Source organism: Lacerta agilis, chromosome 9, assembly GCF_009819535.1.
Source record: "Lacerta agilis isolate rLacAgi1 chromosome 9, rLacAgi1.pri, whole genome shotgun sequence".
NCBI lineage: Eukaryota > Metazoa > Chordata > Lepidosauria > Squamata > Lacertidae > Lacerta > Lacerta agilis.
In genome coordinates this window covers 72,145,406-72,197,940 of record NC_046320.1, presented here as the reverse complement: position 1 = coordinate 72,197,940, position 52,535 = coordinate 72,145,406, and the positions used below count along the sequence as shown (strand labels likewise).

The window sequence follows — 52,535 nt, the reverse complement described above, 5'->3', positions numbered from 1 at the left end:
TCCCATAACCTTCCCTTACATTTTCCTTCAGGTTTTGGAGCGACAAATTGGCATGCAATGATGGGCTTTGCAGATGGAATGGGCGATGACGCAGCAGCAGCCCTTCATTCGGGACCGTAATTTAATTTCGCCTAGCAGTGTCACCATGGGAAGAATGAAATATCCACATTCCATTCAATGCAACTCCTCCACTCCCTAGGGTTACCATATTTCAAAAGCTTCTTCTTCTTCTTCTTCTTCTTTCTTCTTCTTCTTCTTCTCCTCCTCCTCCTCCTCCTCCTTGTTAAGGTAAGGGACCCCTGACTGTTAGGTCCAGTCGCGGACAACTCTGGGGTGTGGCTCTCATCTTGCTTTATTGGCCGAGGGAGCCGGCGTACAGCTACCGGGTCATGTGGCCAGCGTGACTAAGCCGCTTCTGGCAAACCAGAGCAGCGCACAGAAACGCCGTTTACCTTCCCCGCCGGAGCGGTACCTATTTATCAACTTGCACTTTGACGTGCTTTCAAACTGCTAGGTGGGCCAGGAGCAGGGGACCGAGAACGGGAGCTCACCCCGTCGCGGGGATTCGAACCACCAACCTTCTGATCGTCAAAGCCCTAGGCTCTGTGGTTTAACCCACAGAGCCACCCGCGTGCCCTTCTTCTTCTTTACAAAAACACCAAAAAAAAAAAAAAAAAACCCACAACAACACTGCAATTTTTATTTTATTTTTTGGTCTTGCCTAAGATCAGGACAAAAGTGACTCCTTCCAGAAACATGAAGTGTTTACATAATATCCTTAAATATTGTTGGGTTCACACACACACACACACACACACACACACACACACACAATAAAGCATCTCAACGCACAAGGTGTTGGATAATTAACGCAACTGCACAAGCAACAAATGGAAAGTTTCTGTGCTTTTGCATGGGAACAGGACGGGCATTAAACCAACGGTGAATAACGATGCAAATCTGAAGCATGTATATTTGGGTATACCTTCCATATTAGAGGAAGACTGGCATGGCTTTATTTAGCTCCGTCTCCCCAACCTCCGTTTTGGACGGCCAATCCCATCGGCAGCATCTGGTGGGTACCAGTGTGAACAGCAGGTGGAGCAGTTTCACTACTTATCCTGCCTTGATCCAAATAAAAGACCAGCTCAGCTTTCACCAACTTGGCCAGAGCGGAGGGGCGAGATATACCGTATTTCCCCTCCATAGACACACATTTTCCTCCTAAAAAGTAAGGGAAAATATATGTGCTTCTTATGGAGCGAATGGTGGTCCCTGGAGCTGAATTGCCCAGGGGCCAAAAGAGGATCATGCTTTTTATTTTACAAAGAGAAAAAGGGGTGTGAAAGGACCCCGCTCAGCAGCTGATCAGCAAGAGATCGGGAGAGAGATAGAGTCCCGGCTCCCTTTCAGCCCCCCCTTGCCCAGGCCTCCATTGTTGAATGTGCTGCAGAGGGAGGTTGTTTGTTTCCCCAGTGACATGTGACTGGCTGATTAGATTATCTGTCTGGAAACTGTAGAAAAGGCTCCCTTTCCTTTAGAAGCTGCAGAAATGTGAGTTGAACCCATAAAAATGGGGCTTTTCCTCTTTGGCTTTTCCCCCTTTGCAAAAGGAGCTTTGCTTTCCCCCCTTTGCAAAAAAAGCTGCAAAACTTTTAGCTGATCCTCAAAAAAACCAGGGCTTTTCCCTTTGCAAAAAAGCTGCAAAACTTTTAGCTGATCCTCAAAAAAACCAGGCTTTTAGAGGAGGAAAACCAGAAACAAAAATTCTTGTTTCCTCCTCTAAAATGAGGTGCGCCTATGGTCCGGTGCGCCTATGGAGGAAAAATACGGTATTCAGCTGGGAGCAAGGAGGAGAGGCTGGTCACTAGGGCAATATTTTGCCCGCTCCCCAAAACCCAAAGCTGTAGCCTGGCCATCTTGAGTCCCCAGAGCTATATTTACTTTTAGAAGTCTTATCAGTGATCGGCTCCTTGCAGGTCCTTTCCATCTAGTTCTATTGATGTAAGCAGAACTGGAGGGGGGGGGGAATCACAGGTATATCTAGTTTTTGGACATTGCCTCCTGGAAATGGGATTTTTTTTCCTAAGTGCCCAGCTTGTCTCTTCAAAGTCTGGGCTTTTCAACGACTGATGCTCGATTCTTGAGAACTGCTTGTGTCCGCTGCATCTTGGCAAAGGAAAAGGAGGGGGAGGAAATCGGAATAAATTGACTGCCTCCCGTGACACCCCCACCACACCCCCACCTCGGAGCCCCTTTAGCTGCCCTGCTCACTGCTCCACCAACCATCTGTTGCCCTCCAACTAGCCAGGCAGGATCGCACCGTCCTATGGAAGATCTGGCTGAATAAACTGTCCACCCTTCCCTTCCAACCCTGATAAAAGCTTTTCTGGCCTGTCCTTTGAGCCTGTGTCCTGCCTCCACTTCTGAATGCTTGTAATATGTCGCTTTGTAGGAATCCACCCCAAAATTTTATTTTTCTATATTGTGTATAAACCCGCACACTCTCTCTCTCTCTCTCCCTCTCCCTCGGGAGAACGGGTGGACATTCATGAGCTTGTTGCGGCCAGTATGGCTTTATTAGAGAAAAATAAACAGAAGTGATTTTTGCTTTCCTCTTCTGCGAGTTGAGAGTTTCGTGCGAGTGGGCATAGAGGCTTCAGCTGTGATTCCCTTGGGGGGGGGGTTTCCTTCCAACTCTACAATTCCTTGGTCGGCAGGAGGAATGCTTGGCAGGCAGACGTACTCTTGGCTTCCTGAATCATAGAACTCTTAAGACTGGAAGGGACCCCCGAGGGTCATCTAGTCCAACCCCCTGCAATGCAGGAGCTGCAGCTAAAGGATCCCCAGCAGATGAGCTAAAAGGAAGCAGAAAAGCAATTTCACGCCCGTCCAGGAGGGATTTTGGGGGCAGTGAAACGACGCCAGTCAACTGAGTTCTGCTGGGTGGATGGGGAATAACAGCAGGTAAAATAAAATAGAAAATTCTTTCCAGCAGCACCTTAAGAGACCAACTGAGTTTGTTCTTGGTATGAGCTTTCGTGTGCATGCACCACGAAAGCTCATACCAAGAACAAACTCAGTTGGTCTCTAAGGTGCTACTGGAAAGAATTTTCTATTTTGTTTCGACTATGGCAGACCAACACGGCTACCCACCTGTAGCAGGTAAATGACTTGCTTTCTTGCTGCTTGACCCTGAACAAACTAGACAGGGGTCCCCAAAGTTTTGGAGCCCACGGCCGTCTTGGTTCCCCTACGAAAAGCATGATTCGGATAGCGGTTTGCACAACCCATCAAGGAAGAGAATCGCACGCAGTGAACATCAGAAACGACAGCCATTAATTGCAACATTTATTCAAAGCCCAACTGAAGCTAGTGTGCTTATTTCAGCAAACTAGATGTGCGTATAGTTTTAATTATTCTGCTATGGATAAATTGTTTTGCAATGTTCGTTTCTTTCTATGTTTTAGCAATTCTTGGTTTCTATCTGTTAGTCGCCTGGAGCCCGTCAGGGAAGAATATCCCATAGTAATAGATGAACGAGCGCCACCAGCTTTTCAAGGTCTGCTAGTCATGTCCCCTTGCCTCTTTGTCTCACTTTATTTAATGCACATGCCGCCCTTCATCTGCAGATCTCAGGATGGCCCCCAACGTAAAACAAAATATAAAAACACAAAATGCATGATTAAAAACAAGGGGGGGGGGAACCACACACCCTGGGCGATCCCACCTCCCACCTGCAGGGGGCAGTGGCACCCAGCTTGGGGACCACTGACCTAGACGAGGCTCCAAGAAGTGATGCTGGAACTGGGCTCCAGCCTGTAGGTGGCAGCAGAGCAACTCCTTGGCCTCCCACCCACAAGATTCGACTTTGCCACCTGGCGCCCCCTTCAGGCGCTTTGCGGTACTGGCGGGAGCACAGCCTGATGGGAGTTGTAGTCCACCCCAGTCATTCCACACACAGGACAGCAGAGTAGGTTTCTTTGTTCCAACTGAAGTTTATTGTTTTCCTTAGAGATTTTTTTTTTGCTTTAAAAAACCCAAAAAAACACAAGTTTATTTGAATATATATATAATATGTATATGTATATGTATAGGCACATAAAAACCCATTGGCTTCTTTCATAACTATATCACATTCCTGGTCTTTGTACTATGAATCTTTTTTTTTTTTAAGGAAAAAAAAGCGAGAGAAAAAAGAGAATGGCTAAGAAAACACATCTGGGAGAGTAAGCGCCGTGTTTAAAGACAAGGCTCCAACAAGGGAACAGAACATCTGCAGCTCTCCAGATGTCGATGGGCTTCAACTCCCGGCAGCCTGAGACAGCATGGCCCAATGGTTAGGGACAATGGGAGTCCAGCAACACTGGAGGGGTGCCCACCTCAGACAGATGAAACAGGTGTCAGCCATGGAGAATGGATGAGCCTTGGGTCTCATCCTGCGCCCTCACCTCCCTAATGCTCCAGAAGGGCTGCTCCTGGGAGGGCAGTGGTCTAGTTATGGGGGTGCCGAGGCAGGAGCACATCGGACTGCCTCCCTCCTGCCGCTGGAGCAGATTTTTTTATTTCAAAAAACAGGAGGTTCTGCTGCGGGTAGTGGAAAACGCAAAATAAAATTTAAAAGAGAAGGGAGAAGAAAGTAAAAAATCTCGCACATCAGTCTATGGCAGCCTCGCTCCCTGAAGAGCTACTTTTCCAGTTGCAGGGAACCGCTTTGGGGCGGAATCCAAAAGTCAAAGCTCTTGAACCTGCCCTCTTAAGCCACGCCGCCACCTCATTCTAACGACCGGGGTGGATTTCGCTAGGAAATGGCAGCGTCTTCTCTGCAACTCACTCCTTTCGTGCCAGGGGGTCCAAATCTTGAATACGGAAAAAGACGTTAAAAAACAAAACAAAACTGCAGCAGGAAGGAAGAGATGACAAAACACGGGTTTTCCGTAACGCGGGGATTTCAAGACACCGTATGGCTTGCGAGGAGAAGAGATTCGCTCGGGGCATCTCTGGAAAGGCAACGGAGGGTTCAAGCCTTTGGAGGGAACAAACCTTCCCAGAAACGGGAGTTGGGGGGGGGGACACACACTTGCAGGGCAACCGGGCAGCTTTTTCTCCTTTGGGGGCCCCACCTTTACCGTTCAAAGTAAAAATAATGGGCTGCCACCCCAAAGGTAAAATTGATCCCCAGCAAGTGATGCAGCCTCACCAAGCCGGCGCTCTCCAGATGTTTCCGACGAGAACTCCCATCACCCGGGAGTTGCAGCCCAAAGACATCAGGAGGGCGCCGGCTTGGCAAAGGCTCCTCTAACTTGTCCCGACCTATCTATAGCAACGCAGCGAAACCTTAAGTTATCCGAACGCCTGAAGGAACACAGATTTCTCGTCCTCCGAGCAGCCTTTCAGCACTAAACAGCTGTTCGGGAGCAGCCAGTCGCTGGCTGTTTTGAGATGGCCGCTGGCCTCGGCCGAACAGCTGGCGCACTCCCGCTCTGTGCCCCTCCTGCAAGCTCCGCAACCCTTGGGAGACTGAGCCGAGGAGAAGCCCCCCGGCGGGCGCGGTCCTCGCGAAAGGGCGGCGGCAGCAAACGCTTTTGCGGGGGCAGCGAAACGATGCTAAAACCTGAAGGAAAATCAACATGCACAACTGGTCTCGGGGGCACAGGGGGGTCCCCCCGCGCATGTGCGCCTGCTTGCGAAAAGTGGGGAGCGCACGGTCTTTTAGACAAAAAGCCACACATCCACAGGCGCAGTTTGGAGGCCGGAGAGACGGCTCTCGCCTTAAGCCACAGAACCGCCCTTTTGAAACCGGCGGGAGGGTGGGGATTAAGCGCAGCACCCCCCAAAAAACCCACAAGACAAGCGCCATGGGGGTCGGCACAAAACAGGCACGATCTGCGTCAGGCAGGCAGCGAACAGTTGGGGTGGGCTCTTTATAACCGGAAAATATTTATACATAGAAAACCCTTCAAAGGACGAGTGGGGTTTGCAGAGGAGGAGGAGAAGGTGGTGGGTTGGGGGGGCAGGCCTAGTCGAAGCCGTGCCACTCACTCTGCTCCGAGTCGTACTCCACCTCGGACCCGATACACTTGACCCCTTCCAGCAGCATGGGGGTGCCATGGTGGCGGTCTGCAAGGCAAAGCAGAGAGGCAGCGTTGGAGAAATAAATAAATGCTGCTCCGGGGGGGGGGGGAGCTAAGGAGAGACAGGACACGCCAATAATAATAATAATAATAATAATAATAATAATAATAATTTATTTGTACATTTGCTGTAAAACCTGATCCTCAAAAAACCGGGGCTTTTCTCTTTGCAAAAAAGCTGCAAAACCTTTAGCTGATCCTCAAAAAAACAGGGTTTTTCCCTTTGCAAAAAAGCTGCAAAACATTTAGCTGATCCTAAAAAAACCAGGGCTTTTCCCTTTGCAAAAAAAGCTGCAAAACCTTTATCTGAACTTCAAAAAACCAGGGCTTTTCCCTTTGCAAAAAAGCTGCAAAACATTTAGCTGATCCTCAAAAAAAAACCAGGGCTTTTAGAGGAGGAAAACCAGAAAAAATATTTTTTATTTTGTTTCCTCCTCTAAAAATGAAGTGCGCCCTATGGTCCGGTGCGCCTTATGGAGCGAAAAATATGGTAATTGCAGTTTCCAGGTCAATTCTGGCCCGTTATGCAAGGCAGCGACGACGGCCAGAAAGCAGAGAGAAAACTGCTGAGGCGACTCGTGCAAGCGAGCCAAGCCGCACAGGGAAGGGGAAAGGGTCTCCAAAAATCGCCGGTAGGCAGAACTACCTTGTAAAAGAAAGGTTATTTTGGGTAGCTGGAAAATAACTTCATGCCCCACCTCCAGTTGGCAGTTATAGCCATCATGCAGCCACGAAACCCACTACATCATCTCCCTTTTGTTATTTCATCTCCTTTCCGGCGCTTATATTAAAACGGCGCCGCAGTCGTTTCTCCCTCTCCAATCTTTGCTTTGATCTCCCGCGATCAAGGGATGGAGGCAGCGTTCGGGGGGGGGGGCTTATCGCTGACGCCCCCGCCTCCAGCAAACACTCATTAACCCCGAGAGATAAATCTTCCAACACACAGCAGGCAAGTTTAATTTCCTGGGCAGAGGATATTAATTCAGGGATGTATGGGCTCAGATGCGGAGAGGTGGCATGTCCCAGGGGCACCCAGCCAGTGCGTGGGTGCAGTTAACAGTGATTTATGCGTTAAAATGGGGGGGGGCGGGAGTCCAGGGCTGACCCACCGACGCTTGCAGAGAGAGGATGCCTAAGGATAGCTAGCAATGTCACAGCAGACAGCGGGACCTTCTGGGCACAGCCAAAGAGCTGAAATTTTGCACCACAAAAAAAGTCACAGAATCACAGAACTGCAGAGCTGGGAGGGCCCCGAAGGGTCATCCAGTCCAACCCCCTGCAATGTGGGATTCACAGCGGAATAGGTGGTCATGCAGGGATGTGCAAAGCTCAGGATGGATTGTGGGAAAGGGGACATAAGAAGCCGGCTGCTGGATCAGGCCAATGGCCCACCTAGTCCAGCAACCTCTTCTCATGATGGCCAACCAGGTGCCCATTATGGGAAACCGCAAGCAGGATTGGAGCACAAGAGCAACTCTCCCGTCCTGCCGTTTCCAGCAACTGGGATTCGGAAGCATTGTGAAAGGAGCGAGACAGCCCTCAATCGCACCGAGCCATTTGGAGTCGACTCTTTATTAGCAAAAGCAGGATCTGCACAGGGGGGGTCAGGCCTAATGAGCACAGCAACTCATCTCCGGCAGGTCTTCCCTCACCATGAAGCAGTTGCTGAGACTGAGGGTCCCTGGCTCCCCACAGCTGCCTAAGCCCCCTCCTCTCCAGGGTTTTCCCCAGGCAATCGGAGACTGTGCCTGCCTGCAGCTAACCTCGCCTCCGCCCTCTTCATGCCTCTTCTGGTCCTGGGAGACCAGCAGGGATGGGAGCTGGTCTCAGCAGGAGGGGGAGACAACTGTGACTCTTCCTCAGCCAGACTCCTCTCTGCCTCTTGGCCCCGCTCCTCTCCTGCTTCATCTTCTGCCTCCGAGTCTGGACTTCTCTCTGCCACCGACTCTCCCCCGCTCACGGAGCCCTGTTACCTCTTCATCTTCCGACATCCCCTCTTCCCAGCCTTCTCCCTCTGACCACTCATCGTCGTCCCACCACCAGTCCCTGGGCTCTGGGCCTTCTTCCCCTGGGGGCTCCCTAGCTGGTGCCCCCCCCAATCTGCGTCCAACCAGTCCGTGACACATTACTGCCTCCACAGCACAGCCATCCTGAACGCCAGCGATGGGCAGCCCTCTCCTCCTTGAACTTGCCCCGCCTCTTTTCAAAGCTGGCGGCCACCACTGCCTCCTGAGGCGGGGAGTTCCACAGTTTAACCCTGTGCTGTGTGAAGGAGGACTTTCGTGGAAAAGTGGCGAGAGCCTTTAGGGTCCTCCGAGTGCTTCCCCAGCCCCCCCCCCCCACAAAAAAATGTAGGCTTGAGGAACGGGGACACTTACCCATCACCCTAGCTTGCACGACCACCTTGATGGAGACTTTGTCGTTGGTCTGGCTGTGAAGCAACATCTCCTCCCGGAGGACCCCTTCTTTGTGGGCGGTTGTACTCGCATTTGATATTGTAACCTGAGGGGCGGGGAGGGGGGGGAGACAAGAGAGCAGGCGTATTCATTAAAACGCCCCCCGCGAGGATCACAGAAACGGCAGGCAGAGGGAAGCGTTTTTCCTTGACATGGCAGGGAGTTAACCCGAGGAACTGCCTGCCGCTGTTAGGGAGAAGCTCAGATGAGCTGCAACTCTGCACATGCCCTGGGACTAGGCGACAGCTTTGGTTCTGCTTCGGGCAAAAATTGCAGCGGCGCTGCAGCGTCACAAAGGAAGCAGCACGCGGTGGTTGATCTTATGAGGAACGCTGAACGCAGTAGGGTCTGCTTAGCCTGGAGAAGAATCATACAACCAGAAGATGTAGAGTTTTGAAGGGACTTCAAAGGGCATCTAGTCCACACACACACACACACACACACACACACCGGAAACGCAGGAATCTCAGCTAAAGCATCCGTGACAGATGGCAGCCAACCATAGTTCGCTGCGCGAAGAAGGATTTGTATTGTATGTGTCCCAAATCTTCCGTCCGCGAGTTGCAGCGCTCGCGTTTCTGTGTTCCCATGAGCCTCTCGAACCCAGAGCTGGCTACCAACAGCCAAGCTCTCTTCTACCTGCACCCGTTTTCCCGATGCTCACAACCTTTTTCTCCCCCCACCCCACCCCACCTTCCGCTCTGCATTCATCAGATGCCTCTCGCCAAGGGGCAGGAAAGGAATTGAAGGGGGGGGCAAAAAGCCTTATCGACGAAAACCGCAGCTGGCTGAACAGACGGCTGTCAGGAGAGGGTCCCGCCAGGGGTTTCACGGAGCGGGGAGGGGGGGTGGCGGCAGAACATCTGGAGGAGAGGCAAGCGTGGGGGGGCACCAGCCTTGTCCCTCCCTGCGCTGGGCACCCTTGGGTGCCAGTAACTCTCTTTCTCTCTCTAAGTCCCTGGAAGACCTACCGTATTTTTCACTCCATAAGACGCACTTTTTTCCTCCTAAAAAGTAAGGGGAAATATCTGTGTGTCTTATGGAGCGAATGGTGTCCCTGGAGCTGAATTGCCAGGGGCCAAAAGAGGATCATGCTTTTTATTTCACAAAGAGAAAAGGGGGTGTTGAAAGGACCCCGCTCAGCAGCTGATCAGCAAGAGATCGGGGAGAGAGTCCCCGGCTCCCTTTCAGCCCCGCCCTCCTTGTTGAATGTGCTGCAGAGGGAGGTTGTTTGTTTCCCCAGCGACATGTGACTGGCTGATTAGATTATCTGTCTGGAAACTGTAGAAAAGGCTCCCTTTCCTTTAGGACCTGCAGAAATGTGAGTTGAACCCCATAAAACGGAGCTTTTCCTCTTTGCTTTTTCCCCTTTGCAAAAGGAGCTTTGCTTTTCCCCCTTTGCAAAAAAAGCTGCAAACTTTTAGCTGATCCTAAAAAAACAGGGTTTTTCCCTTTGCAAAAAAAAGCTGCAAAACTTTTAGCTGATACTCAAAAAAACCAGGGCTTTTCCCTTTGCAAAAAAAAGCTGCAAAACTTTTAGTTGATCCTCAAAAAAACAGGGCTTTTAGAGGAGAAAACCAGAAAAAAAATTTTTTCTTGTTCCTCCTCTAAAAACGAGGTGCGCCCTATGGTCTGGTGCCCCCTATGGAGCGAAAATACGGTATTTAGACAAAAAACAACAACAGCAACACACCTGCGTCCAAAGTCCGCTGACAAAATTCGTGCAGGATGATGCTATCCAGTAAGGATATTCATGACGACTTTATATTTCATTCATTTATTTGTTGCACTCATATCAGTGGTTCCCAATCTTTCTGGGGCCATGTCCCACCTCAGCATCTTCTAAAATCCTGGTGCCCCCCCCTCCCCGTGACATATAATAATTATTATTATTCAAATGTGAACTCCTATTCACATGGAGGAAGCCTAAAAGGCCATTCTCCGTTAATAATTCATTCTCAAATTGCCCTCCCCCCCCGTAGGGCGTGTGGCCCACCTTGGAATCCACAGATTATATTGCACCCCTTTCCTCCAAGGAGCTCCAGGTGGCATGCAGAATTATAATAATGACGCCGGTGATGATAACAAATAATTTTATTACAGCCGCCCCTTGGAAGTAAAACGGAATCCGTTCCGAAGTCCGTCCGAACTTCCAAAACGTTCGGAAACCAAAGCGTGGCTTCTGATTGGCTGCAGGAAGCTCCTGTAGCCAATCGGAAGATGCGGAACCCGCGTTGTACGTTCGGCTTCCAAAAATAATAATAAAAATTCGCAAACTGGAACAGTCACTTCCGGGTTCGCGACGTTCGGGAGCCGAAACGTTTGAGAGAACTGAGCTGTTTTGAAAACCAGGGTACGGCTGCATTGTACCCCGTCCATCTGACTGGGCTGCCCGTCACTTGGGCAGCTTCCAGAATATATGAAAACACAATGAAACATTAAACAACGGTTTTAAACGTGGTTCTCTCCCCCATTAATCCACACAACAACCCTGGAAGGTAGGTTAGGCTCAGAGAGGCAGGGACTGGGCCAGAGGTTCACACCCAGCGAGCTCGTGGCGGGATTCTGGAACCTAGTCTCTTTCCCAGGTCCTCGTCTGGCACTCTTAACTGAGCTACAGCGCCTCGGGTCAAAGCGGCAGGACCCCCCCACCCCCCAAAAAAATTACAGACCCCGCTTCTTCAGAGAGAGAATCCGGGGGGGGGGGTCTCTTCTAGCTGATACAGGTGCGAAGCCAGGTGCCTTTTCCTAAAAAGCCATCAAACTTTTTTTAAAAAAAGCCCCCCCCCCCCCGCAACCTCCAGCAATGCAATAAAAATGACACCCACCCACCCACCCCACCACCAAGCTTTTCTGCAGAACAAAACCATTTTTTGTCACCGGTAATATTTTCGCTTGACTCAGAGGAAGATAACACAGTCATTCATCTTGGGAGGGGCGTAATTTGGTGCATTCAAGGGGGTGGGGGGGAGGCTTCCAACGATCGGAGGGGGGGGGGGAGATGCCTAATTCCGCAAGTGAACAATGACGGGACTGGCTGGGCGTCGGAAGAGCGCTTTTGAAATTTTCCACAAATGACTTGCCTCCTACGTGCTAAACCTGCAAAGCTGGAGTGGAGGGGTGTTCTCAAACTGTAAGCCATTAAGGAACACGTAATTTGGGGAGCAGGTTAATGGGGTTGCCTAAAGATAGGGGTCCGGGATTCAATAGGTACCTGAGCTTTGGAAATATAGGTCTTTGGCAGAGAGAAGGATCTCACCGTAATGGTTATTACACCTTATATGATTATTATTATTAGTAGTATTATTATATTTTTAAAAGCCCAAACCTAGCTTTTCCTTCTGGCATGTTAAAAGGCCAGGGAAGGGAGATTTTTTTTATATTCGGATTAATTGCCTATAGGCAGCTACCAGCTATTCAATTTAAACCCAGGCCAGGGATCCTGGGTGATGGGAATGCATAGAATTGCAGAGTTGGAAGGGACCCCCAGGAGTCATCTAGTCCAACCCCCTCTCAGCTCCAGCATCCAGGGACTGATGGCCATCCAAAACTTCTGCTTAAATACCACCATCTCCCAAAGGAGACCCTTCCACTGTCAAACAGCACTACTGTCAGAAGTTCTTCCTGATGTTGAGTCACAAACCATGGTGGGGGGGGGGAATACACAACTGCACATGTGAGGAATTGGGAAACAAACAAACAAACACACAGCCAAATTCACCACTTTCCACATCCATCACAGCATGATCTAAAATAAAAGACCGTAGAAATTGGATTTCTTGGTGATATCCAGAAGTCAAAAATAAAATTCAACTTCTGGCCATCAGTTTTAAAGTCTTCAAACAGTTTTTATTGTTAAGGTATGGGGACAAATCCCAGTTGAAATAAATCCCAGGACAAGCCCTGTTTCGATAATTCTTCGCCGGATAGATTTTCATGGTCAGGTGTACATAGAATTAGCCATACATAGAATTGGTACACCTTGACCATGAAAATCTAGCCGGTGAAGAATTATCGAAACAGGGCCATGTCCTGGGATTTATTTCTTCTTTTTATTATTCAATCCGTTATTATCATTATTATAACATCCAATGTACTGTCAGTTACATAATTTACAAATTTTCCATATTGTACCTTTTAATTCCATAAACTAAATAAGATGTTTGAAACCAAAAGCTTCATGTCATTTTCGTCTTTCATATAACTCAGTCTCTTTTGTCGCCTCCCAGTTAAGTCTATACAGCACAGTTCCAATTTACTTTTTAAAAATAACTACATGCTATACATTGAGGCTGTATCCGGGTTTTTAGAATGTTTTTAGTACTTTTGCAAGCAGAAAGGAATGCTCATCAGAAAAGATAGGAAGTCTATAATTTATGTAATTTTTTATTTTCTATTTTCTATTATTTTTTCTTTTTTTCCTTTGTTATGTTGTTGTTGTTGTTCAGTCGTTCAGTCGTGTCCGACTCTTCGTGACCCCATGGACCAGAGCACGCCAGGCACGCCTATCCTTCACTGCCTCTCGCAGTTTGGCCTTTGTTATGAGTAAGCTTTTATTTATTTTTATTATTATTATATTATTATTATACTTTAAAAAGTGTCATGGAATTTATTTCAACCGGAATTTGTTCCAATAGCTTAATAATAAAACTATTTGAAGACTTTAAAACTGATCTCCCGCCTGGCTAGAGTTCTTGTATTTTTATTTTTGACTAAAATAAAAGACAGCATACAAACTCCCCTTCTTGGAGGTTTTAAGCAGAGGTTGGGTGGCTACCTGCCTTGGATGCTTGAGCTGAGATTCCTGCATGGGGGGGGAGGGGGGTTGGACTAGATGACACTCGGGGGTCCCTTCCAACTCGATGATTCTATGAAACAAAACGCCCCAGCCCAGAAGTCTGCCCTTTATCATCTTGTTTGCCTTCCTCTGCACAGCTTTGTCGATATCGTCCTTAAACGGTGGCGCCCAGAACTGGGCATGGTACCCCAGAATAGAGTCAGAATACAGAGAGGAACTATTGCTTCCTTTGATCTGGACACTTGACCTCTGGTGGACGCAGCCTTTATTCGCGGTAGACTTTTCCAGCGATAGAAGAATGGCAGATGAAAACGATGGACTTTATGGAACTTGCTGAGATGACCGGGAAACTCCGTGACCAGAGGGACGACGCCAGTGAGAGAAGAATGGAAGAAATTTAAAGTATATTTGAAAACAATATGGAATTTGCTGCCAAGGAGTGTGGTGGAGTCTCCTTCTTTGGAGGTCTTTAAGCGGAGGCTTGACAGCCATCTGTCAGGAATGCTTTGGTGGTGTTTCCTGTTTGGCAGGGGGTTGGACTGGATGGCCCTTGGGGTCTCTTCCAACTCTAGGATTATATGATTCTATGAAATATAGTAAGATGGAAATTTAGAAGGAGTTTGGAAGAAATGCTAGACTGTAGATTCAGAATTATGTTAAGTGCTAAGGAAATGTGAAATAATGAGTTAAGAATTTTTTTGCAAATCTGGTTTGTATGATGTAAAGAAATTACTAAGATGATTGGCAGTGAACGCAGGATGGGTAGGACAGACGTGAGGAAGTCAAGTAGCAATGTTAAGGAAAGAAGCAGTTTTTAACAAATTTTTTTTGTGTTTTCTATTTTTTCTTCTTCTTTTTTAGTATTTTGTAGTATGTTTAGTATAGTTGTAATTCTTGTGTTGTGTAATTGCAGCATTGGTTTGTTTTGTGTATGTTGTTGATGTTTTCAAAAAAGTTAATAAATACATTTTTTTAAAAAATAATATTTGCAGTAGGCTTTTTCTGCTGCATCACACTACGGGACTGTCGCAAGCCATAATTACAGCAACATGCCCATCGTTAGGACGGATGGGGTGCCAGCGGAGGAGAATGGACGTATCGCAAGGACGTTTACGGGGTGCCCCGCTGGTGCATCTCGCCCCCCTCGCTAGGGAGGCCAGAAGGACCCTCCCCACCCTTGGAGGAGCTGGCTGCCATCTCCAAAACAGGCGGGAGAGAGGAAGGGGATGGAGAAAGGGGTCGGGCGCCTGCTGCATCGCCCAGCAAAGTATTCCTGGCACGTCCGGAACACTCTGCAGAAGATCAATGCCTTGACTCAAATGCCAGAGGGCTGCCTCTATACGCCAATCAGATATAATAACCCTGTGCGGCAGGTGAAATGTGCGGCGCACCCTTAATCCATCTCTTGCAGCAGGCCTGCAGAAGGGGTGGAAATGTATGGTGGAACTCGAAAAATTAGAATATCGTGGAAAGGTTCCTTTCTTTCAGTAATTCAACTTAAAAGGTGAAACTAATAGATGAGATAGACTCGTGACATGCAAAGCGAAATATGTCAAGCCTTTACAGTGGTACCCCGCAAGACGAATGCCTCGAACAACGAAAAAACTCGCAAAACGAAAGGGTTTTGCGAGTTTTTAGTTGACTCGCGAGACCGAATTCGTCTATGGCTGTTTTCGTAAGACGAATTCGTCTGGCGAGGTACCACTGTAAGCCGGCACCGGAGCCGCGCCGCGTTTTAAAGCTGCCGCGAGCGAACAGCAGCGCTGCTGTTTGCTCGCTGCAGCCTTTAAAACGCGGCGCCGCGCGGCTCCGGTGCCGGTCGGAAGGGGCCCCCAGACTTTCCCCCCCCCATAGGAACGCATTAATTAAATTTAATGCGTTCCTATGGGAAACGGTGCCTCGCAAGACGAAATTTCCGCAAGACGAAAAGTCTTGGGGAACGAATTAATTTCGTCTTGCGAGGCACCACTGTATTTGTTATAATTGTGATGATTATGGCGTACAGCTGATGAGAACCCCAGATTAACAATCTCAACTTTGGGGTTTTCATCAGCTGTACGCCATAATCACCACAATTATAAGAAACAAAGGCTTGACATATCTCGCTTTGCATGTCATGAGTCTATCTCATATATTAGTTTCACCTTTTAAGTTGAATTAATATATGAGTCTATCTCATATATTAAACTCCAGTGGGTAATGAAAACAACTGCTTGCATAAATGGACTTTTCCACGATATTCTAATTTTTCCGAGTTTCACCTGTATGCATTTTGTTTTCTCGCCGCAAGAAGCCACGGGGTGGGGGCGGAAAGGAAAACTGCAAAGAGATAAAAGGAGCAGCAATGGTTGAATCGTAGAGGTGGAAGGGGCCGGAGGGGACATCTATTCTAGTCCCACCCCCAGCAATTTGAGCTTAGGAGTTCCAGGGGGCTCTTCCTTGCTCCCCCTTTCAGAACAAGAGACCTGGCCATACACACACTGGCCAGGCTTGCGCCCCCAGGGAGGTTGCCTCGGTTGACTTCACCCCCCGGAGGCACACTCCATTGTCTCTCGAGGCAGACGGACGGCAGCTTCTTTATGCTGCACATAGATAAACCGTGGAACTCGATGCCGCAGGAGGCAGTGATAGGCACCGACTGGATGGTTTTTTAAAGTGGGTTAGACACATTCTTGGAGGGGAGGGCTACTCATGGCTACTAGCCATGCTCTCCCCTCACAGTCTGAGGGCGGCAATGCTTCCGAAACTGAAGGATGAGGACAGCGCTCTTGGGTTCGAGTCCTGCTTGTGGGTTTCTCATCAGGGCAAGCGTTCAGCCACGGTGAAGAAGAAGAAGAAGCAGAAAGAAGAAGAAAGAAGAAGAAGAAGAAGAGGAGGAGGAGGAGGAGGAGGAGGAGAGGAGGAGGAGTTTGGATTTGATATCCCGCTTTATCACTACCCAAAGGAAATCAGCCCTGAGTTAGAACCCTCAGGGGCGGGCTTAGCCTGAGTATAAAACACCCCTCCCAGTGGACAGTAAGGCAGTTGAAGTGTGGGCAGGAGGAAGTTAGAGTGAGTTGAGGTTGGTGGAAGTTGAAGTGTGAGTCGCGGAGATAGAGCTGGGAGTTTAGAGTCTTAGGTGGAAGTTAGCAGAGAGGATAAAGAGATTGTGAAACGTGTGTTATTGATATTTAGTTAATTATTAGAGGTAATAGGCGGTATATTTAGAGGTATTAGGCCGGTATAGGACAACTGTTATAAGCTTCTTGAACAACCTTTTATTTATCAGCAACCACAAGCTTTGTACTCAATAAACAACTTTTTAGTTCACAATATCCTCGTCTGTGGTGAATGAAGTAAGCAGGATCCAGCTAGTAGTCTGAAGGGCTGCAGCTGGGGACTGTTTGTCGTTGGTGCAGCAATCATAGCCCGTAAAACGTCCGGGGGTGGGCTGTACAGGGCGAAGGCCCGCGACATTAAAGTGGTGGCAGCGGTGGGATCTCCTTGACCATGTACAGAATGCATTTGTAATAATAGGGCACAAAAACTGCGACAGTTACCTCAGGAGGAAAGGCCTGATACAATTGCTTGAAACTGACACAAGATACAAGTATAATGCCAGTTACAAATAGTCAAGCAGCTAGTTTTGCAGCCAAGCAGAAACTAGATACAGATTTACAGAAATATTTTTCAAGCCACAGCCGTGAATACAGTATTAACCCTGAAAGCCCGGAGCGGTTTCTAGTCAACAATGGGTTGCTATACAGGGAGATTCTTTTAAAGCCTAATAGAGGGGGTAATGAGATCCACCAGGCAACTGATAGTACCTACTGAATTCAGAACCAAGATAATACAAACATGCACATGGCAGTATCTTTGGACGGTCACTTGGGAATCACCAGAACCAAACAAAGGGTGTCCCAAAATTTCTTTTGGCCTGGGATGGGCAAGCAAATAAGGTTATTTTGTCGAAACGTGCCATACTTGCCAATTACAAGAACAGTGCAAGGTTGCTCAACACAAACAGAAAGTTTGGTATGACAAAAAGCACATGAGAGATCTTTTGAGCCAGGACAAGATATTTTATAATCAGACCAGTAAACAGTGACAAGTTACAACTGACATGGGAAGGTCCTTGTAAGATCATGTCAAAATGAATGATATAAACAATAATTCAGCATGGTGAAGGGAGGCGGGTCATGCATAAGAATATGATAAACCCAACCCAGTCACTAAACCCATGAACCCAATCTAGACTACAGTAGTCACGTGTTGAAAAAGCCTGTGATATTGGTAAAGGAGTGTCTACCTGCAATATGACCAGTGACCTATCTGTGAGATCAGTTAGAACAACTAGTCATAGTTACGATAAACCATTCATCAGTTGGAAAGATAGAAAGAAAGACGTACTGGAAGTTATAGCGGGCATGGGGCCTATCGAATTCTATGAAAATGAAAGTGTTCCCTACACTAGAGATTGTGTGGTGGGAAGATGGGGACCCTGCTGCTCATGCAACACAAATAAATGTCCAAATGAATGTAGTTACACAGCATTAACAGGGCTACCACGTCAAAGGCATACAAAAGTAATCTTAAAATTGCTCGAAGTGGGAACTAATAAATCACTACAGACCAAAGATGAACTGACAACAAGGGAGATTGATATGAGCAATAAGCAATCAGAGCTGGTAGCCTACTTTCATTAAGAGATCACGCTTGCCTAGAAAGCTTCAGCAAGCTGACTAAAACAGAAGATATCCACAACTTCTGCAAATAGTTCCCAGTGCATTTAAAAGCCAGACAACCAGTGTTTATGCAGCTTATGATGACTGGAGATGTGTGTACAAGTCTGCGAGCTTAATCATCTAACAGCGATCCTGAAGGAGGGAGAGGTTGAACTAAGAGAGCTTTTGGCCCTGAGACACAAGGACCTCTACCCAGCTTGGGATCCACAATCGTTACAGACGCCTCGAGTGCAGGGATCGGAATGGGACTGTGTCATCTGGCGGGGAAGACAGCTTACATCCCATCACGTTTGGCAGAGAAAAGACTGGTGCCCCGAGAAAGATACTTCTTGCGACGGTTAAGGACGTTAAGGAGCGTTGAAAGGAACCTAAACATCATCGCAGACGCCTTATAATGAAGACCCAAAGACAAAGGTTAATGGACAGTTACGGTTTTTTCTTGCAATAAGACCTAATGCTGCATGAACTATTGTATATAATGTTCACAACTATATGTACTTTTACTGAAGAGGTACTATTATGCCATAGTTAGGTAATATAGGTAAGAATTATAAAATGTTGTTTATGTAATGTCACTGGAAGGACAGATCCTGAAACTGAGGCTCCAAGACATTGGCCACCTCATGAGAAGAGAAGACTCCCTGGAAAGGACCCTGATGTTGGGAAAGATGGAGGGCACAAGGAGAAGGGGACGACAGAGGACGAGGTGGTTGGACAGTGTTATCGAAGCGACTGGCATGAGTTTGGCCAAACTGCGAGAGGCGGTGGAGGATAGGCGTGCCTGGCGTGCTCTGGTCCATGGGGTCACGAAGAGTCGGCCACGACTAAATGACTAAACAACAACAACAAAGGAGTCTCAAAGCGGCTAACATTCTCCTTTCCCTTCCTCCCCCACAACAAACACTCTTGTGAGGGGAGTGAGGCTGAAAGACTTCAGAGAAGTGTGACTAGCCCAAGGTCACCCAGCAGCTGCATGTGGAGGAGCGGGGAATCGAACCCGGTTCACCAGATTACAAGTCCACCACTCTTCACCACTACACCACACTGTGAGAACAGGAGGCTGGACTAAACGGCCCCCCAGGCCTGATCCAGCAGACCCCTTCTTATGTTCTCCAAACGCCTGGAGGGCACCAGGTTGGCGAAGGCTTCTCTGAGCACACCTCTGGCAGCAACTCTTTCAGGGAAGGAATGAGATCCCTGGTGATGCTGACAGCTTTGGGGTCCAGGGTTTCAGCAGATGCCCGGGAGGGGCGGCTGCGTTTAGCGACTGTGAGCTGCTGGGTGCAATCTCGACATGCCGCCAAATTTCCAGCCGCCGCAATCCTCTTCCATGTGGCGTATCATTAGTCACCCTCCGAGGCTAAATATAAAAACAAACTCAGGAGTTCCTGGACAGGCTCCACCAGAGAGGCTCCTTCCATGGAAGCCAGAAGGCGGATTCACGATCTTGAATCCTTCCACCCGTTTTGAGTCACGACTGAAGGGAAACCTCCACAATGGAAGCTTCTCCTGTTTTCTCGACGAAACCGTTCTCCCAGCGCAAGGCGTCCACTCGTTTTTTCTAGGGAGGAACTGGGAAATAAGCAAAGGGGGACTCGGCATATAGGATAGGGCTCCCATACAGCCAGAATTTTCGGGACACAGCTGGGATTCGCCCGTCGAAAGTGGCATCCGGGCGGAATTTTCGGAAATCGATTAAAATATCTGGAAAAACCTGGAAGTATGGCAGCCCGTATTGAAAGTGTAGGGTGTTTTGGTGAATTTCTGAAAAGTAGCTTAAAAACTTGAAGATTTTGCAAAAAAAAAAAAAAAAAAAAAACCCAAAAACAAAACAAAACAAAAACAAAAACACTAATATACGTTGATCAACCATTTATCATGTTACACTATCACAGGTTCCCTTACAGATATTGCTGCTTGGTTCCTGTATAGCGAAGGTTGTTTTTTAATGTTTAATGTTGTATAATATTTATTTAACTTATATGCAGAATTCATCATGCGGAAGGCTGGGCTGGATGAATCCCAAGCCGGAATTAAGATTGCCGGAAGAAATATCAACAACCTCAGATACGCTGATGACACAACCTTGATGGCAGAAAGTGAGGAGGAATGAAAGAACCTTTTAATGAGGGTGAAAGAGGAGAGTGCAAAATATGGTCTGAAGCTCAACATCAAAAAAAAAAACTAAGATCATGGCCACTGGTCCCATCACCTCCTGGCAAATAGAAAGGGAAGAAATGGAGGCAGTGAGAGATTTTACTTTCTTGGGCTCCATGATCACTGCCCCCTTGCCCAGGCCTCCATTGTTGAATGCAGAGGGAGGCTGTTTGTTTCCCCAGCAACATGGGACTGGCTGATTAGATTACCTGTCTGGAAACTGTAGAAATGGCTGTAAGACTAGAAGCTGCAGAACTGTGAGCTGGACCTCATAAAAACAGGGCTTTTCCTCTTTGAAAAAGAAGCTGCACCACTTTCAGCGGATCCTCAAAAAACAGGGCTTTTCCCTTTGCAAAGAAGCTGCACCACTTTCAGCTGATCCTCAAAAAAGCAGGGCTTTTCCCTTTGCAAAAAAAGCTGCACCACTTTCAGCTGATCCTAAAAAAAACAGGGCTTTTCCCTTTGCAAAAAAGCTGCACCACTTTCAGTTGATCCTCAAAAAAGCAGGGCTTTGCCCTTTGCAAAAAAGCTGCACCACTTTCAGCTGATCCTCAAAAAAGCAGGGCTTTGCCCTTTGCAAAAATGCTGCAAAACGTTTAGCTGATCCTCAAAAAAACAGGGCTTTGCCCTTTGCAAAAAAGCTGCACCACTTTCAGCTGATCCTCAAAAAAGCAGGGCTTTTCCCTTTGCATAAAAAGCTGCACCACTTTCAGCTGATCCTCAAAAAAACAGGGCTTTCCCCCTTTCCTCCTCTAAAAACTAGGTGCATCTTATGTTCAGGTGCATCTTATGGAGCGGAAAAATACAGTATGTTCAGAAGAAAACATTGAATCTATACTGGCTGGAGCTGATGGGAGTTGTAGTACAACCACATCAGGAGGGCACCGGGTTGGCAAGGGCAGCTTTACACCCTTAAAGGACAACGTATGGTATTGCCTTCCCAAATGGGACTGTGCCCCGTCCTGCCTAGATCCAAACAGTCAATGACTGGCCCCGAAAACAAACCCCTTTCACCCTCCAGAAAAGGTCACCTGAGCATCTCTTCAAGGTGCAGACAGGAATGCAAAGAAGTACTAAGCAACACAATCCCCAAAGCGCCAGGTACCCCCTAGCTGAGCAAAATGCACGATGAAGCATAAAGATGTAACTTGAGGCTTCGGCAAGGACCAGAACCCCCAGGCGCCTTTTATCTGATTTGGCAATCTTTTGTGACACACAGCCAGCGGGAACCGTCGTTTTCGAGGCAGCCCTCGTCACAAGGAGGCCTGGCAAATCCAGAACGAGACCTGATAACCGGACAACGCCGATAGTCTTAGTTATTTTAACCCACGTGCATGCATTCTGCGCTCCTCTTTTTATGGCTTTGATTTTGGTCAGTTGCTGTAATTGTTCTCTCCGTTTCATGCCCCTTATAAAATACAACAAAGCAGAGAAAGCTTTACAATAAAAAAAGATAGCAAGCGACACAACGCCCTTGCACAAAGCAATTTGCATAACGGCAAAGCCGGCCCCATATCTTTTGGCAAGAGAAAATGGAAGGAGAGAGAGAGAGAGAGAGAGAGGAAATCAGCCTGGTGACTGATTACTCCACAGAGATCTGGCGATTCCAGAGGGGCTGGGAGAGCACATCTTGTGCGCTTCAGGAATCACAGCACATCCAACCTGCCACGGATGACACAGCAGAAGCCACGGCAAAGATTGCAGAAATGATCTAATTATCCAATTCTGTGCAGAGAGAAGACCTGCACCCTGTTTCTGCCGCTGCAACAGCCGGGAGAAATGCGAGCCGAGTTGTTCTGTCAGCAGCTGCGGCGGGTAAACATGCAAAGCGATGACTCATCTTGCCGCGTGAAAACTTGCGCACCAAAGTGGCCTTCCCTTCGCGGTGCACAGCAGGATCCCTTGATCATTAGAAGCATCTCAAGGAAATTGGGGCCGGAAAAGACACAGTTTTGCAGAGCGCAAATCGCTAGACGGCTCCGCTCTGCCTCCACGGTTGGAGGCAGCGATGATTCTGGATCCCAGTTGCTGGAGATTTCTCCCAGTTTCTCCCAATTCCAGTTGGAAGAAGGGAGAGTTGCTACTGTTCTCGGATCCCTCTTGCGGGTTTCCTACGGCTGGCCACTCTGAGAATGGGACGCTGGACAAGATGGGCCATTGGCCTCGTCCAGCAGCCACTTCCTATGTTCTTAGACCCAAGGGAGTAGCCTTCCCCAACCAGATCCAAGCTGTGCTGGTGGGGGCAATGGGAGCTACAGCCCCAAACATCTGGAAGGCAGTGGGTGAGGCTGGGGGAAATTATATCAAGTAATAATACCATCTGAGGGTGAAAGAGGAGAGCGCAAAATATGGCCACTGGTCCCATCACCTCCTGGCAAATAGAAGGGGAAGAAATGGAGGCAGTGAGAGAATTCACTTTCTTGGGTTCCATGATCACTGCAGATGGTGACAGCAGTCACGAAATTAGAAGACGTCTGCTTCTTGGGAGGAAAGCAATGACAAACCTAGACAGCATCTTAAAAAGCAAAGACATCACCTTGCCGACAAAGGTCCGTATAGTTAAAGCTATGGTTTTCCCAGTAGTAATGTACGGAAGTGAGAGCTGGACCATCAAGAAGGCTGATCGCCGTAGAATTGATGCTTTTGAATTCTGGTGCTGGAGAAGACTCTTGAGAGTCCCATGGACTGCAAAAAGATCAAACCTATCCATTCTTAAGGAAATTAGCCCTGAGTTCTCACTGGAAGGACAGGTCCTGAAGCTGAGGCTCCAATACTTTGGCTACCTCATGAGAAGAGAAGACTCCCTAGAAAAGACCCTGATGTTGGGAAAGATGGAGGGCACAAGGAGAAGGGGACGACAGAGGATGAGATGGTTGGACAATGTTCTCGAAGCTACTAACATGAGTTTGGCCAAACTGCGAGAGGCAGTGAAGGATAGGCGTGCCTGGCGTGCTCTGGTCCATGGGGTCACGAAGAGTCGGACACGACTGAACGACTGAACAAAAACAACAATAATACCATCAGTACAGGTGCTCCCCAGGGCTGTGTGCTCTCCCCACTCCTTTTTTCTTTATACACAAATGACTGCACCTCAACTGACCCATCGGTTTAGACCTTCAAATTTGCGGATGATACGGCAGTCATTGGGCTTATCCGGGAGGATGATGAATCTGCATATAGGCGGGAAGCAGACCACCTTGTTTCGTGGTGCAGCAGGAATAACTTGGGGCTAAGTGCCCAAAAGACAGTGGAAATGATAATCGGTTTTAGGAAGCTCCCTCCCATCTCGCTGCCACTTTCCATTCTTGGTAACACTCTACCAAGTGGTGGAGTCCTTTAAGTTCGTGGGCTCTATAATTTCTCAAAACTTAAACTTGTCAGGCAACATCAATATGATTATTAAAAAGGTCCACCAGAGATTGTATTTCTTGCGACAACTAAGAAAATTTAATTTGGCCCAAGAATTGTTGATCCAGTTTTACAGAGGTACCATTGAAACTGTTCTCTGTAATTCTACTACTGCCTGGTATGGCACAGCCTCTAAGCTGGACAAGAAGATGCTCCAACGAGCAATAAGAATTGCAGAGAGGGTAATTGGAGTTAGTTTGCCTCCAATAGAGACACTTTATGCTGCTCGAGCCAGGAAGAGAGCAGAGAGAATTGCCGCAGACCCTTTGCATCCCGGTCATCACCTGTTTGATTTACTTCCATCCGGACGTCGTTACAGGACTCTATACACAAAAACGTCTAGGCACAGGAATAGTTTTTTCCTTGTGCCATCAAACTGTTGAATTTGTAGTTGTGTGCGGAAGGGAGGTCAGTTGGTGGTATGGGGTTCCTTTGTTGTGCTGTTGTATCGTGAGGGGATAGTGTTTGTATGAGTTATGTTTTCTTTACATTGCAATGTAGTCGAAGCAAAATTCCAAGTATGATTGATACTTGGCCAATAAAATTATTCCCATTCCTATTAGGAAGTTGCCTTATAGCTTGGTTGCCTTGGTCTGGAAACCCAGCCTTATAAGGAGCGCTTGAAGAAGAAGAAGAAGAGGAAGAAGAGTTTGGATTTGATATCCCGCTTTATCACTACCCAAAGGAGTCTCAAAGCGGCTAACAATCTCCTTTCCCTTCCTCCCCCACAACAAACACTCTGTGAGGTGAGTGGGGCTGAGAGACTTCAGAGAAGTGTGACTAGCCCAAGGTCACCCAGCAGCTGCATGTGGAGGAGCGGAGGTGCGAACCCGGTTCACCAGATAACAAGTCTACCACTCTTAAGAGGAGCCATCTTCAAGTATCTCAAGGGAAGATGGAGCAAGCTTGTTTTCTCCTGCTCCCGGGGTGTGGGTAGGACTCTAACCAGTGGATTCAAGTTACAAGGAAGGAGATTCCAACTGAACATCAGGAAGAGCTTTCAGATGTTAAGAGCTGTTCGACAGTGAAACAGTTTCCCCTCAGGAGATGGTGGACTCTCCTTCCTTGGAGGATTTTAAGCAGCGGTTGGATGGCCATCTGCCATGGGTGCTTTAGCTGAGATTCCTGCACTGCAGGGGGGTTGGACTAGATGACCCTTGGGTCCCTTCCAACTCCGAGATTCTATGAGGTATGGACATCCTGTTCTTAGAGCGGCCAACCAGGTGCCCATTAGGGGAAGCCCACAAGGAGGATCCGAGCAGAAGAGCAGAAGACCACTCGTGATTCCCAGCGTCACTGAGTCAGACCATTGGTCAGTACTGCCTGTACCAGTGGCTCCCAATTCTTTTCAGGGCACCGCCTGCTTGGCTCCATGGACTCATCCCCAGCGCCCTGCATAATTTTATAAACTGCTCTCTAGTTGACTCTTACCTTTTCTGCAAAGTAGAAAGTCCCAGAGAGGAGTCAACAACAACAAACTTTATCTGCATAGCCTACAGGCCATTGCATCAAAAAGACACATATTACAGATACTGATAAAAACCCTATATAAACCAATAAAATGAGCTGAATTGGGATTCGGCACAATTAAAACAAGAATAAATGAGATCTAAATTATGAGGGGGCACTGTTATCATTCAGCTGGCAGCCCTCAATTTCATGGCCCTCTCAACAAATCTGGCTACCTTCTCCGTTGTCTGGGTATTCTGGTCTGCCAGGAGGAAAAACTGTATGTCCTCGGACGAGCGACCCGGAATGGCAAGTATTAGCGGCGTGACGATCTCTTCCCTCAAGTCTTTATATAAGGGGTTAAGACAGGAGTACAAGAACAGCGGAAGGTAGCATATCTAATCTGGCCAACGTAAAAGCTTGTCTGTATTTTGGAATAGTTAAATTGGACAGGTATGCCGCCTGGGAGTCCAGGTAGGAGGGGGGAAGATGAATGTACCATGCACTGAATTTCTTAACGATGGCCAGGTTATTTTGCTGTTCAATATTCTTCAGGCGCTGGTTTATGAGGCTTTTTGCCTTGAATAGGCCCATTGTGAGTAAATGCTGTGCATGCAAGCCACATGAGAGGAGTTTTTGGTGTACAGCCTTTACCCATGAGCTTTTGTGTACGTTCCGTGTGACTAGATGCAATAGCCCAGATGGATTTAGATTTAGACGGAGCCAGTAATTTAGTGTTCTTTGCCAAGTCCGTGTTTCAACAGATGGAAGGCCCAGAGAGGAGTCGCTCCACCCCTTTTGGTTATCTTAGTAGCGGTTTTCCAGCTTGCCCCGAGCCATTTTGAGCCACACAACATCTCTTTTGAGCCAAGGCGGCCAGAACTGTACCTTGTATATTCCAAATGCGATTGCAGCATAGAGGCAAAGTCAGAACCAAGAGGGGAAACACTGGAGATATATGTGTGTGTGTGTCTGGTTTTCTTTTTTTAAGGGGATCAATAAAACAGGGTTTTTAGGACATAAGGAAGAGCATTTTAAGAAACGGAGAATCTCGAAACCGCAGGAAAGGGTCCCCTTCAGACACACCCATCGTCTCGCAGCGCGGAAGGTGATGCAAGGCAGAAGGATCTTACCTTCCATTCCTTCCGATCCAGGCGCTATGCTGGTCACGCGGAGATTCAGGTTGGCCAGTTGAGAGGCACAGACATCCTTCCCCAGCCGCTGGACGAAGGGCAGGTGGAAAGTGATCTCGTACTTGTGCAGGATCTTCAAGAACCCAACCTGGAGAAGGAGAAGGGGCAATGAGAGCCAGGAACGGGGCAGGAATCAGAGGGACCCCAAGGCAGCAGCCATAGCTGGGGAATCCCTGGCAGGTGGCCACCCAACCTCTTTTTAAAAGAATCAAAACGAACAGAGTTGGAAGGGACCTCTCCAAGGGACACCTGGTCCAGGGTCCTGCAATGCAGGAATCACAGGTCTAGGTCCCCCACAAAACATCCATATTTCAGAACCACACAATAAGGTGCCAGAGACTGAGGGTGGCTTACTGGTTTGTTTTTGAATCTTATTTTTATTACGTTTTTTTGTGTTTCGTATATTGCAATTTTTTGTGACAAACTACCCTGAGATCTAAAGATGAAGAATGATATACAAATGTTAATACAGTGGCACCTTGGTTCTCAAAACGCCTTGGCACTCAAACAACTTGGAACCCAAACACTGCAAACCCAGAAGTAAGCGTTCCGGTTTGCAAACTTTTTTTCCGGAAGCCGAACGTGCTCAGTTTTGAGTGTTATACTTCCGTTTTGAGTGCCACACTTCCGTTTTGAGTGTTACGCTGAGGTTTTTTTTCTCTCTTTTTGCCATTTATTTTGAGTTTTTGTGGCTTTTGTTTTGTTTTTGTGGCTGTGTGGAACCCAGTTCGGCTACTGATTGATTTGATTGTGTGACTGCAGTACATTGTTTATTGCTTTCATTTTAAGGATCAATGGTCACGTTAGTTAGCAAAAACCATGTTAAATTGCTGTTTCGGTGGTTGTTTTTAAAAGTCTGGAACAGATTAATCCGTTTTGCATTACTTTCTATGGGAAAGCGCGCCTCGGTTTTGAAACGCTTTGGTTTTGGAACGGACTTCTGGAACGGATTAAGTTTGAGAAACAAGGTGCCACTGTAATTATTATTATTATTATTATTATTATTATTATTATTATTATTATGACACACGCCCATCGCAAACTCAGAAGTGACAAGAAAGGGGGGGCACTCCCCCATTGCACACAATGACCCAGAATGCAACCCCCATGCGAATCAGGGGGTGTCTGACTAATGTCATTATGATATTGTCAAGTTATGCTCCCAATTCCTTTCCTAATAATCCCTAGAGTCTGCCTTTGTCACAGCCCCCCCCCCACACATAGTGGGTCTACATCTTCATCAAGCTACCCACTAGGACCCATAGAATCATAGAATCCTAGAGTTGGAAGAGACCCCAAGGGCCATCCAGTCCAACCCCCTGCCAAGCAGGAAACACCATCAAAGCATTCCTGACAGATGGCTGTCAAGCCTCCGCTTAAAGACCTCCAAAGAAGGAGACGCCACCACACTCCTTGGCAGCAAATTCCACTGTCGGACAGCTCTCACTGTCAGGAAGTTCTTCCTAATGTTTAGGTGGACCCCCAAGGTCTCGTTCCTGGTCCATCACCGCCAGTTCAGACCCCATGGGCGAAGATGCGAAATTAAGATTAAATGCCCCGACCTGCATTGCTGTGCCCTCGTTGACATGGAATTGCATTTCCTGCTTCCCCACCCATTTGTTCCGTTTGGAGAGGCCCTTGTGGAGCTCTTCACAATCTCTTTTTTGTTTTAGCGGCCCTGGAGAACTCAGCAACAATTTATCCTGACGCACAATGTTTTCAGGGACGCCCACGCGGCAGTTGGCTGCGAACCCTCTGCGACTCGCGCACGCCAATGTTTTCTGCGGCGCCCCCGCAAAACACCACCGTCGATAAAACACCGCCGTCTCGTACAAATCTGGATTTTACCCTTTCCACTGGCTTTTCTTCCTGATTGGATTTTCCGCGGAAACGGTGAGCTGGGAATAAACCGGGGCGTGCGGGCTGCGTTACACGGGACTGCCTTTTGCTGAAGGCCATCGGCAAGAAGTTTATGCCCAGATTTGAGGCATCTTTATGAAACAGTCAGACTGGAAACGGGGTCGATGTGCGAGCTGGCCTGGGAGGATAGAAGGCCGGCAGCACACCCTGCGAGCGGAAACAAATCACCCGGTTACGGCAGGTGGAGAGAGCTGGGTGCACGGCACATTGGGCGTAATCGCGCAATTACACCCGAAAGGCAGAAATTAGGCATAATTTGTATAATTGCTTTGAGCGCAGAGCTTGGATTCCCAGGGCAAATGATTTGAGGCAGGGAGAAAGGGGATGGAGACGTCTTGGGCTGTGGGAAGATTCACACGGCCAAGTGAAACGGCAGGTGATGAGAACACAAAGTACAATAGTGGACCCTCCGGATACGAATTAAATTCGTCCCGGGGGTCCTTCCATAACCCGAAAAGTCCGTAGGCAGAGGAGCACATGGTTCGTAAAGCAAACGTTATGTATCCAGAGTGGTAGGTAACTAGAGGGTCCACTGTAGTGCCAATGGGAGCTGTAGCCCTATATATCTGGAGGGCACCAGGCTGGCAAAGTACAGGCATCTTCAGCCAGGAACCCCCAACGGGGGACCCTGAGGATCATCTAGTCCAACCCCCTGCTATGCAGAAATATGCAGCTGTCCCTTACAGGGATCGAACCTGCAACCTTGGCGTTATCAGTGCCACGCTCTAACCAACTGAGCTATCCAGCACATAAAGACATAAGATGCTAATCAGCCGAAGGCCTGGTTAAGCCCGCTGAAATCTGGTTCCTGCATAAAGGGTCCGGAAAGCAAGCCTTTTGAGGAAGGGCCGAGGGAGTTGGGAGTGTTTAGCTTGGAAAAGAGGAGACTGAGAGGAGACAGGAGAGCCATCTTCAAAATATCTGAAGGGCTGGAGCCATGGAAGACGCTCCAGAGAGGAGGACCCAAATGAATGGATTCAAATTACAGTGGTGCCTCGGTTTCCAAACAGCTGAGTTCCCAAACAACTCGGAACCCGAACGCTGGAAACCCAGAAGTAGGTGTTCCGGTTTTCGAACTTTGCCCCGGAAGCCGAACGTGCTCCTGAGCTTCCATTTTTCCTGTTGCGCAAGAAATTTGAGTCCCCCGCATAGTAATTAAGGCTTATTTCAGGCATAGGCAAACTCCGGCCCTCCAGATGTTTGAGACTACAATTCCCATCGTCCCTGACCACTGGTCCTGTTAGCTAGGGATCATGGGAGTTGTAGTCCCAAACATCTGGGGGGGCGGACTTTGCCTATGCCTGGCTTATTTGCTCCCGTTTTTACCCTTAAGCAGCAAATTTAAGTGTTCCCCCCCCCCATTGTAATTAAAGCCTTCCGCTTCCGATTGCTCTGTTCTGGGGTGATATTTGGTGCTTTAGTTTTTGCTATTTCTTGCGTTTTTAGTTTGTGTGGCTTGTTTCTCCTTTTATGATTGATTGATTGATTGTGTGACTGCGGAAATGGATAAAAGCCCCCCATCCAAACCATCAGCGGAGGTAAGAAAAAAATTGATTTTAATTTTTATCATCTACAATACAATCTACAATAACAGAAGTCACCAGACCATACCAAGAACAAACTTAGTTGGTCCCTCTCTCACTATATTTAAGGATCTGGTGACTTCTGTTTCAGTGTATCTGAAGAAGTGTGCATGCACACGAAAGCTCATACCAAGAACAAACTTAGTTGGTCTCTAAGGTGCTACTGGAAGGAATTTTTTTACTTTATTTTGTTTTAAATGATTCAAGTTTTTCTTTTTTGAATTTTTAATATCAAATTTATTTAGATTTAGATTTAACAATTTCACAACGAATTTAAAAACCTTTCGCAGATACAAATACAAAGCAATAGCAACAACCAGAAAAGGTAAAAAACAAACAAAACAAAAAAACAAAAACAACAAAAACAACAAAAATAAAAACCACAAAAAGTAAAAAAGGGGGAAGGAAAAAAGAAAGAAAAAAAGAAAAGAAAAAGTAAGACTAAGTGTATAGTCACGTAGGTAACTTCTTCCAATGCAAGAGAGATACAAACAAAGGAAACAAAAAGCAGTAATTAATTCTAGTTACACATTATTCAACTTTTTTATCTTTCCTATATTCCTCCCTGCATTGCTACAGTTCCATACAAATAATCTATACAATTCCATACAAATAGTCTATACAGTGACTTCCACCTTCCATACAGTACTTTACTTCAGATTCATCCTTCCGTGATTCTTCTTCAGCTAATGGAGTCTTAAAAGTTTTAAAGGTCGATGTGTTCGACTGGTTGCTTAGAGTTAGGTGGCTCAAAGTAAATTTGTGATATTTAAAGAAGGATGAAGGTGTGAAGAATCTCCGAAACCGGGTCTTGTCCTGGCGCATTAATTTCACCTGGCATAGAAACTTTAAGAAATAAATCTTTCCATAAGAGACTTGAGAAACTTGAATCGTTTAAATCATCGTTGTGGCCTTGTTTCTCTACAATTTTCTGCATTGCCCCACCCCAAAGGTGGCACACCAGGGAATATAGCCCTCAAGACACAAAAGGACACCCCCCCCCCCCCCGCTTTGAGCTGGATGTGGCAATGGCCAGGCCTGGAGCAAAAATCTCTCTCTCTGAGAGGCCAGCGAAAACCGCTCTGCGAATGTCCCAAAACATTTCCAGCTGCACGTCTGCAGCCATTAAGCTGCACCAGCCTGCCTGCCTTTGCAGTTTCTTTGATCGCAGCAAGGCCTTAATGTGTTAGCAACGGCGCGCATCAGTAAATGACATTTGGTGCCTGAAAGAGCCCGGGAGGGGGGTTGCGGGGAGAGTAATCTGGGCGACTCGTCGGGAAGCAGATCTGCTTCTGCAGAAACACCTCCGTCCAGGTTGGCTTAAGAAATCCCGAGAGGCTAAAAGCAGCTTACTAGTCGTAGTATTAAGAAGAATAATAACAATAAAGTGTATCTCGCAGGCCTTCCCAATAAATGCTTTGCTGCGATAACACTTAGGTCCGTTTAATAATAGCCTTGATGAAAGGAGCTCTGCACCCAAGCAGCCCACATACTGGCCAAGTCAAGTGTCATTTTGCAACCTACGTAGATCGCACATTCCACATGGCAAGGGACTCTTGCTCAGTGGGCAGAGCAGGTGTCTGGCATGCTGACGGCCCCGGGTTCAGTCCTAGCATCTCCAGTTCAAACCTCACTTCGCTTAAGACCGAGGAGAGCCACTAACACTCAGAGCAGATAAAGTAGGCATGAACAGGCCACATGCTAAATAAAATCATAGTTCAGCCAAGCTGTGGGGGGAGTTCAGACTCTTTCGTTTCGCTTTCGGCAAACCACAGTTTCCTGTGCTATCGAAACCCAGAACAATGGCCGTCTAACTGTGGTTAGTCGACAGGCTTCAGAAACTGTGAAATGGCATCGGCCTGCTTTAAGCTAGCCCCAATTAAGGACAGCCTGTCTGTCAATCTGGGCTGCATGACGAATGACGGTTAACTCAGGAGGAGGGGACTAGGCTTCTTCACTTATCTCTGCCATGGTTTAGGGTGACGCTCCAAGGCAGCCTAGCCTAACCTGGGGCTTCCTGTGTCCATCACAAAAAGAATTCAGTGGCATTGCGCAGAGTGATTTGAACACAGGACGCCCCAGGTTCAAAACACAGAACCCCTGGCTAAAGCAAAAAGGGGGGGGGGAATTTGGAGAGTGGTGCTCGAAACAACTAGTGGTCCTATGGACTTGGGAGAGCAGCTGGCTATCCAAACAGGCCGCACGCCTTCTTTGACCACTGGCCAATCTAGGTGGGGCTGATGGGAGCCAAGGAATTCGAAAATATCTGGAGGGCCACAGGTCCCGCTCCCCCAACCCACCGCCAACGAGTCCTCCAATAAAGGCAGCTTCGCAGTTGTGCCAGCAGGCAAGATCTATACTGATAAATATTTTAGTGCCCTTGAAACGGCATTTAATCCTGCCTGAGACAGAATAGTATCTGAAATAGCTTTCTCTAAATACTGAGAAGGAAAGCAAGATCGAAAGCTCCAGGACTGACTGGGGGGCTGAGAGGGATTGCGGCCTTAAAAAATGTACCCAACGACCAAGTGAAAATCCCATTATTGGAGAACTAGAGAGCAAGGAATGAGACAATACCCAGCAACTAGCTCCCATTTCGCCTTTTGGTTTCACGCCTAAGCAAGGGAAGCGACGAGAACGCAGAGGCGGAAGAGGCTGCTGTAATCAGGCTGTTCCTGGAATGAAACTTGGATAATTGGTTTTTGCGTCCAAAACGGCAGAAGTAATTAGGCTTGGCGTGAGTGCCGCACAGATGAAGACGGGAAAGGGAGCTGGGTGCCGTCTCGTAATTGCAGTCCTCCCAAAAACGTTGCAATTGGGGCAGCCTCAGGCCTGTCCCCTCGCATGCAGGGTCATGACTCCCCAAAAGCCTGGTGTGGCACTTTGTGTTGAGGAGACGCTCTGCCCATGCTCAGAGACACGTGGAGGCTCAAAGACCCAAGGCAGTTCTGAGATTTGAGTTCCTTAATAATAATAATAATAAATTTTTTATTTATACCCCGCCCTTCCCCGCCAAACCGGGCTCAGGGCGGCTAACACCAATAAAATCACAACAAAAACATAAAACAGTTCATTAAAATACAGATTAAAATACAATTTAAAACTAAATCTAAACTTCAGCCTCATTTTTAAGTAGCCCACCAATCACACCAAAAGAACGAAACATCAGGGTTAAACTGAAACCAACCCAAAGACCAAGTGGAACAGCTCCGTCTTGCAGGCCCTGCGGAAAGATGCCAAATCCCGCAGGGCCCTGGTCTCTTGTGACAGACCGTTCCACCAAGTTGGGGCCAGTACTGAGAAGGCCCTGGCCCTAGTTGAAGCCAACCGAGCATCCTTGTGGCTCGGGACCTCCAAAAAGTTATTATTTGAGGACCTTAAGTTCCTACCCGGGACATACCAGGAGAGGCATTCCCTTAGGTACGAGGGTCCTTTAGCTAGGTATGTGCGTTTGTGTGCAATATAAATATCATTGCACAGCTAAGAGGATACAACAAGGAGGGTATATCCCACATGCAGCACTGCCAGATTTGGCCAGGGCTGAGAGGTAGCTGTACTCCAACAATACTCTCTTCTGCCTTGGCCAGACCACACATGGAGTCCTGTGTCCAATTCTGGGCACCACAATTCAAGAAGGATGTTGACAAGCTGGAAGATGTGCAGAGGAGGGCGACCAAGATGATCGAGGGTCTGGAAACCAAGCCTTATGAGGAATGGTTGAAGGAGCTGGGTGTGTTTAGCTTGGAAAAGAGGAGACTGAGAGCAGACATGAGAGCCATCTTCAAATATCTGAAGGGCTGTGGAAGGAAGGCACCTGATGAAGCAACACAACAAGCCAGGCGACAGATCGCTCCGCACATCCGGCTTTCCACCAGCCCGACATACAAGGCCTCTTTCTCCCGTCTCTTCCCCAGATGTCATTTTGCTCCAGGGGGGCAAAACGTTGGCAGGAGAATGAAAACTAGAGGGACAGCTGCTTCTAGAATGGGATCTAAAGTTCTCAGCAGTGGGTTGGGGAGGGGGGGGGCCTCTTTGAAGTCTACACTGAGGACTTAATTACTCTTAATTTTAAAAAACGCCAAAAAAAAAAAAAAACCCACGGGCTGATTCCCTTTTGCAAAAAGGAAACAGCCACTGCAAGCATCCGGAGCAGCTGGGAGACCAAGTGGTGTGGGTGAAGAGAAAGGGAGAGAAGCAGGCGCCTGCGAATGGATTAAGTCTCACAGAAGGAACCCCAAAGCAGGGGTGGCCAAGGTGGTGCCCCCGGGGCGTTTATTAATCACAGCGTGAGAGCATCTTAGCCGGGAGTTTCGCATGTACAGGAAAACTGTGCACACCCGACCCCTTAGCTAGCGGGGGAGGCCAGGGATTCTCGTGGGGATTCATGCGCCTTCCTGAAATCTCACGAGAGCATCCCAGAGCCAGCGCCTTGAGCAGGCCTAGAGCCCCACTCAAAGCAAGGCTCCCAGCCTCTCCGTTTTGAATCTTTCTGCACGACACAAACCTCCTGATTTGCCATGTCGCTGCGTCCTCCGACGCCCGCAGTGAAAACGCACGCACATTGCCCCTGCTTCAGATGTTACAAAGAACTGGAAGCTCTCCACCTCCTGACAATTTGTTAGCCAAAGCACGGGAAGGAAGCAGGGGAACTCCTGGTAAATTGGTGCTAATTTGGATAAGCTCTGAGTCAACAGCAAATAAGCCACCAACGGCTACCAGGCTGAAAATCTTGCCTGATCCCCTTGCTTGGATGGCTTCCAAGCGCCAAGGGCAAAAGCGAATTAAACCAGTAATTCCCTGAGCTACAAAGAGGGCTTGCTAATTTCAATATGCTATCATCAAGGCAGGATCTGGACACATAGGGTTTATATATAGCTTGCCCTTCCTGGAAAAGAGCATTGTTTGGGGGGGGGGTGTCCCCTCTGGGAACCTGGAAGGATCTCAGTTATAGGGGCCAAAGTCGAGAGAGAGGAAACCTCTTGCAGACAGTTCAATTAGAAACACACCGGGCGCGGTGCTAGACACAGGAGTGTTTGGCATCCAGAAGAGCTCAGCGTTTTGCCGCTGCAAGGTTTGTGGGGTTTGAAAAGCGCAACAATGGAAATGTTAAAAAATTAGATTAAAAATGGATAAGCTGAAAGAAACCAGAGGGTGGTGGGAAGTTTAGGGATTCTGAGAATGCTAAACGTGATGGTGAACAATATCTGTAAATTGAAATATCTTATGTAAAAAGGTAAAGGTAAAGGGACCCCTGATGATTAGGTTCAGTCGTGGAAGACTCTGGCGCTCATCTCGCTCTATAGGCCGAGGAAGCCGGCGTTTGTCCACAGACAGTTCCGGGTCATGTGGCCAGCATGACTAGGCCGCTTCTGGTGAACCAGAGCAGCGCACAGAAACGCCGTTTACCTTCCCGCCAGAGTGGTACCTATTTATCTACTTGCACTGTGACGTGCTTTCAAACTGCTAGGTTGGCAGGAGCTGGGACCGAGCAACGGGAGCTCACCCCGTCGCGGGGATTCGAACCGCCGACCTTCTGATCGGCAAGCCCTAGGCTCTGTGGTTTAGACCACAGCGCCACCCGCGTCCCGCAAAACTCAGTAATTTTTTTTTTTAAGCGTGTTCCTAGACCTCACTACTGCGCAGATAGGGATGGCAGCATACAGGCAGGGTAGGCAGGGTTTCTGGTAGGGGAGGGACTATGATGGGAGCACCAACTTGCAGTCCCGACCTCTAGACTCCAGGAGTACAAACAGACACCTGGCCTACTAGTAGTACATGTCAAATGGATCGAGGGGTCTCAGTGGACCATAAACATAACGTAAGTCAACAGTGCGCTCTTACCTTCACCAAGAAACTCCCATCTTTCTCCTGGGTGACCATGACCACGGAGTCGTGGAGCTTCTCATCAAAGTGCACGTGGCTGGAAGTCCCCTCTGTCGGTTGAGGCGGGGCGAAGCGGACACCCCCCGCTTTCGACTTGGTGCCTAGAGAACGCATCAAACCCAAACAGGGATCAGCTACCAATTTCAGGAAGAGCAAAAAAAAATAAAAAATGAAAGGCACAAATACAGGATGGGTGACACCTGGCTTGAGAGCAGTACATGTGAAAAGGATCTAGGAGTCTTGGTAGACCACAAACTTGACATGAGTCAACAGTGTGATGCAGCAGCTAAAAAAGCCAATGCAATTCTGGGCTGCATCAATAGGAATATGGCATCTAGATCAAGGGAAGTAATAGTACCACTGTATTCCGCTCTGGTCAGACCTCACCTGGAATACTGTGTCCAGTTCTGGGCACCACAGTTCCAGAAGGATACTGACAAGTTGGAACGTGTCCAGAAGAGGGCAACCAAAATGGTCAAAGGCCTGGAAACGATGCCTTATGAGGAACGGCTTAGGGAGCTGGGTATGTTTAGCCTGGAGAAGAGAAGGTTAAGGGGTGATATGATAGCCATGTTCAAATATATAAAAGGATGTCATATGGAGGAGGGAGAAAGGTTGTTTTCTGCTGCTCCAGAGAAGCGGACATGGGGCAATGGATTCAAACTACAAGAAAGAAGATTCCACCTAAACATTAGGAAGAACTTCCTGACAGTGAGAGCTGTTCGGCAGTGGAATTGGCTGCCAAGGAGTGTGGTGGAGTCTCCTTCTTTGGAGGTTTTTAAGCAGAGGCTTGACAGCCATCTGTCAGGAATGCTTTGATGGTGTTTCCTGCTTGGTAGGGGGTTGGACTGGATGGCCCTTGGGGTCTCTTCCAACTCTAGGATTCTGTGATTCTATGATTCTATAACATTAGACAGAAGTTGGAGCTAGCTTATTCGCAGCTGGCTTGGGTCTGGTGAACCCGGAACGCAAGGAGAGCCTGCCGGATCAGGCCCCCCTAGTCCAGCATCCTGTCCTCACAGTGGATACCCAGCTGCCCCAATAGGATCGTAAGCAGAATTCGAACACAAGAGCCCCTCTTCTCCCGCGGTCTCCTACAACTGGCATTCAGCAGCATGGCTGCCTCCAACTGTGGAAGACAAAGCACAGGCATAATGGCTAGTAGCCATCATGGGTTAGTGGCCAACCCTGCCTCCTGTGGCAGTGAGTTCCACAGTTCAACTATGTGCTGAGTAAAGAAGGGCTTTCTTTTATCTCTCCTGAACCTCCCAATATTGGATGTCCATGAGTTCTAGCGTTACGAGAGGAGAAAAGTCCATCTGCCTTCCCAACGGCGTGCACAATTTTATAAATGTCTATTATGCTATCATTACTCGCCTTCTCTCAAAATTAAAAAAGCCCCAAACCCTGCAACCTTTCCTCGCAGGGGGTTGCTCCATCCCTCTGATCATTTTGGGCGAACCTTTTCCAACTCTGCGATATCCCTTTTGAGGCAAGGCGACTAGAACTGCACACAGTATTCCAAATGCGGCCGCACATTTTTGATTTGTATAAGGCAGGGGTCAGCAAACTTTTTCAGCAGGGGGCCAGTCCACTGTCCTTCAGACCTTGTGGGGGGCCGGACTATATTTTGAAAAAAAATAAATGAACAAATTCCTATGCCCCACAAATAACCCAGAGATGCATTTTAAATAAAAGGACACATTCTACTCATGTGAAAACACCAGGCAGGCCCCACAAATAACCCAGAGATGCATTTTAAATAAAAGGACACATTCTACTCATGTAAAAAGTAGACTCAGCGTGTTTTTACATGAGTAGAATGTGTGCTTTTATTTAAAATGCATCTCTGGGTTATTTGTGGGGCCTGCCTGGTGTTTTTCATAGAATCATAGAATCATGATTCCAACTCTATGATTCTATGAAAAACACCAGGCAGGCCCCACAAATAACCCAGAGATGCATTTTAAATAAACGGACAGATTCTACTCATGTAAAAACACACTGATTCCCGGACCGTCTGCGGGCCGGATTGAGAAGGTGACTGGGCCACATCCGGCCCCCGGGCCTTAGCTTGGGGGCCCCTGGTATAAGGGCATTGCGATATTGGCAAGTTTGATCTCCCCGGCATTCGGGCTGGGGCTGATAGGGCTGGGGCAGGGGTAGAGAAAACCAGATTTGGCTTTGCACTGAAAGACACACTGGGATGCTGCTCCTCATTTTTATCATTTGGTCTTACAGCCAAGCAAGGAAGGGGGGACGGACTCTCATAAGTCACTGGGGTGGGTGGAAGGGAAGAGAGGTTTGCACAAAAGACACCAAGGAGCTGAGGTTATAGAGGCTTTCGCCACAATGTCGGCGTGCTATCAACAGGCAACAGCTGCGGCTCTCGGGGACAACAATGCACCAAACGGCAGAGATAAGTTTGGTGCTCCGGAGACAGTGAAAATGGCACACGGTTCCACTGATGAGCAGAGGCGTGTCCAGTGGAACAGATCCAGCTCTTCCTTTTGCAAAGGGTTTCTGCCACGGAAAATTATTTATAAATGTTTCCAGGGAGCCCGCTTCGGATAAGCGACTCCCCTTTGAGGAAAGATGTAGAAGACAAAGATAACGACAGAGAAGAGGACAAAGACAGAGAAGAAGACAAAGAGACAAAGGCAGAGAAGACAAAGACATTTTCTAATGGAACAAATTATATTTTTTAAATATGTTTAAGCTTCCCTGTATATTTTGAAGATACCCGTTTTAAAAAGCCTGCCAGGCACCTTCCGTTTCCACACCTGAGCACCCACAATGAAACGTTAGCCTAGGTCCTGAACTGCCTCACCCAGCCTGATCGCCTCTGCAGCCAAACCTGTTCCAGATTCCCCCATCCCCCAAACTACAGTAACCCAGCAAGCAGCACTCACAGCCCGCATCAGCCCATCACACAGTTATTTTCTTTAAAAATGTGGAAAAGTTCAGAGTGACGGGTCACTGCGTATCTGATGGACAGGAAAAATGATACTGGGTAGGTGCTTAAAAAACAAAAGGTCACGGACACAAGCCCCAGCAAGCTCAGACAAGGCGGCAGTGCTGATAGCTGGAGGGACAGGGCTGTCCTCTCCACCCCCAGGGTGGGGTTCAGCATTAGCAGAGCATTGAGCCCAGCCACCTGGAAGCAACCTTTCCATCAGGCTGCACCAAAGGAGGAGGCCAGCTGCTCACTGTAAGAGCTCTGTAACTTTAAGCACAGGTACCCTAAATTTGCTCTTTCCCCCATCCTCCTCCCTCCTCGTTGCCTTTTCCTTTTACGCTGCGTCCGTTAAACTGTAGGAATAGGGGCAGGCCTGTTTTTCACCGAGCTGAAATCCCCTTTCAACTTTCTCCACGCCATGAACCATATCATAAACTCCTGTCATATCCCCAAGGGATGTGGCTCTATGGGGAGCTGGCTTCTGGCACCAGGCCCAGGCTCTAGTGATACAGAGGTGTCTGCGAAAGCGGCATGGAGGCTGGTGACATCAGCCACACCGTGTGGGAATTCCTTTGCAGATGACCGCTGTGCCTGGAGACAGACAGACAGACAGACAGACAGGTCGTGCATCCACAGCAGTGACCAGAGGAGGAATGATCGGTGGGAGAAGAAATGCCATGATGCTTCGGCAGCAGCACAACCAGAGGCCTTCCTCTGCCCCAGCTGCAACAAAACATGTCTCTCCCGCATCGGTCTCTACAGCCACAGCAGGGGCTGCAACTCTCCAATGGATTTGACTTCACCCTCCTTTGTCTCGCAAGACAGATACCAACATTATCATGTGGCCTCTTACCTTTTCTCGAAAACAGTGTTTCCCAAACTTAGGTCTCTGGCTATTTTTGGGACTACAACTCCCATCATCCCTAGATACAAGACCAGTGGTCATGGATGGTGGGAATTGTAGTTCTAAAACAGCTGGAGACCCTGCTCTAAACTAAAAAGGCTCCTAAAAAGTAAGGGGAAATATCTGTGCGTCTTACGGAGTGAATGGTGGTCCCTGGAGCTGAATTGCCCAGGGGCCAAAAGAGGATCATGCTTTTTATTTCACAAAGAGAAAAGGGGGTGTTGAAAGGACCCCGCTCAGCAGCTGATCAGCAAGAGATCGGGAGAGAGATAAGAGTCCCCGGCTCCCTTTCAGCCCCGCCCTCCATTGTTGAATGTGCTGCAGAGGGAGGTTGTTTGTTTCCCCAGCGACATGTGACTGGCTGATTAGATTATCTGTCTGGAAACTGTAGAAAAGGCTCCCTTTCCTTTAGAAGGTGCAGTAATGTGAGTTGAACCCCATAAAAATGGGGCTTTTCCTCTTTGCTTTTCCCCCTTTGCAAAAGCTTTGCTTTTCCCCCTTTGCAAAAGCTTTGCTTTTCCCCCTTTGCAAAAAAGCTGCAAAAATTTTAGCTGATCCTAAAAAAAAAAACCAGGGTTTTTCCCTTTGCAAAAAAGCTGCAAAACTTTTAGCTGATCCTCAAAAAAAAACGGGGCTTTTCCCTTTGCAAAAAAGCTGCTAAACTTTTAGCTGATCCTCAAGAAAACAGGGCTTTTAGAAGAGGAAAACCAGAGAAATATTTTTTTCTTGTTTCCTCCTCTAAAAACAAGGTGCGCCCTATGGTCCGGTGCCCCCTATGGAGCAAAAAATACGGTATATACCCATCCTTTTTCTGCAAGGAGCTCAACGTGGCATCCAAGGTCTCTCTCCCCCCCCCCCCCCGGTAACTTAATAATAATAATTTCTATTAATTGTACCCCGACTATCTGAGAGGGTTGACTCCAGGCAGCTTCCAACATATATAAAAACATCATCAAACATCAAACCTTAAAAAGCTTCCCTGTACTGGGCTGCCTTCAGATGTCTTCCAAAGGTTACATAGCTACTCACCTCCTTGAGATCTGATGGGAGGGTGTTCCACAAGGTGGGTGCCACCCCTGAGAAGGCCCTCTGCCTGGGTTAATCCCAACAACCCTGCGAGGTAGGTTAAGCTGCAAGGCAGTGGACTGGCAGCCCAAGGTCACAGCCAGTGAGAATCGTGGCTGAGTAAGGATCTGAACCCTGGTCTCCCGGGTCCTAGTCTGACACTCTTAACCACTACTCTAACCTGCTCATGACATAGTTCCAGTTACAGGTGGGTAGCCGTGTTGGTCTGCCATTCTATAAAAGATCTCAAAGTAGCTGTCTTAATACAAAGAAATTTCAGAAATAGACTGGAAAGAGAAGTGGCTGAATTGCAACTAATCACCAAACTTAAAACCATGGAGAAACCTGGTCTGAACAAAGACATTGGATTCTTATCTCATTATACATAACAAAGCTATCTTTAGCCACCTCACCCCTTGCCTTTCCCTGCAAGACTAATTGCAGCCGTTAAGAGTCGTCAACAGGTTTTCCACACCTATCAGCTGATCACCCATTCCCACCACCCTTCTGAGCAATACCCCTCCCCACTCCCTCACTATATTTAAGGGTCTGGTGACTTCTGTTTCAGTGTATCTGAAGAAGTATGCATGCACACGAAAGCTCATACCAAGAACAAACTCAGTTGGTCTCTAAGGTGCTACTGGAAAGAAATTTTTTATTTTGTTCTGCTCATGACAGCAAGCAAGGATGTGAACCTAGATCTCCCAGCTACTACACCTGCCTCTCCTAACCTCGTATTAATGTCTGAGTAAGCAAAGGATTCCTGACTCCCCGGGTTGTTGAGCAATTGCAACAGAAATTACTCACCCACTGACGGTGTATCATAGCTGGAATGAAGGAAGTTGGAGCAAAGCAGAGACCAAGTTTAGGGGTGCGTGTGTAAGGGCTGGGCTCCATTCAGTTATGGTACTCAAAATCACTCCTGTGCTGAAAATTATTTAATCCTAAGCATACGTCTTTCTATACCAGTGAGTGGATTTCAGAGTCCCAATAAAACAGTGTTTTTCAACCTTTTTTGGGCAAAGGCACACTTGTTTCATGAAAAAAATCACGAGGCACACCACCATTAGAAAATGTTAAAAAAAATTAACTCTGTGCCTATATTGACTATATATAAAGTAATTTTTCAATTTTTCCCACGGCACACCAGGCAACATCTCACGGCACACTAGTGTGCCGCGGAACAGTGGTTGAAAAACACTGCAATAAAACACACTGCAATAAAAAAAGTATATACTGCAAAGGCTGAAATCCCCTCCAGTGCTGATGAGTCCACAAATATGCCCCAAGCAGGACGGCTAACTTCTGATAGGCTTCGCTCCTCCTGTCCAGGAGGTTTTTCATGTCCCCCTCCCAGGTCAAAGTGCACAGACTTGCCTTTCCAGAAACTCCTGTCCAGCAAAAAAGGAGGAGGAAAGAGGAGGGTGGGAAGAGTATTCTGAATTCTGCCCATTAGTGATGGATCAGCTGCTGAGGCTGCAATCATGGGACTGTAAAGTTGGAAGGGGTCCCCAGCGGTCATCTAGACCAACCCCCTGCAATGCAGGAATCACAGCTAACACCCCTAATCAATGAGGCAGAGACTCAAGATCTGACTCTCTCCTCCATCTGACCAATGGTTGCAAAAATAGTTTGGGCAAGAAAATGGGGAGATTGGGGACACTACCGAGAAGTCCAGGAAGAAGAGGAGTTTGGATTTGATATCCTGCTTTATCACTACCCGAAGGAGTCTCCAAGCGGCTCACATTCTCCTTTCCCTTCCTCCCCCACAACAAACACTCTGTGAGGTGAGTGGGGCTGAGAGACTTCAGAGAAGTGTGACTAGCCCAAGGTCACCCAGCAGCTGCATGTGGAGGAGCGGAGACACGAACCCGGTTCCCCAGATTACGAGTCTACCGCTCTTAACCACTACACCACACTGGCTCTCAAACCCCCCTCTGCCCCACTGAACTCAAGAAGCCCCTTACCTCTGACGAGACAAGTAGATACAGCCGTACCTCTACTTACGTACCCCTCCGGATATGTAAACTTCGGCATGCGAACGCGGCAAACCCGGAAGCGTATACTTCCGGGTTTCGCTGCGCACACATGCACAGAAGCGCTCTATCACACCGCGCATGTGCGCAGAGGCGGCGCCTCCGGATGCAGAATTTTCAGGTTGTGGGTGGACCCCCGGAGCGAATGAAGTCCATATCCGGAGGGTACAGTGGTACCTTGGTTCTCGAACAGCTTAGCTGTCGAACGAATCGGTCCCCAAACACCGAAAACTCGGAAGTTAAGTGTTCCACTTTTGGAACGTTTTTCAGAAGCCAAACGTCCGACGAGGCTTCCGCTTGAGTTGAGGAAGCTCCTGCAGCCAATCGGAAGCCGCGCCTTGGTTTTCGAACTGTTTCGGGAGCCTTCCTGAACGGATTAAGTTCGAGAACCAAGGCACCACTGTATATGATTGTGCTGCCAATAAGGCCAAATAACGGGGGTTGAGGCCATTGGAAGTTGGGGGAGGAAAGGGTTGTTAACGCGGAGAGGTTCCGGCAGCGGAAGGCAGGAGAATCAGAAGCGCTGATTCTTAGGGAGACCCCAGACGTCTGCTAATTTTGTTTCGCAAAGCGGCAGGTGTGCCTTGCAAAGCTGCAGAGCTGGTCTGTCGAGGCATCTGTTTACCGAACTTATGAGCACATAAGAATGTGAGAAGGGTCTGCTGGGTGAGGCCAAAGGCCCGTCTAGTCCAGCACCCTGTTCTCACAATGGCCGGCCAGATGCCCAAATAGGGGACCAGTAAGCAGGATTCGAGCACAAGAGCTACTCTCCCCTCCTGTGGCTTCCAGCAACCGGCATTCAGGAGCAATGCTGACTGTGGAGCCGTATTAGATCTATCATAGCCGTCTCCTCCTCCAGGAACCTCTCTACTCCTCTTTTAAGGCCATTGGGGCAGTGAGCTCCATAGTTTCGCAGAAGCACGTTCTGGGATCTGTCCAGAATCTTCCAGCACTTAGCTCCTTTCTTCCAAGGAGCTCAGGGGCTAACCAGTCTTAGGGTCCAACGACCCTGCGAGGAAGGCAAGCCTGAGACGCAGCAGCCCTCTGCCCGCCAAGCCAGAGCCGGTAGGGATTTGAACCCGTCCCCAGTTCCAGCAGTCACGACGATGCCCTCTGCACCAAACTGGCTCAGATCCCTTTCATTCAGGTTTGGCTGCGGCATGCGGATTTCCCTTGCCGGAGACGTTTTGAACCGATCTGCATCCGCTTTCTGAAACTGATTATTAAAGGGAGGCAAGGACCGAATACAAAACACATGAAGGCATGCATAAACGGAGCAAAAGATTCGAGCAACTCCGCTAGATATTTCAGCCAGCTGCATTCTGTATGTTTTGGACACAACAGCCCCCTGCCCAAGGAAAGCTCTACTGCCCTTTGATGGGCACGGGGTTTATTTACAAAGAATATTATTACCTCGCCTTCTCTACCGCCAAGTGCAGCGATGGATGTTCGTTTGGACACATCACAACCCAAAAGGCTCAAGGCAGAATTCGTTCCAAAATCAGCATAGCACAGCGTTTGCCAACCTGGTGCAATCCCATAGTTTTGAACTACGACTCCCAGAAGCCCCAGCCAGCACAGCGGTCGTAGTCCAAAACCTCTGGAGGGCACTGGGTTAGTGTGGGCAGGAATTTCGTCCAGGACAGGACCACCGCAGCCTCCCCAAACTTGCAAAAGGGAACGCGCAATCCTGAGCATCGGTGCCTTCCCACATGCTCAGACTGCTCTGCACAGTCTCTGCGGCCCGTGGAACCCTGCAAGGTAGGCCTGCGCTGGCTGAAGCTGACGGGAGCTGGGGTCCAAAACAGTGGGGGGGGGCGCCAGGTTGGCGAACGCTGTGCTAGCAACCCTCCAGGTTGCAGGCTGAGAGACGCAGCTGCCTGGACTTGGCCTGATCCAGCAGGGAAGCTCTGGCATTCAAACAGAGCAAGGAACCCTGCACTGGAGGAACACGCCTGGCGGAAGGGCAAAAGAAGCCCAAGACCACCCAAGGATGCTCAGGTCACCATGGCAACGGGCATCCAGCCTCACTCTGGGTACCACACCGGCCACTCACCTTTGTTTGCAGTCGCCATTTGACCCAGGGAGAAGTTCCTCCGGCTTGCTTGCTGTGCGTTGAACTTTGGCCAGCCTTGTCAGCGAGGGGCCATGCTCCGAGGGGGTGCAGCAGGCTGCCTCTGGAGACAAAGAGGGGGTGCACAAAGGGGAGCGGGAGAGGGGAAGAAGACAGGCGGGGAATGAGCCACAGTTAAGAGACTTCTCTCTCTCTCTCCCCGACAAAAGATCTTGCACAGGGTGGGGAACTGCCTTGCCCAAACAGTTCTCTGAAGCGTTCCCTCTGGGTCCTAAGGGCTGACATGTCCAAGCCCATACCAACAATTTGCTTGGGGGGGGGGGATGAGGAGGAGTGGGCAGGCAGGCTAAGCATCCTTAGGGAATTGAACCGTTAACCCCAATCACAGATTCCGTGACCCACATGCAAAAAGGTAAAATGAACCCAGGACCAAAGCTAATACACCTCTATAGCCCCCAGGAAATCGCAGAGAGTTTTCCACAAGCAAGTAACCCGGAGGCCGGTTTGCAGGAATTGGGCCTGGGTGGCGCTGTGGGTTCAACCACAGAGCCTAGGGCTTGCTGATCAGAAGGTCGGCGGTTCGAATCCCCATTCTGCACTCACTGAAGCTTCCGGATGAAGCGTGAGAGAAACCCCACATAAATGCGTTTTGCCGTATTTTAATCATTGCTTCTCATCTGGTTTGTTCTTACTACTTTGTATTTTATCATGTCTCCTAAGTGCTGTTAGCTGCCATGCAGGCGTCGTTCGGAAGCTGGTGGGCTCTCCTTCCTCGGGGGGTTTTTGAAAGAGAGGTTGGATGGCCACCTGTCAGGGATTCTTGAGCGGTGGTCCCTGCATGGCAGGCGGTTGGGCTAGATGACCCCTGGGGTGCCCTCCCTGCTCTACAACTCTTATGAGTCGAATGCCGACATGGGGGAAAGGCAGGATATAAAAACAGTAAACAAGAATAATCGAATGAAGCGCATGCGCACTGCTGCCGATTCGAACATTCGGGAATGCCGGCCCATCACCAACCCCCGAGCTCATAATCATAAAAATTCACTGCCTGTTATTCGCTCAGGGAAAATGTTCTAAAAATGGTGTATAGATGGCACCAAACACCTGAAAAGCTAGCCAAAATGTATAAAAATAGATCACCTTTATGTTGGAGATGTGGTAAGGAAAATGGATCTTATATGCGTATGTGGCGGCATTGTTCAGAGGTTAGCGAATTTTGGAATAATCTTTATGAAGAATTGAAGAAATTATTGAAATGTACATTCAAGAAAAAACCAGAATTATTCCTATTAAGTATAGTGCCAGATGAGTTAAAAAAAAATCAAAAAGAACATTATTACTGTATGGGATAACAGCGGCCAGAATATTAGTAGCCAGAAATTGGAAAAACAAGATATTACCGAATATCGCAGATTGGCAAAATTTGATGTTGGAATATCCACAGCTAGCAAAAACTACGGGAAGGGTAAGAGAGCAGTCAAAACAAAAAGTCCACAAAGAATGGAAACTATTTAAGGATTATATGGAGGATAATGGCACAGGAAGATTCCTATTAGCAGAATTAGGCTGAACCAGATGAGAAATTAAATAAGAGTTAATAAAGAGATAAAAGGAATGAAAACAAAAGCTTATAATTGTGCGATAAACATAGATAAAGAATATCAGAAACAGCGAGATTAACTGGAAGTCTTTTAACATCAAGAATGTTTTATTCTGTGGAAATTATGTTATAAACTTTGTTTTTGATTTTTGTATCGGATTGTTTCTCTTATTAATATTGTAAATATCTTTCTTTTTCTTTTTCCTCTACTATTTTTCTTTTTTCTTCTAACTTTTTGTTTTGACTTAATGCATTCTATTTTTAACGTTGGTGTGTTTGTTAGTTGTCTGAATGTTTTTTTAAAAAAACAATAAAGTTTATATTGAAGGGGGGAAAAAAAACATAAATCTCATCGGCACTCTTTCGTTCCCCGTTTCCTCCAGAGCCTCTTGAGTCTTAATAGGTTGTGCAGGCTGCCGGCACGCCTGGGACCTCGGTGTCAATTGTGGAGAGAGATGTGCCACATATAAAAATAGAGGCCGCTTTGAAGTTCTCGCCTCCTCCTTGGCTTCTGAACCTATTATCTTGCAGTGCCTTTGCATCAACAGGGACACGGCGCACAAGGGGGAGCATGGGAGCTGCAGAGTCTCGAGAGCTCAGCCAAAGAAAGAAAAACCGTGAAGCAAAACGACAGAGCGAGACCCAGAATGCAATGCATCCTGCAGACACTGCCAACCTGGTGCCCCCCCGCCCCCCCCCCCCCGATGTTTTTCGGACTACGACCTCTTTATGAAAGCGCTTCTTCCTGCAGTTAAACTATGGAACTCACTCCCACAGGAGGCAGGGGTGGCCACCAACCTAAGTAAAGGTAAAGGGACCCCTGACCATCAGGTCCAGTCGTGTCCGACTCTGGGGTTGCGGCGCTCATCTCGCTCTATAGGCCGAGGGAGCCGGCGTTTGTCCGCAGACAGCTTCCGGGTCATGTGGCCAGCATGACTAAGCCGCTTCTGGCGAACCAGGGCAGCGCACGGAAACGCCGTTTACCTTCCCGCTGGAGCGGTCCCTATTTGTCTACTTGCATTTTGACGTGCTTTCGAACTGCTAGGTGGGCAGGAGCTGGGACCGAGCAACGGGAGCTCACCTCGTGGCAGGGATTCGAACCGCCGACCTTCTGATCAGCAAGCCCTAGGCTCTGTGGTTTAACCCACAGCGCCACCTGGGTCCCTGGCCACCAACCTAGGCGGGTTTAAAAACCAAGCAAAATTCATGGAGGGCAGGGCTACTGAGCCGTGCGAGAAACTGAGCTGTGAAAGCTAGGAGCTAAACGGCACCTTAAACCGGGGATATGGGTGCAGCAACGAAATGGGCGCTTTCTTTTTTAACAGCAAGAATGCAAAGCTGAAAATGAATGAACTGCAGCTCAAATATTATGCTCCTTTTTCACATGGTCTAGTCTGGGGGTGTCCAACTTCCAAGAGACTGTGATCTAGTCCAACTAAAAAAAACAAAAAAACCTGGCAGTGATCTGCCCATTGTATTGACCAAGGTTGGTGATCTTTTTGGGGGGAGGAAGAACCAAAGTTGTTGAGCTTTTTTGGGGGGGAATGGCTGGGGGGTCCCAAGATTGACCAGGATTGATCAGGGGCACCCTGCGATCGACCAGTAAATCGTGATCTGGCTTGGTCTATTCCTTCCCCAGCCCACCCCCCTAATATTCTTAAGAGACCCTCCTTTCCTTCCACTCTGCAGTTTTAACCTCAAATCTTAGGCACAGTCTTGCGCTCAGAGCTCAGAAACTGCTCGCACTGATGGCATTTCCCATAGCAAAATGCGCCAAGAACAATGCGAGTTAGGAACGCTGCTATTGAGGGCTACTAGACGGGGGGGGGGGTTACTTTCTTGGGTTCCATGATCACTGCAGATGGTGACAGCAGTCACGAAATTAGAAGACGCCTGCTTCTTGGGAGGAAAGCAATGACAAACCTGGACAGCATCTTAAAAAGCAAAGACATCACCTTGCCGACAAAGGTCCGTATAGTTAAAGCTATGGTTTTCCCAGTAGTAATGTGCGGAAGTGAGAGCTGGACCATCAAGAAGGCTGATCACCGAAGAATTGATGCTTTTGAATTATGGTGCTGGAGGAGACTCTTGAGAGTCCCATGGACTGCAAAAAGATCAAATCTATCTATTCTTAAAGAAATCAGCCCTGAGTGCTCACTAGAAGGACAGATCCTGAAGCTGAGGCTCCAGTACTTTGGCCACCTCATGAGAAGAGAAGACTCCCTGGAAAAGACCCTGATGTTGGGAAAGATGGAGGGCACAAGGAGAAGGGGACGACAGAGGATGAGATGGTTGGACAGTGTTCTCGAAACTACTAACATGAGTTTGGCCAAACTGCGAGAGGCAGTGAAGGATAGGCGTGCCTGGCGTGCTCTGGTCCATGGGGTCACAAAGAGTCGGGCACGACTGAACGACTCAACAACAACAACAACAACAACAACAAGAAGAAGATGGGGGTAGCTCATTTGGTAGAGCATGAGATGCTTAATCTCAGGGTCGTGGGTTTGAATCCCGTGTTGGGGGAAAGATTACTGCACCTGCATGTTTGTTGTTTTAAATCAAGTTCACTACTGCGAACAAGAAGCATATGCAGATCTGCTGCAAATCACCCAGAAGAGTTTGGATTTGGAAGAAGAGTTTGGATTTGATATCCTGCTTTATCACTACCCGAAGGAGTCTCAAAGCGGCTAACATTCTCCTTTCCCTTCCTCCCCCACAACAAACACTCTGTGAGGTGAGTGGGGCTGAGAGACTTCAGAGAAGTGTGACTAGCCCAAGGTCACCCAGCAGCTGCATGTGGAGGAGAGGAGACGCGAACCCGGTTCCCCAGATAACGAGTCTACCGCTCTTAACCATACACCACACTGGCTCTCAGAGATCCACCAGCAGGTCCCAGCCTGCCCTGAGCCCTTTCTTGGTCCGGGGGCACCTTGGGAGGGGGCCCTGAGCACACTCCAATCCGGATCCCATCGTCCGCTCCAGCGATTTGGCAGAGCGCAATGGAACCATCAGGCCCTGGGCCAACTTCTCCCCCAGCCTGGGAACAGCTGGTTCTCCTCATCCTCTAGAGGAGGAGATGTCCTTTTAAAGCACGTCAGGCCAAGAAGTCCTTCGGAGCTGAATTGGGGAGCAACTTCCTGATCAGTCTCTAGCAGAAAACAAAGAATCATGTAGCAGCACCTTTTTTAAAAAATAAATAAATAGCCAATTTATTTGCAATGGATTCAAGTGACAAGAAAGGAGATTCCGTTTAAACAATAGGAAGAACTTCCCGACAGTGAGAGCCCTGTCCGGTTTTCAAATAGAGGCTGGAGTGCCATCTCTCATGGATTATTTAACTGCAATTCCTGCACTTCAGGGGGGCTGAAGATGACACTTGGACACGCGAAAGATTTAACTAGGAATTATGAGCCTCAAAAGTAAAGAGCGTGGGCACGTGCAGAGTGCACGTCCCTCGCCAGTGAGTAACCTCTGTATTTAATAAGATGATTCCGTAATGCAGCAATATTCCTTATTTTATTCAAATTCTACGATTTCTAGTAATGATAAATGATGATTAGTAAATGTTGATTATAGAATCACAGAATTGTAGAGTAGCAGGCTAAACATACCCAGCTCCTTCAACCATTCCTTATAAGGCTTGGTTCCCAGACCCTCGTTCAACTTGGTTGCCCTCCCCTGCACATGTTCTTGACTTTTGATTTTATTTACATTCCTAAAAACCTTGGGTTGGTGTCAGCAACAACTTTATGATCTCATCAAGGGGCTGATGAACTCTTAACGTCCGTGGAACCCTTTCCGGGAGTCACAAAGTCCCGTGGAACAAAGAACTTGCAAGCGGAAAAAAATCCCTCCTCTCCCAAGAATGAACTTGCAAGTTTTTTCAGTATACCTGAAGGAATGTCTCCACCCCCATCATTCAACCCGGAGGTCCAGCGCCGAAGGCCTTCTGGTGGTTCCCTCCCTACAAGAAGCGAAGTTACAGGGAACCAGGCAGAGGGCCTTCTCGGTGGTGGCCCCTTCCCTGTGGAACATCCTCCCACCAGATGTCAAGGAAATAAAAAACTATCTGACTTTTAAAAGACAACTGAAGGCAGCCCTGTTTAGGGAAGTTTTTAATGACTGATGTGTTTTTAATCTTTTGTTGGAAATCCCCCAGAGTGGCTGGGGAAACCCAGCCAGATGGGCGGGGTAGAACTAATAAATTACTATTGATTATTATTACAGTCATACCTCGTGTTACGAAAGCTGCGTGTTGCATTCGTCACGGGTTACGAACGTGCCGAACCCGGAAGTACCGGAATGGGTTACTTCCAGGTTCAGTGGTTCGTGCATGCGCAGATGCGCAAAATGACCTCACACGCATGCACAGAAGAAGAAGAATAGAAGAGTTTGGATTTGATATCCCGCTTTATCACTACCCGAAGGAGTCTCAAAGCGGCTAACATTCTCCTTTCGCTTCCTCCCCCACAACAAACACTCTGTGAGGTGAGTGGGGCTGAGAGACTTCAGAGAAGTGTGACTAGCCCAAGGTCACCCAGCAGCTGCATGTGGAGGAGCGGGGAAGCGAACCCGGTTCACCAGATTATGAGTCTACCGCTCTTAACCACTACACCGCACATGCGCAGACGCGGCGCTTCAGGATACGGACCTTTCAGGTTACGAACGGGGCTCCGGAACGGATCCTGTTCGTAACCAGGGGTACCACTGTATTATGGATTGGGGAAGATAAACCAGGCAGAAGTGAAGGAAGACCATCTGACCCATAAGAGGAGATTTAAAAGGCAGCGAGGCAGTGGGTCTCCTGCTCACTCCCGCTCTGTCCATGCTCCGATTCTCCTTCTTCGGACTGTGGGTCCGACAGTCAAGAAGGAAGTTTCTGCACGTGCCAAAGAGGGAGCTGAGGGGCAGGTGGGGCTTGTCAACCTGCGAAGGGAAAACTCTGACCCTAAATCTCCGCTGCCTTGCAGGACATCTTCAGGAGAAGGAAGGCTAAGGAATAAAAGGTAAAAGGTCAAGGGCCCCTGGACGGTTAAGTCCAGTCAAAGGGGCTGCGGCGCTCATCTCGTTTTCAGGCCATGGGAGCCGGCGTTAGACCACAGACAGTTTTCCGGGTCGTGTGGCCAGCAGGACTAAACCGCTTCTGGCGCAACGGAACACTGTGATGGAAACCAGAGCAGCGCACGAAAATGCCGTTTGCCTTCCCGCCGCAGCGGTACCTATTTATCTACTTGCACTGGCGTGCTTCCGAACTGCTGGGTTGGTAGAGCCTCCGTCGCGGGGATTCGAACTGCCGGCCTTCCCATCGGCAGGCCCAAGAGGCTCGGTGGTTTAGACCACAAACACAATTCCAGAGTGGGGTCCCTAAGACGGTTGGGTGGCACCTTGTACGCCTCCTTCCGGCAACTCCTACGGCCAAGCTGGAGATCGAGAGGGAGGGGGGCCTTGCTGTCTGGGCAGACCAGGACCTCCATGTGCAATGCCCAGGCTTGCGCCTCAGGGAGGTCATTTTGGCAGTGGAACGGTCTCCCTTGGAAGGTTGTGGACTCTCCTTCCTTGGAGGGTTTTTTTTCCGCAGAGGTTGGGTGGCCACCTGTATTGGATGCTTGAGCTGAGATTCCTGCATTGCAGGGGGTTGGACTGGATGACCCTTGGGGTCCCTTCAAACTCTACCGTTCTATGATTCTGTGGCTTCACCCCCGGAGCCCAGGCGGATGCCGGCCAACCTATCTCCTGCCCCAGCGTGAAATGTCACGCAGGCGCACTCTGTCGCCGGGCCGGGCGCTGCTGCTCCCGGGGAGGGGGGGTGACAAGAGGTGGCCCCTCCCGCCACTCCCCAAGGGGAGCCCCACCGCCCAGCACCCTGTCTGTGCAGCGCTGCTGCTCCCGGGACGACGGACGGAGCGCCGGTGCATGGGACTGGCGGGGGGGGGCCGCCGCTTGTCACCCCCACGCGCCGCCGTTCGCTCCGTCGCCCCGGGAGCAGCAGCGCTGCACAGACAGGGTGCCGGGCAGCGGGGCCCCCCTTGGGGAGTGGCGGGAGGGACCGCCTCTTGTCACCCCCCCTCTCCTGGCACCCGGGGCGTTCCACCCCCACCCCCCTAGCAACACCCCTGCTTGGGACCTTCTACATGCAGAGCAGGTGTCTGACCGCTTAGCTACAGTGATGGGCCCTGGGAAGAAGGGGAGGCA

At 48.5% G+C, this 52,535-nt stretch overlaps 1 protein-coding gene across 1 annotated transcript; it reads right to left on the bottom strand.

Annotated features, from left to right (window-relative positions):
- Positions 1-5,884: 5,884 nt before the first annotated feature.
- Positions 5,885-44,922, bottom strand: C9H20orf27 (chromosome 9 C20orf27 homolog). The gene is given in 6 exon segments (XM_033161089.1): positions 5,885-6,120; positions 8,513-8,612; positions 8,614-8,636; positions 26,260-26,407; positions 35,664-35,806; positions 44,726-44,922. Coding segments are annotated over 6 exon segments (534 nt in total). The 5' UTR covers positions 44,745-44,922; the 3' UTR covers positions 5,885-6,019.
- Positions 44,923-52,535: the final 7,613 nt, after the last annotated feature.